Source organism: Hippopotamus amphibius, chromosome 3, assembly GCF_030028045.1.
Source record: "Hippopotamus amphibius kiboko isolate mHipAmp2 chromosome 3, mHipAmp2.hap2, whole genome shotgun sequence".
In the NCBI taxonomy this organism is placed as follows: domain Eukaryota; kingdom Metazoa; phylum Chordata; class Mammalia; order Artiodactyla; family Hippopotamidae; genus Hippopotamus; species Hippopotamus amphibius.
The window spans coordinates 107,298,937-107,355,397 of NC_080188.1; the positions used below are offsets into that span (position 1 = coordinate 107,298,937).

The 56,461-nt window shown below is 35.0% G+C and overlaps 1 protein-coding gene and 2 pseudogenes across 1 annotated transcript; all 3 read right to left on the reverse strand.

Moving 5' to 3' along the window:
* Positions 1 to 20,771: 20,771 nt before the first annotated feature.
* On the reverse strand, positions 20,772 to 21,767 carry LOC130848564 (olfactory receptor 140-like). The gene has a single exon (XM_057727019.1). It carries the CDS (start codon positions 21,765 to 21,767, stop codon positions 20,772 to 20,774), a length of 996 nt encoding a protein of 331 aa, XP_057583002.1.
* A 5,834-nt stretch (positions 21,768 to 27,601) lies between these two features.
* Positions 27,602 to 28,630, reverse strand: LOC130848565 (olfactory receptor 4C13-like; annotated as a pseudogene).
* A 22,351-nt stretch (positions 28,631 to 50,981) lies between these two features.
* LOC130850528 (olfactory receptor 4A47-like) lies at positions 50,982 to 51,889 on the reverse strand (annotated as a pseudogene).
* Between the last annotated feature and the right edge of the window lie 4,572 nt (positions 51,890 to 56,461).

Here is a 56,461-nt window from a genome sequence, read left to right on the forward strand (position 1 = left end):
CCACCAGGATAATCACCACGTAGAACAGGACTTATAGATCCCTGTACTCTGGGGGAAAATCACAAAAAAACAACTTGAGGTCATATCACCAAAAGGGAAAAGTCCAGTCTGGGCAGAAATGAAATATGTAAAAGTTTTCTTGTTTAAATCATGACCTTTAAAATATACAAATCTGTTTAAGCTTTATCTTTGAAGATGATATCTGGACTAACTTCCAAATATTATGAATGTTAATTTCAGAACAAATCATTTAAAGTTTACTTCAAATGCAGATAAAGCTTGTCACATAATTTCAGACAGGCAAGTTGATAGAATCTGTGTTGGTATCAAAGTGAGGAAATGGAAAATATTTGTGGGACTGTTCCATTCATCCCAAAGTACTCATGGGGCATTAACCTAGGGTAGAAAATACCCTAGGCCATGACACAAGTGACAATATATTTCTAAGAACTTAAATCTTACAGCATACATATATATATATATATATATATACATAGTAATAATGCAAGTCAACCATAAATTGATAACAAAAATATAACATTTTCCAATTACTTACAAATTAAGCAAGAGCCTAAAATTACTGTGAACACTTTCAAAGATATATTTTCAACAGAAATATAATAATATACATCTATACAAAAGCTATATGAAACATAGCTATAAGACATTATATATATAAAGAACTATATATAATATAATATAATACAATATATGTATAAATTAACTGGATGCAGCTACAGGAGTGCTTAGAGAAAAATTTATAGCTTTAAATGCAAATATTAGAGAACAATAAATATTTTAAGGAATGAACTAAGCTTCTGTCTCAAGATGTTAAAAAAGAAAAATTAAAATAAACCTAGAGAACATTGTAGTATGGAAACAGTATTGAAAAGAGATACATCATTAAAAGAGTAATTGATATAAAATAAAGAATCTGTTTAAAATCAGAAATTGATTCTTTGAAATTAAATAAGCTGATAAGTTTCTAGCCAAATAAACTAAGAGAAAAAAAAGAGAAAAAAGAAATTATCAGAATCAAGATTGAAGAGAGGGTCATCACTGCAGATTCTACAGATCTTAAAAAGATAATAAAATGATATGATAAATGAACTTATGGCAGTATACTTGCCAAGAAAAGGAAATGGACCACTGCTATGAAAAACACAAGTTTCTTAACATACACAAAAGAATAATGAAAAACTGGGATAATCAAATACCTAAATAAATTGAATGTTTAGAATCCTACCATTCTCCCACAAAAAAGTTCATTCCCATGTAGCTTTAAACAATCAACTCTATATGACAACTAATCCAGAAATAGTTTCATTCTTAATATAGACACACTTTCACAGAAGGGAGGAAATTGATATACTTCCTAATGTAACTTATGCACCTAGCAAAATCCTTATACTAGCATGACACAAGGGCATCACAAGGAAATAATCAGATCAATATCTCACATTAGCAAAGACACATTATTCTGAACATGATACATATTTTCATTCCTTTGGATGTTTTCTTTTAGGATTTATTTTTTTAATTTTTGTTGATACATTTTTCGAGGCAGGTCTTGAGAAGTGCTCAACCATGTCCTACTGCTGATGCAAAATCTTTCTAAGTATTCAACCAACAGCACTATCCTGTGAACTATGAGGTTTGTTAGCTGGTAAGAATAGGCATTATTCCTGGCCCAGTGTGAGGGCCAAGCATCCTTCTCTGTAACCCATCTAGGTAAAAATTTGCCCAGTCTCATTTTCCTCAAATGCATGCACTTATTAGTACTCTGATGAATAGTTGAGAGGGATCCTCTTTAGTTTTGCAGAATTCTCTCTCTCTCTCTTTCTTTTTCTGCCCCCGCCCAGGACTATAGGTGTAACCTCTGCAGTATTCTATTCTCAGAATTCTAGCTGCCTTGGTGTCCTCAACCCTGAACTTCTCCTCCTTAACTCAGAGACCCTATCAAGATCTTTTGAGGTATCCCTCACTGTGCCACAAGTTGGAAATTTTTCAAAGATAATAAACTAGAAAAATCCTACAGCTCAACTGGTTTCCCATGTCTCAGTGTACACTGTCACATCTATTATTCACATCTAGTGTCTTGAAAATAGTTATTTCTGATTTTTTTCTGTTTTGTTTGCTTGTTTTTCAAAAACTTTACATGTATATTTAGAGCAGTTTTAATAATAAGTTCAAATAGCTGGAAACAGGCAAAATATCTCAAAATTTGAGAAAAGGTTAAAGGAACTATGATACACCCATAAAAGGGAATTGTAACCACCAATAAAAGGAATGAACTATTGATAAACACATTGATATGCATAAATCTCAAATGCATAATACCATGAACCAAAACCATATTTAAAAGTGTACAGAGTAGACATAATTTTACATATGGAAAATGCAAGTAATTGCACCAAAATTGTTAGAAGTAGTAAACAAAGTCAACAAATTTCACAATATGAAATCAACATGCAAAAGTGATTTATATTTACATATATTAACAACTATCTAAAAAGAAATTAAGAAAATAATCCCATTTACAGTAGCATCAGCAAGAATAAAAGACATAGGAATGAATTTAACCAAGGAGGTGAGAGATTTCTACACTAAAAAGTATATGAAATTGATGAAAGAAATTAAAGACACAAAGAAATATATCCAATATTCATGAATTGGAAGAATAAAGAAGAATATTGTTAAAGTGGCCATTGCTTCCAAATCAGTATGGGAAAGCTCAGCAATCAAAGAAAATATGTGAAATTCATTCATAAGCAGTCCATGGAAAAGGAATATAAATCATTTTAAACCTGTGAATAGATGCCCAAATGTATGGCCTTCTGGCAACAACTATGAACACCAACATTTTAAGTACATAAAAAAATTGACAATAATTCCACTTCTAGCAACTCATATGTACAAACTTTCAAAAACTTCATTGAAGATTTATTTAACATTTAAAAAGACTGGGGAATACACAAAGATGACCAGATACATCAATTTTAGTGCAGCTTTATAAAGGAGTTAATCAGTAGGAACAAACTAGAATGAGTTCCATCTATACAAATAGGTATGTAAAGATCTTCAGGAGGCTGTGCAGTAAAATACAAAGTTTATACACTGAAATATAAACACTTAGATGAAAATATGCTTGTATTTTCAGATTATTACTTGAAGAATATTAGGAACAGAGTATCATGACTGCATCTGGAAGGACTGGGAGAATCAAGTTTGGGATGGAGAGGAGGTTTATGTCATGGTATTTCATTTTGCATAAATTTATTTTTAGTATTTATTATTAACCATCATACTCTCTGTTTTTATTTGAAAAATTAAAATATTACACTAAAATTTCATATGTAATAAAATTAAATTGAATTAAAATGATACATTATACAGCACTACATATTTGACCAGTACAATAAGCAGAAAGAAAAGATAAAAATCTGACTAACTATAAAAGTAAAAATGAGAAACTAATAAAAGTAAATGCAGAAATTAATTTAAAATTAGAAAGTCTATAAAAATTTCATTGACTAATTCATTACATATTATTTATTGATTCCCTACTATAAATGCATCCTACCTTTTGAGGTATAGTAATAATTCAGATATTATACAGTTTACCTTAAAGCAGAAAATTGTTATTAATAGCATTAACATATACTTTATTCTTTAGGTGTAATTATCATTAATCCTTTAAAGAAATGGAAAGTTTGCATCAGATTTATGAAGTCTTTTACATTCCATAGAGTTCGGCCCTAAAACTAGATTACTAACTTCATGATGAATAACGCACTAATTTCAAACTTGATTTGTCTTTTTTTGTCTAGAACTTCTTCACAGCATTAATCAACTCAGAATTTCTTAGACTGCAGATTAATGGGTTCAGCATGGGGGTTATGACTATAGAAAACACACTCAATGATTTATTGATGGGGAAGGTCTTAGAAGGTCTTCCATACATGAAAATACAAGAACATAGAAGCACACAACCACAGTGATGTGGGAACCACAGGTTTGGAGGGCTTTCCACCTCCCTTCCTGGCTCAGCTTCCTCAGAGAGTGCAAGATGACTCCATAGGAGGTGAGTAAGAGAAGAAACAAAATAGTGCACATCACTCCTCCCTTGGCCACCTCTAAGATGCTAATGAGATGGGTGTCAGTACAGAAGAGTTTCAATAAGGAACATATGTCACACATAAAGTGATCAATGATATTAGGGCCATAGAATGGGAGTCAATAATTAGTGCTAAGTTGACTTACTGAGTGCAGAAAACCTCCCACACAGCACACCACCAGCAGCACAACACACACCCTTTGCCTCATGATGACTAAATAATGCAAGGGCTTACAGACAGCCACATGGCAGTCATATGTCATCACCAACAGAAGGGCGATCTCTGATCCACCAAAAATATGCTCAGTAAATAGCTGGGTTTTTACATGCAGGGTTCAAAGAACATGGTATTTTCCCTAGATCAAAAGATGATAATCCAGCACAAAAAAAATTACATTGGTGAGCTCAGGGCCTTACTGACGGTTATCGTCATGACAATGTGCTGTTTGCCCACCATGGTCAAAATACAGACCAGCAAGACAAAACTGAAAGGGTTTTCTGCTCCTTTGGATTCTGTGTGAGGCCCAAGAAGATGAATCAAGTTACATTGTTTTTTGGGCCATCTAGTCTGTACAGGAGCTGAGTTCACATGTTAGATGCAGTTAACCTACAAAACAAGTGGGAAAACTTTTAAATTCATTATAAGTTAATCTTTTTCTTTATCCATTCAGTGAAAACAATGTGTAAGAAGTATCAGTTTTTGTCCAATGTGACACAGACATTGTGATGACCAAGTTAAAAAAGGCATAGTTCCTTATCCCCAGTGATATTAAGGTAGGAGATAAGTCCCTGGGCTGGACAGCTGATGTTTGTCAAGCGGAGTCAAACTGAAGCTTTGTTCTTACCCACACCCTCCAAGGACAAAGCTAGTGGCAGAAGTTGAGCTCTGCTAAAGTAAAGAGTTAAGGTGCCCATGTCTGAGGTCAAGGAAACCTTTCCTGTTTGCACATGCGTAGGAAGGCTCCTTGGGGGTCAAAAAGTAAAGAGTGCCCCCCTGGAATATGTATGGACATGCACTCATAGGCCTCTGTGGTGAGATTCATCTTAGAAAAGAGTTGTGCATGCATCTTGGAGGGTTCTGGGACCAGGCAGGTGTGAAAAATGAAAGAAGATAATTGGCCAAAGGTAAACAAACACCCAGAAGGACTGTCCTATATAAGTAATTTAAATCCCCTCTCTCCTGCACTCCTCATGCAGGACGCCCACACTCCTCTCCAGGTGTGTATTTCTACCGAGTTTCTGACTTACTACACTCTTTGTTCAGAACACCCATACTCCTGCCTGGGTGTGTATCCCTGCCAAGTTTCTGATTTACTGCACGCCTCCTCATTAGAGAGGATGCCTATACCCTTTCTCTCCGGGTGTGTATTTGAATTTTTTTTAAAGAGCTTTTTACTTGTTATTTCTTGTACATAATCAATTAGTACAATGTAAAATCTGAGAAATTTCAAATGAGGCCACTTCAGAGCAAAAAGAAAATAAAACACTGAATTTTTTAGCTGCTACTAGCATGAACACAACTGTACAAGAAATAACTTCTGAGTAACAAGTAGCTAACCAAATGAGTTGATTCCAATTAGAGCAACACAATTGTGATTAGTTAGTATTTCTTAAAGAGTGATTTTCCTTAAATGTAATGAAAACGTAGGAGTCTCTGTGATTATATTTAATTCCACTTGGAATTTAAACAATATGACCTTTTATTCCACGCAGCCTGTAGCTGTTGGAATGGATTAAATATTACTACCAGTTGCCAGCTGTGATAAGAGTTAAAGCAATGGGCATTCTATTATGAAATTATAAATTTCTATTGCCTCACCATTAGGAAGGCAAAAAAAAAAAAAGTCAGTAGGGTCATAAATGTATTTTATTAAAGTTCAATCATCAGTCTCCACAAGTGATTGAAGATTTTGACATTCTATCCAGCGGGTGGTAGTAAGAAGCCTAAAATCTACATTTGGATGCGTATTTCTGCCTTGCTTCAGTCTTAGAAATACAAACTGTTTCTCTGTGTGCTCTCCCATGCATTGTGTTCTGTTGCTAATAATAAACTTTTTACCTGTTTTACAGTTTTTGCCTCCTTGAAACATCCTTGCTTTCAAACAAGGGAAAGAGCTAGGGCCACTTTGCTTCCAGCTTCTAGCCCCCAGTGGAGTAGCGGTTAAGATTCCTGGTTTTCATCCAGGCTACCCAGATTCAGTTCCTGGGCAAGGAACTAACATCTCTCTTCAGGACTGCTCACTGCTGTCTCTCTGAGATCGATATGACACAGAAAGATGTATCAAACAGTTTCACACCAATGTAAAAAGTGCTATTATAAGAATATTGGAAAAATGCTAAGGGTCACAGTGTAGGAATATATCAATCAAACTGGAAACAGAATTCTTCCCAGGAAAAGCAATGCTTTAGTTGAGATTTAAAGAAATAGTGATAGAACAAATAAAAATGAGAAGGGAATTACATGAAAGTGTACATCATTTATGAGGTTGAGTCAAAAATTATCCACATTCTATTTGTAGAATTTATTTTAATTAATTTTTAGAGAAGACAAATACTTCATCTTTCAATATAATCTCCTTCCTTTTCAATATACTTTGTCCATCTGTCAACAAGCTTTCATATTCCCTTATTAAATTTTTCTTTTAGGCTGAGCTGTGAGCTGTGAAGGCACTACTGTCTTCACTTCTTCATCAGAAGTGAATCTTTGTCCTCATAGGGCTGCTTTCAGGGGGCCAAACAGATGAATGTTTGGTGGAGCAAGATCAGGACTATAGGTGAGATGCTTTAACAACTCAAAATGAAGTTTTTGCAGAGTGTCAAGAGTGTGGGCAGAAGTGTGCAGATGTGCATTGTCATGCAAGATCACAACACACTTGGATAGCAGTCCTGTGCATTTAATCCAAAGTTTAGGCTTCAGCTTTTCAATAAGCATCTCACTGTAACAAGCACTGCTCAATTTATTCTGCCTTGACATTTTGTCAGTATATAAAATATTGTCATCAATTCAGATATAATAAGTATTTATCCAATTATTAAATTGGATTTAGAGTACCTATTTTAATATGCTATGGGTGAGGACACAGGAATTAATAAAACACGGAAAAATCATATAAAAGTTTCTTGTTGTATGGATTGTATATTCTTATAATACATTTGAGAATAAGAAAGGAGTCAATTTAATAAAGTAGTTGTAGTCTTATGCAGTAATTCTAAGAAAACAGAGTACTGTGACAGAAATAAGAGGGAGAATTCTACCATGGATAATATAATTAGTGATGACCTTTACTAAAAGATGTGTTTAAGGTGAGCTCCAAAGGATAGGAGTGGCCTCCTTCAGAAGCAGTTATTAACAGTAAAATTAAGTAAAATTTAATTTTAAAATATTATCTCATTTCAGAGATGAGCCCTTGCATATGTAGATGACACTAAATATTTAACAGGAATTTTTATTGCAATATTAAGTTGCAAAGGATTGGTCAGAATATGCACTCTTGTCTTGTTTCTGATTTTAATGGAAAAGCTTTCAAACTTTCAATGTTTAGTATGATGTGTGTGGGGATCTCTCATGTACAGACTTAATTATGTTGATATACTTTCCTTCTATACTCAATTTGTTGAGATTTTTTTTTTTTAGTCATGAAAGGATGCTGAATTTCTGCAATATCAATGAACAACTTAAATAGGAAATTAAGAAAACAGTTCTGCTGACAATAGCATTAATAAGAATAAAACACTTGAGTAAACTTAAACAAGAAGGCAAAAGTCTTGCTGCACTGCAAACTCCAAAACGTTGCAGAAAGATATTAGAGAAGACCCACATAAATGGAAAGACATTCACTAAGTAGAATATTTAATATTACTAAGATATCAAGCAAACTAAAATGATCTATAGGTCCAGTGCAATCTCTATGAAAATCCCAAAATCTTTTTTTGCAGAAATAGAAAACTCCATCCTAAAATTCATATGAAATCTCTAGGGATTCCAAATGCCATAAACAACCATACTTCTTGATTCTGAAACATACTATAAAACTATGGTAACCAGAAGCATGTGGTATCATAAAAACAGACACATATGGTGAAGTGGCCACGATGGTGGAGTAGAAAGACCCTGAACTCATGTCTTCCCATGGAAACACCAAAATTATGATCATTTAGGAGCCACTATTGATGAGAACAACCTGAAGACTAGTGGATCCTCTATTACTGAAAACATAAAGCAAGAACCATGACAAAACAGATAACAGTGAGAGATACAGGGTATAGTCAAGTCCCACACCTCAGGTGGGCAACACACAAACAAGGGAGAATCCAGTTGCAGAGGTTCCCCCAAAGGATGAAAGGAGTCTGATCTCCACACAGTGCTACTCAGCCCAGGAGTCCTGCACTGGCAAGGTGATATCCCCCAAAACATATGACTTTGAAAGCCAGTGGCAAATCATTTTCAGAGATCAAGGGGGCTATAGAAAATATAAACCCCAGCCTTAAAGGTCACACACAAAATCATACACAGTCCAAGACCAATGGAAGGAATAGAAATTTGACAGGAGCCTGAGTCAAAGCAAGTTGCTGTTATTGGACAGCACATGCCAGAGAGATAGGAGAAAACTGAACCTTACCTTGGGGACATAGATGCTGGTAGCAAATATTTTGGGCAACTATCTCATGACAAGGGCATGGTGCTGGCAAGCACCATGTTGGAATCCTTCTTCTAGCTTTACAGTGGTGGGACCCAGAGCCACTCACCAGCCAGGTAACACCAATCTTGAGGAGCCTCAGGCCCAGCAGCTAGCTAGGCAAGGACAAAGTATCACCCACCAGCCACCAGACTGGCTACCTTAAGATGTCTTGAGCCCATAGCTGACCTGGAACCCACCCACCAGTTGGCCAGCACTAGCCTTGGACCAGCCTCCTTTCCAATTTTTCAGGGCTGAAATTTTCTATCACCTAATCTCGTGCTCTCTACATCTTTCAAGACTGTTATTATGACTGTGCAACATCTAACTACAGGATAGTTTCCATTATAATGGACTTTAAAATGTTCTTCATCCAGAAAAATAAGAACTAAATTCTTTCTCATTGGATAACAATTGGTACTCTTAAATTACATACTTTCAATTTAGAAACATTTGGGATTAGAGCCTTAATTATTTTTCTAACTCCACTTGTGTAAAATATCAATTTTATAACAACACGTCACATATTACAACTGGTTCATTAATGTAGTTGACAATACACTTCAGGAAATCTCCTGGGAAGGAAGAGCCTTTCAATTTTACTGAATGTGATCCTCACAGGTTATGGGACAGCCTCTGTTCTTGGATGACCTTTACTAATATTGTGAAGTTACTCCATGGTCTTACCTAACCATTTAGACATGAGTTAGGGCAGTATTCCTCATTCCTTTTCTCACTATTGCCTCTAAAGGTGCTGTTTTAGACATTCTTTTTCTGTAATCACTTCCCCCTCTAAAATGGTAATGCCATATATATACTACCTATTTATGTGCTTTATGTATATCTGTGCATTATATATAAAAACAGTAAAAAATGTTCATCCCATAAGGAACTATTTTCACCTTTTTGGTAAGAGATATTGCCCCCATTTCAAACACATTTTTAAATAACCTACTTAAAAAAAAAAAGCAAGGGGCATAATGTGATTGTTTATATTCAGACCAAAGTGAAATTCTAGGTGGGCTTTACACAACTACACAAATCTATATCTAATTTTCTCTCGTGCATTACTATCTTATAAAATGTTTTTCATCTTACCCATTACTAACAAAATTACACTTTGCATTTACTTATTTCCTTGCTTATCATCCATCAATTCCCCCCCTGGAATTTTTGGTTCCACATAAGCACAACCCTTGTTTGTATTACTCAGCATTGTATACCCAGCTCCCATAGATATCTGGCCCATTGTAGTCACTGAACAGTACGTTTTGGATTAAAAAAGAGGTAAAAATTTCCTATTGTCTCTTTTTCTCCAGTAATAAATGTTAACACTGTGGAATAATAATGGAAAAATCCCAATGGAAATAGCGCCTATTTAGCATTTCAAGGTGCTACCTTCTGCCCAAACCAGGTATCAATCTTCTCAATGATTGAGTTGCTCTGTTTTCCTCTAAACATCTCTTTCACCCATGTCGCTTCCTTTGCAGTTTGAATTTCATTGAATTTCTGAATTGAATTCATTGAATTTCATTTCATGAGCTTATTACATCTCTTTTCATGATGCCTATGAAGGGATATGTATCTGCGGAAAAGAGATCATCAGATGCCTTACTTCACACAAGAGTACTCAGGAGAGTACAAGTAACTTAGGAGATGGAGGTCAACAGAGAGACAAAGGCAAGAAAGCTCCAGCTCCCCCCAAAAGATAAATAAATAGATAAATAAATGAACAAATAAATAAATAAATAAATAAATAAGGGAAGAGTACCTCAATGACAGACTTCACAGTGTGGCCAATGATCAGATCTGTGTTTTCGTATTTTCATATCATGACAACATGGAGTATGGTGAAGTGGTTAGAGTAGAGGAAGCGCAGTGTAAAATACTTGATATTGTTGCTTAACGCTATTGTCTCATTTTCCTCATATAAAATGGGGCTAAAACCTCTCTAATAATACTTGTTGCCATACTAAGAAAGTTAAAGTATGCAAAGAACCTATCAAAATGTATGCCTCATAATTGGCCTCCAACAATAGTGAGCTCACTTCCTTCACTTAATGTCTAATATTTTCACTTGTAAAAAGTCCAGGTTAAACTGAACTATCCTTATAAAGCATATTCAAACATTATCTCATTGATTTTTGGGAGATGCATACTTACTTCCATATTTTTTTCTATTTTTAATGAATCAGGAAGAATTACATGGCAGTATGTTCTCAGGAGAGATTCTGGTTGAGGACTGCAAAGGAACATCTGAAGGAGCTTTCAGCTTACACACAAACCAGCAAGACTCTATCCACTGAGACATCCAGACAGCCTTGTGTTCCCTTCTTCATTTCTTACAGCTTCCAGGTTTTCTGCTCACAATTTATAATGTGTGCCTCATTATTCTCACCCCTCCCCTGAGCCCCTGGTATGGGCCCTAAGACACAATCATTGGCCTTAGTTTCCCTCTTCAAATCCTCACTTTGGTCTTAGAGATGACATTTACTCAAGACATTTTCTATTCTTATCCCTGGATTACTCTTATCTCCTCTCTAACAGTCACAAGACAAAATGAACCACATAACATTTAGTCTAGATTCTGATGAAATGGTTAATGTTCACTGGCAATTGCAAACTTGGATATTTTAATGGATTAAGTGTTGACTATATATCATCTTTCTGGCTTAGCCTTCATTGGAAAAGGTTTTGTTTATTAGGAATTGGAGACGGCCATATACAACTTAATAAACACAGTCACTCCAGTACCATGCTCATACATTACGGTTTGGGCAAATTAGGGAAGAAATAGCTCCAGTTGATCATTGGGTTGGAGGAAGTAACACTTGTGATGAGTCACACACATTGGAGTGCTGTAGTAAGATAAGCTTAGGTTTTAAAAGATTTATTAATATTGTAGGACAACCTGGTATTCTCCACATGCAAGGAGGAGTATTGCCAGTTTCCTCTACTTTCCAAAAGTTTACCTTAGCCACTTGGTGTTTTTGAAGACCAATATTAGTACTTGATTTCACTAATGGAAAGATATCAGAAGGGGGTTTTTACTTTTCAAAAAAACAAAAAACAAAAAACAAAAAAAAGGAAAGAAAAGAAGAAATCACTTACCATACTAATATTGGTCTTCTATAAAAGTGAGGTGCAATAAATCAAAATTTCAAAGAGAGGATAAAACTTGAATTGCTGAAATGTATTCCTACATGTAAGAAAAGGCTACAACAAATTTAACATCATCTTCTTGAAGGACAGAATGAATCATTAAGACTGTAGATAATTATCTATAGACCTAAGCATGTCACAGACAACCATGTTTCATTTGAAAGAAAGTAAAACTGAGTTTACAGACTTGAATTGGAAATTTCTAGGTGAAACTTTTGAAAGGAAACTGCATTCCAATGTAATAGTCACTGACACACTTTGTGGGGGCAGCATGTGTGATGTGAGTCAAGTAAATTAGTAAATCTCTCTTGGCTTCAATTTGCTTTTGTGTAAAATGGGGATAAAGAAAATGGAAACATCAGTTCCATTATGTGTAACAAAAAAAAAAGCAAATTAAGAGTAATTTCAAAATGTCCAGCTTATTTTCATGCCAAGAAAAGAATTAGAGATAGATTGTGAATTTTTCTTTCCTCCTTTTGTGGGTGTCTCTCATTTTGCTTTCCATAAATTCATAGAAAAACAACAAAAAAATTTACTCATTATGGCCTTCTCTCACATGTCCCTTCCCCATGTATCTACTTAAGAATATCTATACATTATTAGTTTTATCACAGGCTAAGCAAAAATGGAAGAAGTTTTGAGATCAAGGTCCTTTGAAAAAGCCAGTTACATCCAGTTAACAGATATGAAGAATTTAGTAAAGTAACAGTAAGGCTCTTGAGAAAAAACATATTCTACAATCATCACATTAGGGGTTTATAGTTGTTCTCTATATTGCCTAACCTGAATCTATGAACATGAACGCTGAAGCTTCGGGAAAGTACATTAAAACTTATCAAAATGCCTAAAATATGCCTAGCCAATAACAAATAATCAACAAATGTTAGTTTGCTGGCCTTTTTTTTTTTTTTTTTTTGGTCAATGATTGCAAAATTTCTTCATTTTCTTTCACAATTTACTTCAGTATAATTCTTCCTACGTACATAAATCATTGCTTTCTTGGCACCATGAACAGCCTAAGTTACCCTCCTCTTCAACAAACTCCTCATGACAGTTTTCATCTCTGTGTTTCTCACTGTGTAAATGAGAGGATTAACATAGGAGTGAGGACTGCAAAGAACAAAGCCACCAACTTGTCCACAGGGTAAGTGGTCACAGGAGTCCTGTAGGCGAATATGCAAGGACCAAAAAAGAGCACCACTACTGTAAAGTGGGAGCCATATATATAGAGAGATTTGCACTGTCCTTCAGAGCCACGGGATTTCAGGGAGCTCAGGATGACTATGTAGGAGATGAGTAGCAGGAAAAAATGAGCAAGGACATGACCCCACTGTTAGTTGCCACCACCATTCCAAGTCTGTAGGTGTTGCTGCAGGCAATTTCCAACAGTGAGAAGAAATCACACATGAAATGGTCAGTGACATTGGGACCACAGAAGGTCAAGTCCACAGTGAAAAGAATCTGCACAATGGTGTTCAGGAACTCCCTGATCCAGGCCACCACCAGCAGGAGCTGGCAGAGCCCCTGTCGCATGATGGCCGTGTAGTGCAGAGGCTTACAGATGGCCACATAGTGGTCATAAGCCATGACAGTGAGGACAATGACCTCTGATCCTCCCAGGAAGTGTCCAATAAAGAGCTGAGTTAGGCAGCCACCCCAGGAGATGGTCCTCCTCTGATATAGCAGGTGAATTGTAATTTTGGGGGTGGTGACAGAGGTGAAGGAGGCATCTAAGAAGGACAAGTGAGTGAGAAAGAAGTACATAGGAGCTGAAAGAGTGGGGCTGAGGGAGATGGTAATGACAATGAGCAGACTGGCCAGCACAGTAAATAGGAAAATGAACAGAAAGACAATAAAGAGTAGTTTCCGCAAGTGTGAGTTCTGTGTGAGTCCCAAGAGAACAATTTCACTCACATTTTGGGAGGTGTGAGGAGCTCCATTTAGGAAGTAACACCTTCCTGGGGCCTGAGTTACATACAAAGGAATAAAGAATAATGCATGTTAATCTTGAAAGCATTGTAACCTGAATCTTAGAAAAAAAGACAGTGCAGTCTCTGTAACTGGAGCACGTCCTTAGCACTTTTGCCCTAGTACTAGTTTCAGGGTTTTCTTATTTTTTTCCATGAAGCTTTCCATCTCTTCAGACTCATAGTACCTGCCACCTGTAACACATCTATAGGGTGACATTTAATGTGTAATTTAGTGAGAAAACACTGGGCTATCTATTTGAAATCTAGATTCTCTTTCTGGTTCCAACTCCATGTGACTCTGCAAAGTCATGTCGGTGCCCCATGCTTCTGCACCCTCCTCTGTGTCTGTGACATTACAAATTGTCATTATCAAGTGTATATTGTAAACTGAGAGGTGCCACACACAGGTAAGAATTATTCCCTCTTCCATGAGAATTTACATTTGAACCTTCGGCTCTAACTGTCGAAAGAAGGACACCATCAATAGGTATCTATTATAAGCAGGGAGTTTACGGAAATATATATGAGCCATTGGTGACACATTCTACCTTGTTCCAGCCAGAAAACATAAGCTAGTCACCTGTGTTTCCTTACTTACCATAGTACCTGGCATGATATCTGCAGTACCTGAACCTATTAGGTGAGGGGTAAATTCTTGTTGAAATGTCACTTGGCATAAGTAAAATATGACTGCTTCCCCAGACCACGAACTTAGGAGGAAATCAAGTGCTCTTTTTTCCCTACTCTATTTATCCTTACTGTCTACTTTATGAAAAACATAAACATCTGAAAGGAAGCTGCAGTCTAGGATGATAGTTTCTGACACACTTTATGGTATAAGTATGAAAATATTTAACTGCCTCAGAAATAGTATGTTACTGGGTCATTTTACTTTCAAGATAATTATGGTGTTTGTTTATTGTTATTTTTTTCTTCAAAATTCTGTTCAACATACAAATTAGCATATTCATATTCAGTAAATGTACAGCTTCTGTAGATGTGGATAAAAGACTCTTGCATAGGTGTTCAATACACAAGGGTCTTTCATGCAAAGGACATCCTTATTCTCAAAGTTCTAAAAATAAGAATTTAATGTGATAAACAGAATGAAATTGTTTTCTAGGTAAGATAGAGAGATAACATACTATACATATACAATACATATATAGGTGTATACACAGACTAACACAAATACATATAAAATATTTTACTTAAGATAGGTACCCATTGTAAGTTCACTCATGCAATAAATATCTGTTGATTGCTTACTATGTTAATGTATGTTTGTTTATACAAAGTCATGAAGAGTTTTCCAGTTAAGTATATTCAGTGCCTGAAATTTCCTTAGCAAACAGCAGCCAGAAATCCATCCATGATAGGAATGACATTTCTATTCCGTTATGTTTCTGCTACATACCTTCTCAAGCCTTCTTCTCCATCTTCCTGTAGCATCCTTTATCCATCATTCCTGGTTACAGGATACTACATTACTAAGAGAATGAGAAATTTGTGGACGTAAATTTCCCAAAGAAAAGAAAAAACATAAATATCATTGTATTCTGTAAAACATGCTTTTCCTTTCAAAGATAAATGGATAAAAAAGGTTTATTTTTTAATTATCCACATAAAAATGTTATACTTGGGTGGAAACAAAGTGCACCAGCTTCATTGCACTTCCTTATTCTGGGGCAGCATCCCCCAACAGAGCAGAAAAATTTTACAGTGTACATAATGTAAGAGTTAGACGTAATTAATACCAGTGTATTAGAAATAACTATGAAGAAATATAAATTACTTTTTCATTTTTCTTTGGCTCACAGTATTCATTCTAGGAATAAGCCCTGATGGAAAGTATTTTCAAGGGAGAAAAATTATTATTTACAATAATGTTCAACATAAATATTAAGAGCTGTGTAACATTTAGAAATGATGTGGAATGTTCAAAATCAGAGCAATGGATAATTTAAATCTAGGGCATCTCTCTGACTAACGTGTAGCTTTTAAAATCTTATGCAATATCATAGAAACATTTTAAGCTGTAACATAAAGTTGAGAAAATTTTGGATGCAAATTTGAATTGTATCATTATTGTAACTAATTTAATTCAAACTGTTATTAAACTAAATTTAAATATATATCAATAAGCAAAAAAGACAAACTTTTTACTTCTAAATTAATGGTATTTTATTTGATGCTATCTTTCTTGCTGTTTTGTATGCTGAAAAAGGGATTTCAACGTCAGGTGAGGATGAGGGGTGATTACATGATTTGTAAGATCCATTTAAACCTGAGAGTCTAGGATTATATGATTTCCTGGAAAAAAATCTCACCTGTGCACTTGTCTGACATAGGCCCATGGTCAGGGCCCAGGCAGCACTTAGTTCACCAAGAAAGAAGTAAAGTTGTAAGATTTGAAAATGCCAACTCGCTGAGCTTCAATAAGTGTCTTTGTTGATTTACAGATTGTACCTTTGGATAAGGCTTAAAAGTCCTACCATATATCGTGTTTGTGGGCAAAATCTGTAAAGTTTCATAGCTGTGACTAATAGGACCTCAGGGGTATTTGACCATCACTAGCAGACCTTACCAAGAGCTCAGTTATTTCATGTAAGATAACTGAACAGCAGAGGAGAACTTCATAGCACTTATCTTCCATTTTGAACTCCTCTTGAGTCTACATGAAGACAAAATAGTGTGATGAGAGAAAAAAATAGCTTATATATTTAGTTATTTGAAAACATATGAATTTATTATGAAGTCAATATTTACTATAGTGTAAATTAAACACTTAAGTGGGTAGCTATGTGTTTTTTAAATTTTATTGTAACTTTTTTTTAAGTTGATCTACCACTTACCCAAATCATAATTTTTAAACATTATTTTCAGCTGCACATTAAATTGTAATTATGAATCCTACTATAGCACTGCCACCTCACACCAGGTAAAGTGTACAGTACTTCTTTGACTTAGTTCTTTCTCGTGCCAATTCTGGAATTAGATTAACATGATAATGATGAAAATAACTCTATTCTTCAATTACACTTAGAAACAGTAAAGTGCATTTTTTCAGTCATTTAAATTTAATTGTACAATATCCATAAAGAGTAGAAAAAATAGGCAATACTATTCACAATGTAGAACAAGGAAATGTAAGGCAGGGAATAAGAATGTTATTTACCAAGAGATAATAAGAAACCAGGGCACTAAATCCTGGACCAGGACACTTAAGTTATTGTTTTACAGTTAAAGAGGCATGACAGGTTTATGCCGCCACTGACCATAAGGTCCATTACAATCATCTATGAAAATAAATAAGTTCCAATATTTGAAATCATTTTGTAAATAAATTTAAATCCATTCAACTCAGGAGTATTCCTATATAGATCAACACTCATTCACCATGCTCAAATATGCTTGCATTAATAAGAAGAAAAATAAGTTGTACATAACTCTCAATTGGCTCCCAAGAATGTGTCACTTTGATCAGCATGTGTCATAAAGGAAAAGAGTTTAAGAAAACTGAAACCACAGGCTCAAACCTAGCTGGACTGGGCATTCCAATATTAGAGTCCAGTAATAATATGTGTAATGGCAGATGTCAGAGATCATCTGAATGAGGATTTGAAAGTACCTAAAGAACCATAAGGAATATGGATTTTGCTGAAGTTTCATCATGAAAATGTCATGGATTTACCATTCAACTCTGGAATGAAAGCCAGAGCCAAATCAGAAAATTATCATGTACTGACAGAGTCATCATTCCCAACCTTATAAAAGATTGAAATCAATTCAAAACAGCCCATTGAGTGGCCATCCAGCCTCCCCTTAAGTAGTTACAGTTCTGGGTAGAGAGATTGGTTTAGAATCTCTACAGATCTTTCTAGTCCAACTCCTGAAGCCCTAGAGAAGCATAAAAGGGAATGAGTGGTTGTTAGGTCTAAAGCAGTGAAGGTTTCCATGAAAATGATTCTTCAAATGAAGAGTTCCGGGAACTATTCTGATAAATTCTGTTTCCAGAATACAAATCCAAGGACAGAGTGTTTGAAAACTCTGAAGAGACAGCTGCACAGATTCTCAAACTTGAAAGGTAATCTAGAATGAAAACAGGAGAAACTACAGATAGATCTGATCATAGTTGACCAGAAATTAGTTGAAGGATGGTTTGATCTTTGATAGATTCAGGGACTAATTTCACAAAAACTAGATACCTGCCAAAGTGTTCTTATGGCAGTTTCATGCATTTCAGTAGACAGAGAAACATGGTCTCAAAGTAGCAGAGCACTCAAGAGCAGAGCTCATATTGTCTCAGTGCAATCCAAGGAAACTTTGATCCCAGAAGGACATCTCCTAAGCTGTTTACTAGGAATGGAAAGGTTTTCGGAGGTGGGTTGTCATCTCACAACTCCTACTTCTAATTGAAGTAGAAGCAAATGCAACAATACTTATGGCAATAAATATGTTACCTTGGGCAGAATCACCGAACTTGGAAACCTTCCAATTTACCTAAGTAAAGCACTTGTAGCTATTGGGAAGCTGTTTAAGGTTATAGAAGATGATGGCATAGTGAAAAATAAACTCTTGTCTCCTGATCCTGAGGCTAGTGTTTTACTCTCCATCATATTTTCATAACAATCGTATGTTTCCTAAATATTTTTACACCATAGACCACATTGATTTCTTCAATAAAATATATGGTACCCACAAGTGGGAGGCTGGAACTTTCTGTCAAAACAGGAGATTATGAACACATCTATGACATATACACACATTTGTATTTTGTTAGCCAACTTCATGTATAAAAAGAGCAAAATTTAATTGACAACATAGTATTTGTTTAAGTGAGAAATACTTTCTTTTGTCAACTGAGTGATAATTCCTAGTATAGGTAGATAGATAGATAGATATTATATATCCATATAAAATTTCCTAAAACACTTTTCAAAGAGGATTCCAGATTCAAGTAACTAAGTGTGAAGCAAACTTTCTAAGAGTGAAATTGTTTTATGAATTTATTTTACTGTGTGTTTCTGAAAACCATCTGCATTTAATTGCTACTAATAACTGTTAAACTAATAAAGCATCACCTCCTATGACATATAATAAGAAAGCATTTTTTATACCAAACCATAATGAAATAACTGCCTGAAGGAATTCTGCATAATGTAAAGACCATAGGACATGGAGTAAGAGTATTTGGGCTCAAAGCTGACTTACAAGTTCTATGTTCTAATTATTTAGCATTTCACATCCTTCATTTAATCCGTAAAATAAGAACATTAAACTTTATAATGCTGTTGTGACTATTTGAGAACACTAAATTTTTCAAATTAATTTAGCTACAGTACAACTAATTTTTCTATTCACTGACAATTTTTACTCAACATCAACAAATACAAGTTTTGTAAAAGAAAGAAATCCAAAGGGGATTTTTACATTTACTAAAAAAAAAAAAAAATATATATTACTAATGTTAGTGGGTTTTTTTTCATTTTTTATTCAAGTATAGTTAATTTACAATGCTGTGTTAAATTTATTTGTACAGCAGTGATTGTTATACGTACATATGTATATATATGTAAATATATATGTATATATATTTTTTTCAAATTCTGATCCATCATAGATAAACATTGCCATCCTAATGTTGGTCTTTTGTGAAAGTGAAGCTGCATAACTTGAACTTTCAAAAATGAATAAACTTGTACAGCTGAAACCTATAGCACTACATGTGAGACAAGGCTACAGCAAATTTGACACCATCTTCTTGCAGGACAAAGTGAATCATTAAGGCTGCAGATAATTTATCTATAGACCTAAACATACCACAGACAACCGTGTTTTACTTGGAAGAAAGTAAGACCGAGTTTTAAAGACCTGGACTGGAAGTTTGTTGCTAAAACTTTTGAAAGAGTGTTGCATTCCAGTGTAATAGTTCCTGGCACACTTTATGGGAGAAGCACCTGTGATATGAGTCAAGTAAATTAGTAAACCTCTCTTGGCTTTAGTTTGCTTCTCTGTAAGACCGGGATGATTATAATATTGGAAATACCAGTTTAGTACATGCAAAATCAACTGAGGTGACTATGCCTGAGAGATAATAAGGGGTTCATCTAATGTAAATATACATATCAGACCTACAGAGCAATAATAGCTTTGGAATATAACAATATGCCTTCTTACTGAAATTTGGTAGAAGATGTTGACCTTTCTTGTTTCAAATGTCTCCTCAAATCTTGGTATGGAAAATGAAAACATTTTATTTATATTCAAGAAAAACTGTGAGCCATAAGGATAATTAAAACAAAAAAGATTATACCCAATTTCAACATTTCAGCCTTAATTTTTTTTTTATGCCAAGAAAAGAATTAGAGATAGATTGTGAATTATTCTTTCCAGCTTTTGTGAGTGTCTCTCTTTTTGCTTTTGGTAAATTCATAGTTCAGAAAAAAAATTCAGCAGTGATTCCCTCAGTCCCTTCCCCATGTATCTATCAAAGAATTTCTATCCCTTGTTCACTTTACCACAGGCTAAGCAAAAATACAAGTTCTGAGATTCAAGCTCCTATGGAAAGTTCAATTTCATTCAAGTAACATATTATGAAGAATTTAGTAAAGTAGCAGTAAGATTCTGGAGAAAAACATGCTGTACAGTCCTCAATCTCAGGGTTTATACTTCTTTTCAGTACCTATCCTGAAGCAATGAACATGAAAGTTGAAACCTTTGCAATGTACATTAAGTTATCAAAATGAGGAATAAATACATAGCCATTATATGCATAGCACTCAACAAGTGTTCATTTCTGGTCTTTTTTTCTTTCATTGATCTAAAAAATTTCTTAGGTTTCTTTCACAATTTAAAACAGGTATAATCCTCCCTATGTATATAAATCATCACTGTCTTGGCACCACGAACAGCCTCAGTTACTCTCCTCTTCAACAAACTCCTCATGGCATTTTTCACTTCACTGTTTTTCACTGTGTAAATGATAGGATTAAACATGGGAGTGAGGATTGCAAAGAACACAGTCACCAACTTATCTGCAGGGTAAGTGACCACAGGACGTGTGTAAGTGAAAATACAAGGACCAAAAAAGAGCACCACTGCTGTAAAGTGGGAGCCACATGTAGAGAGGGCTTTGCGTTGCCCTTCAGAGCCATGGGATTTCAGGGAGCTCAGGATGACTGTGTAGGAGATGAGCAAAAGGAAAAAAATTAGCAAACATATGCCCCCACTATTAGTTGCCACCACGATTCCAAGCCTGTAGGTGTTGCTGCAGGAAAGATTCAACAGAGAGAAGAAATCACATCTGAAGTGGTCAATGACATTGGGACCACAGAAGGTCAAGTCCACAGTGAAAAGAATCTGCACAGTGGCATGAAGGATCCCCCCGATCCAGGCCACCACCACCAGGAGCTGGCAGATCCCCTGTTGCATGATGGTCGTGTAGTGCAGAGGCTTGCAGATGGCCACATAGCGGTCATAGGCCATGACAGTGAGGACAATGACCTCTGATCCTCCCAGGAAGTGCTCCATAAAAAGCTGAGTCAGGCAGCCACCCCAGGAGATGGTACTCCTCTGGTACAGCAGGTCAATGATCAACTTAGGGGTGGTGACACAAGTGAAGATGGCATCTAAGAAGGACAAGTGAGTGAGAAAGAAGTACATGGGAGCCGAAAGTGTGGGGCTGAGGGAGATGGTAATGACAATGAGCAGATTGGCCAGCACAGTAAAAAGGAAAATGAACAAAAAGACAACAAAAAGTATTTTCTGCACGTGTGGATTCTGTGCGAGTCCCAAGAGAACAAATTCAGTCACATTGTTGGGAGGCATGAGGAGCTCCATTTAGGAACTAACACCTTCCTGGGGCCTGAATTATCCACAAAGGAATGAAGAATGATGCATATTAATCATGAAAGGATGATGGCCTGGATTTCTTAGAACAAAATTAGAGAAGTCACTGTACATGGAGAGCATGTCCTTGGCACTTTTGCCCCAGTACTTGTTTCAAGTCTTTCTTATTTTGTCCATGATGCTTTCCATCTCTTCAGATACATAGTACCTGTCACATGCAAAACATCTATAGGGCAATATTTATTGTATAATATACTGAGAAAACACTGGGTTATCTACATGAGATCTGGATTCTCATTCTGGTTCCAACAACATGATTCTGCAAAGTTATTTTTGTATCCCATGCTTCTGAACCCTCCTCTGAGCCTGTCAGTTTACAAATTGTAAATCTCAGATGTATCTTATAAGCTGAGATTTGCCCCATGGAGGCAAGAGTTATTGCTTTCTCCATGCAAATTTATATTTGAACCCTCAGCTCTAACTGTGGAAAGAAAGACACATTCAATAAATATCTATCATAAGCAGGCACTTTAGGGAAACATCTATGAATCCTTGCAACACACTCTCCCTGGTACCTGTCAGAATACACAAGCTATTCAAGTGTGCTTCCTTACTTATCACAGTCCCTGACATGATGTCTGCAGTGCCTGAAACCCATTAGGTGATGATGAATTGTGTGGTGAATTGCCTTCTCCATGGGTAAGAATACTCCTGCTTCCCCAACCATACACCTAGGAGGAATTCAAGAGCACTTGTTCTCCTGCTCTGTTTCTCATTACTCTCTATTTCATGAGAAATATAAACTTTTTAATGAAATCTACATCCCAGTTTAATAATTTCTGACACACTCTATGGGGTAAGTGTGACAGTATTCTTGCCTCTAGAAAAGAGTAGGTTACTGGGTCATTTTACTTCCAAGATAATTATGACATTTGTTAAGTGATATCTCTTGTTCTTCAAGACTTTGATCCACATACAATATAAATAGTGATATAGTGACATAAAGTAAATGTACAGCGTTGGTAGACATGGATAAAAAACTTTTGCATAAGTGTTCAAAACAATAGGATCTATCAAGCAAAGGAAATCATTACTTTCAAAGTTTTAAAAACAAAAAAAAAATTAATGTGGAGAACAGGAAGAAATAGTCTGCTAGATAAGATAAAGATAAATAATGTACTGGACATATATAAAGAGACTAACACAAACTTATCACATCTATTACTTATTATAGGTACCTATTACAAGTTCATTCATTACAACAAATATTTATCATTAGTATGTACATTAATGTATGTTTGCTTACACAAAATGACAAAAATTATTCTTGTTAAATGTCCTTAATCTCTGAAATTTTATTACCAAACAGCAGCAACTCTTCCATCCACAACGTGATCTTCCCACACTGTTATGTTTCTGCTATGTGCATTCCCAAGAATTCTTCTCCCATCTTCCCATAGCAAACATCTTCCATCATTCCTGGTTCCAAAATACTGAATTACTAATAGAATGAGAAAGTTAGGGACATCAATTTCCCAAAGAAAAGGAAGAGAAAGCATAAATACAGTACAATGTACTCTGCAAAGATATGTCTTTCCTTTCCAAGATAAATGGATAAAGAGCTTTATATTTTAACTATCCCAAATGAAAATTTTATACTTATGTGAAAACAGAGTGCAGCAGCTTCACTGCATATCCTTATTGTGAGCTGGGATCCCCCAAGAGATCAGAAAAGAGAATAGTGTACATAAGGTAAGAATTAGACATAATTAATGTGTTTTGGAAATAACTCAGAAGAAAAAAAATTCCTTTTTTCAGTTTTCTTTGGTTCCACATACTCTTTCTAAAAGGGAACCCTAATGGAAAATATTTTTGAAAGAAAAAATTGATTATTAACAATTACTGAGAGCTGTTGAAAATTTAGAAACTACATAGAATGATCAACATTGGAGAAATGGATAATTAAAATGTAGTGTGTCTCTTTGATTAATGAGTACTTTTTAACAGAGATGCTAAAAAAATTGTGCAATATCTCAGCAAAATTCTTATGTTGTATTATTAAGTGGGAAAATTTTTGGATGCAAATTTGAAATATACAATTATTCCAACCAACTTATTTCTAACTAATTATATTATTCTTCTAACTAATATAAATATGTATCACTAAGGAAAAAAACACATATTTTTACTTCCTAGTTGGTAATATTATAGTTGAGTCTATATTTCTTGGTCTTTTGCATGCTGAGGAAGAGACTTAATCTCAGAATCATGAGGGTGAGGGGTGATTATATGATTTCTAAGATCCATTTAAACCTGAGGGTCTATAATTATATGATTTCCTTGAAAAATAAAATCTCACCTGTGAACTCATCTGAGATAGGTCCATGGCCAGAGCCCTAGGCAGCTGTTAGTTCACCAAGAAAGAAGTAAAGTTGTAAGATTAAAATGTTAACTAATCAGCTATACTTTGATTTATAAATATTATGTTTGCATAAGGCCTTTCTCTTGAGCCTTAAAGTGCTACCACCTATCTTGTTTGTAGGCAAATTCTGTGATATTTCTTAGCTCTGTCTAATTTGACCCCAGGAGTATTTCATCATCACTAGCAGATCTTGCCAACAACCCAATTATTTCACGTAACTTAACTGAATTTCAGAGGATAACTTTACCACTCATTTTTAATTTTGAACTCCTCCTCAGGTCTACATAAAGACAAAACACTATGACAAGAAAAAAGAAAAAACAACAAGAAGTTGACCACTTCTGAATTCAAGCATTTGGTAAAAAATGACAGTAATATGATTCTGAATATTGAGTAATTCATATCTTAAACATTTAAGTGGTTAACTATCTGATTTAAAATTTTTTCACTATAATATTTTATTTTGTAATTGATCTACCATTCACACTAATGATGTTTTAAATATTGTTTTCAGATTTACATTAAGTGATAATTATAAACACTACTATAATGTTGCCACTTTACACCTGACAAAGTTTACAATACCTTTTCTTTTCTCAAAATTTAATTTAATTTAATTTTTTATTTTTTAAATTTTTGACTGTGTTGTGTCTTCATTTTTCTGCATGGGCTTTCTCTAATTGTGGTGATCTGTAGCTACTTTTCATTGTAGTGCACAGGCTTCTCATTGCAGTTACTTCTCTTGTTGTGAAGCATGGTCTCCAGGCTCATGGGCTTCAGTAGTTGTAGAACGAGGAATCAGTAGTTGTGGCTCACAGACTGTAAAGCACAGGCTCAGTAGCTGTGGCCCATGGGTTTAGTTGTTCCGTGGCATGTGGGATCTTCCCAGACCAGGGCTTGAACCCATGTCCCCTGCATTGGCAGGTGAATTCTTAACCACTGTGCCACCAAGGAAGTCCCAATAGTTTTTCAAAGTAGTTGTATTTGTATCTTATATCAATTCTGGAATTAGATTAACATAATAACGATGAAAATAATTTCATTCTTTAATTATATTCATAGATGGTAAAAACATTTGTCATTTAAATTTAATCACTCAATAGCCCTATGGAATAGAAAAAATAGGCAATAATATTCAGAGTTTACAACAAGGAAATATAAGACAGAGATTAAGAATGCCATTTGCCAAGGGGAAATAAGCTAGGGTACAAAATCCTGGACCAGGACTCTAATATTTTAATTGTTATGTACAACTAATATCTTAAGATACTCTCATGCTGACACCAACGGTAAGTCTCATTACAATTATCTACTAAAAGTAATAAATACCAATATTTGAAATGATTGTGTAAATGAATTTAATTCAAGTCAACTCCGGAGCATTTCTATATAGATCAACACTCACTCACCATATTCAAATATGCTTGCTTTAATAAGAAGAAAAGTAAATTGTACATAACTCTGGATTGGCTCTGGAGAATGTGGTCAGTGTAAGCATCATGCATCATGAAGGAAAAGAGGTTAAGAAAACAGAAAGCAGGTGACTCACCCTAGTTTGACTGGATACTCCAATATAACAGTGTCGTAATATTATATACGATGGCAAATGTCAAAGACAGTCTGAAGGAGAATTTGAAAAAATATAAAGAACATAAGGGTTACGGATGTTGCTGAACTGTCATTGTGAAAATATCTTAAACTCTTCTTTCAACTCTGGATGATAAGCAGAGTCTGATCAGATAATTAGCATGTGCTGACAAAGTCATGTTTCCCAACCTCATAAAAGATTGAAATTCATTCACAATGGCCCATTGAGTGGTCATCCATCTTCTACTGAAATAGCTAAAGTGCTGGGTAGAGAGATTGGTTTAGAACCCCTTCATCTGTCTAGTCCAGCTCCCCAAGCCCTAGAGAAGCATAGAAGGGAAAGGGAGTGAAGTTAGGTCTAAATCAGTGAAGATTTCCATGAAAATAATGTTTCAAATAAGGAGTTCCTGGAGCTAAACCAGCAAAGTCTGTTTCCAGAATACAAATTCAAGGACAGAATGGTTTAAAACCCTGGAGAGACAGCCACACAGTTGTTCAAACTGGAAGGATAAGCCAGAATGAAAGCAGGAGAAATTATATTTGAATCTTTTCATGATTAATCAGAAACCAGTTGAGGTGCAGTAAGACCTTTGATAGGTTCAAGGTCTAATTTCACAAAAATCAGATACCTACCAAATTGTTCTTATGGGCAGCTTCACACATTTCAATAGGTAGAGAAACATGTTCTGAAAGTAATAAAGCACTCAAGAGCAGAGAATGTATTGTACTAGTCCATTCCGTTTCATCCCAGAAGGACATCTCCTAAGTCGTTTACCAGAAATGGGAAAGTTTTGGGAAGTGGACTGTGGTTGCATAATGCTTTCAATTTCACTTCTAATTGAAGTAGAATCAAATAAACAATACGTATGTCAATATTAATATTGACTTGGGCAGAATCACAAGACATGAAAACGCCCTTCAATTTACCTAGACAAACTATGTGTAGAAATAGGGAATCCTCTTTAAGGTTATAGAAGAAGATGATGGCATACTGTGAAATAAAACTCATGTCTCCCAATCCTGAAGCTAGTGTTCTTACTCTCCATCATATTTTCATAACCATAATATACCTACCAAATATTTTTACAACATGAAGTTCATAGATTTCTTCAACAGAACATATGGCAGCCATGAAGTGGAAGGCTACATATTTTAACACCTCTATGACATATACACACATTGGTATTTTGGTATCAGGCATCATTTTTGAAAGGAGCCAAAATAAATTCACAGCAAATTCTTATAAGTTAGGTAAGTTATTTAGCTGGGATATACTTTCTTTGGTCAACTGTGGAATAATGATTCCTGCTTTGTTTGATATATCCCCATATGTAATCTCCTAAAGCAGTTTTCAAAGAGGATCCAGATTCAAGAATTTAAGTGTAAAGCCAACTTTCTAATAATGAAATTGTTTTACAAATCTATTTTACTCTATGTACTGTATGTATATATATAATGTACCTGCAAAATATATATATATATATGTAATCAGAAAGGAAAGTTTTCAGTTAATAGAAATCAAGAGGTTCTAATGAAGTACTGTCTTTCTTCTGATATCCTTTGAAATGGTTGAAAGAGTATTAAATTTGGATTTAGAATAGTGCAGATCTGAATACTAGCTCTGTCTCTGATAATTGGGTGGCTTATTTAACTTCGAATTTCATTGTTCTTCATCTGTGGTATGGGAATAATCATCATAATAATACCTGCCTTGTGGAGGTGACATTACTGCCAGGTGAGAGGTATGTGAAGGGCTTTCTAGTAATAAAATGTGAAAATGTAAAGACCATAATAGGAATGAGATCTTCATATTGGGTCATTTATTATCTGAAATTGCATTCCTGTTTAATAACATTCTAATGGCATTCTTTAACTCTGTACTCCTTACTGTGCAGATAACAGGGTTTAACCTGGGAGTAATAAGAGTATAGGATACTGCTATGGCTTTATCCACTGGAAAAGCAGCTCCTGGTAGCAGATACACAACAATACAGGGCACAAAGAGCAAGACAACAGCTGTGATGGGGGAGCTACAGGGAGACAGGCTTTCTTCCTCTTGGCAGAGCTGAGTCCTCAAGGAGCACAGGAGGACCACACAGGATACCAACACCATTATGAAAGTGATCACAGGGATTCCTCCACCATTGGCAGCAACTAAGAGACCAGCAAGGACAGTGTCAGTGCAGGCAAGTTTTATCAGGAGGAAAATGTCACACTTGAAGTGATCCATGATGTTGGAGCCACAGAATTGAAGTCAGAAAGTGACGAGGATCTGTCCCATAGTGAGCAGAAAACCCACTGCCCAGCACACGGGCACCAGGAGGCAGCATGTGTGCTGTTTCATGGTGGCCACATAGTGCAGAGGTCTGCAGATGGACACGTAGTGGTTACAGACCATGGCCACAAGGAGGGCAATCTTTGAAGTTCCCAAGAAATGTTCAATAAAGAGCTGTGTCATGCACCCTTGAATGAGACAGCTTTTGAATCAGAGAGCAAATCAGGTAGCATCTTAGGAATTATAGAAGAGGAGTAGCAGACATCTCTCAAGGACAAGAAGGCAAGGAATAAATACATCAGGGAGTCCAAAATCTGGCTGCAGATTTTATGAGGGTGAGTTGAGAATTATCCACACTCCATTATATTAAAACTTCTGTAAATCCTACAGCCAGGGTGCGGATAATTTTTGACTCATCTTCACAGTAACCATAAGGAGCAGGTTGCCCATGACACTGAGAATGTAGGTGATAAGTCATACCAAAAATATGAGTAGAATTCTCTGCATCTGAGAATTCTGGGTAAGTCCCGTTCAAATGAATATAGTCACAGTCATCCTGTCTTCTTCCATTTCAGTGCTGATGATGCATTCAGAAGTGGGGAATTAACCTGAAAAACTATTTTCCTCATGGAAGGCTAGAGGAGAATGGTTAGGGGAATGAACTCTGTCTCTTGCTGCTGCAGCTTATTGTAGGGTTGCAGTGCCTACTTGTTATCTTCTTCCTTCACGATCAATTCTATTCTTCTCCCTTCAGCTTCTGTGAGCACCACAACTGATCTCAGTAACTAAGCTAGAGGTGTAGCCCATAATTTTACTCCTGAAAGGTCTAATCACATCTTCAATGTGTCATTCTTGGGCCAGGGTTCCTGTATTTTCTCATTTACTGTCACAATTGGACAAGAGTAGCAAGAGGTAGCCAAGTACATCACCTGAAAAACAAAAATGTTCTTTCTTGCCACCACTATGATACCGCATCTGAATTTCTACCTGATAATCAGGGTCAATTACCTTTGCCAGAGTCATAGAAAGAGGCTTTTCTCTGAATTGTTACAGAGAGCAATCCTTCTAGGGCTAGGGGATTCAGATCTAAGTTAGATTGTTGCAAGGGGCATTTGATGAAAAAAGAAAAGGAATCTTTTATGACATAATTGATCCAATAAACTAACTCTGAAGCTTTCCAGAATTTTGAAGTTTGCAGTTATGTGAGCCAATCAACAAACATCCTGAAATTTCAAAACAATTTCAATTGATTTTTGTGTCATATACAACCAAAAGTATCCTAACTGAAATCTCCTGATTTTAAATGTATATGTGAAATTGGGCTAATTTATAAGTCATTTTACTCATTTACATTATATCTATCTTTGAACCAGTACAACATAATTTTAATTGTAACAGTATAATTTGTGTTGTCATCTAGGATGACTGATTACTCTTTCAAAATTTAATTGTCATTAGTATGTTTTAAGCTTCCAAATGAACTTTGAGAATCAAAGGAACATCAGGCATAGTTTACTTTTACGTGAAAAAGAGTACACTATAGGTTTACCATTTTCCCTCCAAATATATATATATAGAACATACTGTCAATATTTTAAAAGATATTTAGATAAGACCACAAAGTAAGTTAATTAATTACATTGATTACTTCATATATTTCTATCTCAAAGGAAGAAGCTGTGGAGAATATGCAAGCTATGGTAAATGTCATTAGTCAAGTCTAACTCTATCAATTTAGCCAAAATAAAGGCCCTGGACCAATTAAGCAAGTTTTTGGGAGTAACATAGTCCATGAACTTTAGAGAACTTTATGAACCCTACCAAATTCACCACTTATCCTTTTCACAACCTACTAACAATAAATAAATAAAACTAGGTCTAGGAGATTTGTAGTGGGAGATTACTTGTACAAGTCCATTGGAACTCCATAATAACAGTGCCCAGATGCTTTTGTGTCTATTCATGAATACTTACAGCCTAATGACTGGGGCACAAGCCTAATACTGCCACCCAGTGGTGACACTGGGATCTGGGATTCAATAATTCCTTACTACAGTGGTCACATGCAGCTCAGTTGAAAGACAAATCCTAGAAATCATTGCATTTTCTTAGAAACAACTTAAATTCATCACAAATGCCCTTTACGTCATGGGTTATGCAAGGGTGTCATTTCCAAAATGATGGAGTAGCATTGCAAAGCTTCTTAATGAAAGAGAACTAGTATATACAGGAATGTGCTGTAGGAGATGGCTCAGGAGAAGTGCATTATATTCATAAGCATAACTTTCAGAACAAAATAGAAACTTGGGCAGCTTTTGACACTTCTTGGCTGAGTGATGTGAAAGAAGCTATTTATTTCTTGTAAAGAAACACAACATGCTTAATTTCCCAATGGGCGTTCTCAAATTGAATGGTATGATTCACATGGAAATCTGCTGAAATTCCATCTGCAAGGTAAAAGTTGAACAAACAAGACAAAGTCCACCCTGTAGCCAGATGAATAAGCAGCATGTCTACTGGTGCAAGAAGCACCTGGTTCTCACCTTCAGAGAAATGTTTGGATATAACAGGCACATGGATTGTAACAGCCTCACCATTTTTTTCAGACAAATAAGCCCTTAATGAGTGGATGATCATGATGTCTAGTGATAGGGAATGCTGTTATGGAAGGCTTTAGACTATTCAGAAAAAACATTAAAGTGGGCCATGTGGATCCCCCAAAGGATCAAGGCATTGACTCAAAGTACTGATAAATGAACAGAATGCCTTTGACCTAGACTCTGGTGGAAGCTACTTTGATATATGAAATGAATGACACATAATGACGTGAGTAATAGCAACATATTGTACTGTTAACCAAAGTCACTAATGTGATAGAGACTAATGTGCTATAACAATAACAGAAAAGCAATTTAAAATAGTTTTCAGGAGAATTAGCTACAGCCAAGGACCACCACATTGATTGTAGGGAATTTACAAAGGACCATAATTGGTTAAGATGCATTTACCTTGAGATAGACTTTTAATTTCAATTTAGAATTCACTTAGCCTGTGATCCAAATCAATGAAGAACACATTATCAAGCTATTGGTATAGTAAATCGTGTACCAATTTGCTCCCCCCCTTTACATCTTATTGAACCAAGGCACAAATTTCCCCATAACCAGTGTACACAAGTAGGATAAGTACACCACATGAACATATTCTACCCCCTGCAACCCACATAATAATGGCTGAATCACAATCTGAATTTGGGTTCATATGGGTAATAAATAGTTAAAAGGGAAAATCAGAGCAAGTAGAAAGTAACACACAAATGGGTGAAACATCTTAAAAAAGGACGCTAGTATTCTTTATAGAGTAGAGAGGTTTATAACATATGTGGCAACAAAATATATGACAACAATTTCGAGGGTAGTGAGATGTAATCAGAATAATAATTTGACAAGTATTTGAATTTATGTTGAAAAACTGAATCCTGCCAACATCCGTATGCAGAACTAGGAAGTGGATCCTTCTTCAGCTGAGCCTTCATGTGAGACTATAGCTCCAGCCAGCAGCTTGATCATAGACTCATGAGAGAACCCAAAGTGGAGGAACCAGCTGAGCCATGCCCAACTGGCTGACCCACAGAAACTGTGACATAATAAGTGCTTTTTATTTTTTAATTCATTAGGTTTCATGTAATCTGGCATGCAGAAATAGAGAGCTAACATAGATATCTAGAAAATCTTCCAAATGTTTATAAACTTAGCAATAAATATTTAAAGAACCCATGAACCAAAGAAGAAACCATAATGCCAATTATCAAATATTTATATCTAGATTACAAAAATGATAAAAAAATGAGTGGAATGCAACCAACGCAGTACTTAGAAGAAAATTTAAAGATTTAAATGCTTATGTTAAAAATAAAGGTTTAAAATAAACTATTTAAGCTTTTATCTTAGGAAGCTAGAATGCGAGGAGGAAATTAAAGACAAAAAAAGGATATAATAAAGATAAGATTAAAATTCAGGAGAATAGAAGCATAAAATAGAGAAAATCAAAATAACAAAAAGTTGATATTATTATAATGCAATTTACGAAACTCTAGTCAGGGTGATCAAGGGAAAAGTGAGAAAAATAATTCATCAATAACAAAACTAAAAGCAAATAAACATCAGACAGAACTCACACACCTTTAAAAAATAATAAAGGTTTTTTATAAAAAGCATTATTCCAGTGAATTGGATAACTAGATAAAGTGGATAAAATAAGGAAAAAATACAACCATCTAAAAACAACTCAAAAAGAAACTGAAAGGCTAAATACCCCATCTCCCAAAAGACTATCCTTTTTTGTAGAGAGCATGATTATGACATATAAAACCCTAACACATCTACATATAGAGAATATGAGAATTATTAAGTGAAGTTAGGGAGTCTGTAGGACTATAGACCCAGGAAAATTAACTTGCATTTCTATATATTAACGTCAATAGCAATTGGAATATAAAAACAATTTCAGCATCTTGTATTGATACAACATCTAAAAATGTTAATTCTTAGGAAAAGATGAGAAAGAAACCTACAGTAAAACTACAAATCTTTTCAAAAATAAAATCTTAAAATACCAAATTAAATAGACGTGAATCATGTTCAGGAAATAGAAAATTCAATATTGGTCAGATGTCGTTTATTGTAAAGTGATTTACAGATTTGACTCAATCAGAATAAAATTTCAAGCATGCCCTTATGGAGATGTGAACTGTAATTTCCAAATTTGAATATAACATCTCCCATCCCACTTGTACTGTGGTGTGACTTCACAACTTTCCGTCAGATGATGGCATCTATTTCTCCACCACCTCAAATCTGGGTAAGCCATGTGACTGCTTTCACCAACTGAAGACTGTGAAAATGGAAGTAAGCTCATTTTGGGCATAGATCTTAACTTGCTTGACACCTTCTGCTTTCCTCCAGTGGGATCTCTGAGCATCATGTTAAAAGTCTGACTATTCTACTAGAGAGAACTTTCAGTCCTGCATCTAAATAGATATGAGAGGATCCCATTATGTCCCTTCCAGCCAGGCCTTCAAAGATACCATTCATGTGAAGTAACCTGTCCTGAATCCCACAGATCAGTTATCAGTAGAACAACACAGAGTAACTTCAGTCTGATATCGAGCATGGCCCTGTGGGTCTCCTGGGCACAAAAGCCGTTCTGTGTCCCCCATTTCTTTGGTTACAACAAATAAGCTTCTTCAGCTTCCAAGACCTTCCCTTAGTTCCCATGGGCAGATTCAAGCACTCCTTTATTAAGGAAGGGAGGGAGGGGATGCAAGACAAGGGAGAAACAGTCAAAAGAAACAATAGTGCAGCCTTGGAGAATGTTCCTGGTTCCCCATCAAGGGATACACACAACAATATGTTTGAACTGTTTTGAAGATACTGAAACCCCCACCAGGTGAGAGAAGTTAATGGTTAATGACGGTATGCTATCCACAAGAGCTTAGACCCCAGACTGGTTGGAACCAGAAGGTTGATGACATTAACTCCCACTTACGTCAGCACAAACAAATCAGAAGAGTGTCCACAAGCTGATCATGCCCTCTTTAAACCATTACTATAAAATATCTCACTGGCCTCTCCCAGTTGGGGACACACAGCTATGAGGGCATTTGTCCATTTTTGCTCCCTTTGCCTGGCAAAGAAATAAAGCTATTCTTTTCTATTTCACCAAAAAGTCAGTCTCTGAAATTGAATTTGGTGTCAGTGTACAGAGGCCAAATTCAGCTTCACATTGATGTATTTGTCTTTTCTAAAAGTTAATTAAAATAAATTCTACAGCCAGAGTGCAGATACTTTTTGACTTACCCGGCATACAGAGTAATATATATATATTTGTTCAGATTCTTTTCCTTTATAGGTTACCATTACCATAATAATGTTGGCCTTTGTAAAAGTGAAGTGCCATGACTTGAACTTTCAAAAAAGGAATAAATTTGTACTGCTGAAATGTGTTGCTACATGTGAGACATGGCTACAATATATTAACATCAACTACTTGAAGGACAAAGTGAATAATTAAGACTGAAGATGATTTTATTATCTATACACCTAAACATATCACAGACAACCTTGTTTCATTTGAAAGAAAGTAAAACTGAGTTTTAGAGACTTGAATTGGAAATTTGTAGGTGAAACTTTTAAAAGGAAGCTGCATTCCAGTGTGATAGTTCCTGACAAAACTTGTGGGGGAAGCACGTGTGATGTGAGTCAAGTAAATTAGTAAACCTCTCTTGCCTTCAATTTCCTTCTGTGTAAAATGGGGATGATGATAATAAAACAGTTTAGTATAAGGAAAATCAAATGAAGTGAATATGCCTGATAGACAATAAAGTATTAATCTAATATACATATATATATATATATCAGATCTACAGAGCAATAACTTCAGAACCTAACCATATGCTTTTTTGTCCAGATTTGTAAAAGATCTTCACCCTTGTTTCAAATGGTTCCTCAATTCTTGGTATGGAAAATGAAAACATTTACATTATATTCAAGAAAATTTGAAAACCATAAGATTGTTTAAAAAAATACAGCAGGACTTCCTAAGTGGCACAGTGGTTAATAATTCACCTGCCAATCCAGGAGACATGGGTTCCACCCCTGCTCCAGGAAGATCCCACATGCTATGGAGCAACTAAGACCATGTGCCACACCATTGAGCCTGTGTGCCACAACTACTGAAGCACGCATGCCTAGAGCCTCTGCTCTGCAACGAGAGGCCACCACAGTGAGGGGCTTGTGCACCACAATGAAGAATGGCACCCACTCACCACAACTAGAGAAAGACTGTGTTCAGCAACAAAGACTCAATGCAGGCAATAAATAAATAAATGAACAAGCAAATAAATAAAATGTTAAAAAATACAGCAAATTAAAAGTAATTTCGAACATTCTGAATTATTTTTTGTGTTAAGAAAAGAATTAGAGATAGATTGTGAATCATTCTGTCCTCCTTTTGTGGGTGTCTCTCATTTTGCTTATGGTAAATTCATAGTACAAAAAACAATTCATCTATTATTCTTTCACTCAACTGTCCCTTCCCCATGTATCTACCTCACAATTTCTATGCCTTATTTGCTTTACTGTAGGCTAAGCAAAAATGGAAAATATTCTGAGATCAAGGTCTTATGGAAAGTCCAATTTCATCCAGTTAACATATATGAAAAATTTGGCAAAGTAAGAGTAAGACTCTGGAGAAAACTTAATCAAAGTAGGGGTTTATAGCTGTTGTTACCATTGCCTATTCTGAATCTATGAACATGAACATTGAAGCCTTGGGAAAGTACATTAAAAGTTACCAAAATATCTGAAACATGCCTAGCCATTATTAAATAATCAACAAATATTAGTTTCTAGATTTTTTCATTTGGTCAGAGATTGCAAAATTTCTTGCTTTTCTTTCACGATTTACAACAGGTATAATCCTCCCTATGTATTTAAATCATCACTTTCTAGGCACCATGAACAGATAAAATGACTCTCCTCTTCAACAAATTCCTTACAGCATCTTTCACTGCTGTGCTTCTCACTGTGTAAATGATAAGATTTAACATGGGGGTGAGGATTGCAAAGAACAAAGCCACCAACTTGTCCTCAGGTAAGTGGTCACAGGACATGTGTAGGTGAATATACAGGGACCAAAAAGGAACACCACTACTGTAAAGTGGGATCCACATGTAGAGAGGGCTTTGTGTCATCCTTCAGAGCCATGAGATTTCAGAGAGCTCAGGATGACTGTGTAGGAGATGCCTAGGATGAAAATCATGAGCAAGCACATGCCCCCTCTGCTAGCTGCCACCACCATTCCAAGCCTATAGGTGTCACTGCAGGCAATTTCCAACAGTGAGAAGAAATCACACATGAAGTGGTCATTGACATTAGGACCACAGAAGGTCAAGTCCACAGTGAAAAGAATCTGCACAGCGGCATGTAGAATCCCCCCGATCCAGGCCACCATCAGCAGGAGCTGGCAGAACCCCTGTCGCATGATGGTCGTGTAGTGCAGAGGCTTGCAGGTGGCCACATAGTGGTCATAGGGCATGGCAATGAGGACTATGGTCTGCGATCCTCCCAAGAAATGTACCAAAAAGAGCTGAGCCAGGCAGCCACTCCAGGAGATGGTTCTTCTCTGGTACAGCAGGTCGATGGTAATTTTGAGGGTGGTGACAGAGGTGAAGGAGGCATCTAAGAAGGACAAGCGAGTGAAGAAATACATGGGAGCAGAAAGTGTGGGGCTGAGGGAGATGGTAATGATAATGAAGAGGTTGGCTAGCACAGTAAATAGGAAAATCAACAAAAAGACAAGAGTATTTTCTGCAAGTGTGGGTTCTGGGTGAGTCCCAAGAGAACAATTCCAGTCACAATGTTAGGAGGCATGAGGACATCCATTTAGGAAATAACACCTTCCTTGGGCTTGAATTACCAACAAAGTAATACAGAATGATACCTGTTAATCATGAAAACATTGTAGCCTGCATTTCTTAGGAAGAAATAGTATTGTCACTGTAACTGTGGAGCATGTTCTTGACAGTGTTGCCTGAGTTTTTTTCAAGTTTTTGTTATTTTTTCCCTGAATGCTCAATCTCTTCAGACATGTAGTACCTGTCATTTGTAAAACATCTATGGGGCAATATTTGATGTGTAATTTACTGAGAAAACACTGTGCTATCTACATGGGATCTGGATTCTCATTCTGGTTCCAACTCCATGTGACTCTGCAAAGCCATCTCAGTGCCCTATGCTTCTGAATTCTCCTCCATGCCTGTGAGGTTGCAAATTGTAATTCTCTGATGTACCTTGTATGTTTAAAGTTGCCTCAAAGAGTTAAAAATTATTCCCTCTTCTATGAGAATCCACATTTCAACCCTCAGCTCTAACGTGGAAGGACACTATCAATAAGTATCTATCATAAGCAGGGAGTTTAGAGAAATGTATATGAATTAATGGAGACACATCCTACCTGGATCCAACCAGAGCACATAAGCTATTCAGCTGTGTTTCCTCACTTACCATAGATACTGCATGATGTCTGCAGTGTCTGAAACCTATTAGCTGATCAGTAAATTCCTGGTGTGTTGTCGCTTGACATGAGGAATACATGACTGCTTCCCAGACCAAAACTCTAGGAGGAAATCAAGTGCTCTTTTCCTCTGCTCTGTTTATCAGTACTCTCTTCCTTATGAGAACCATAAATAAACATTTGAAAGGAAGATGCACTCCAGTTTAATAGTTTCTAACTATTGGGTAAGTATGAAAATATTTAATTGACTCTAGGAAAATGTATGTTACTGGGTTATTTTACTTTCAAGATAATTATGGTGTTTGTTTATTGCTATTTTTATTCTTCAAAATTCTCTTCCACATATAGTTTAACATAGTCATATTCAGTAAATACACAGCTTCTGTACACATGGATAAAAACTCTTGCATAGGTGTTCAGTACACAGGGATCTTTCTCCTTATTTTCAAAGTTCTAAAAGTAAAAAATTTAATGTGGAGTATAGAAAGAAATAATTTTCTAGCTAAGATAGAGAAATAATGCACTATACATATATATGTGTATATGAAGAATAACAAACACATATAAAATCTTTAACTTTAGAGAAATATGTATATCAATTTCACTCATTCAATAAGCATTCATTGGACACACTGTGTATATTAATATATGTTTGTTTACACAAAGTCATGAAAAGTAGCTGAGTTAAATGCCCTTAATTCCTGAAATTGCATTAGCAAATAGCAGCAGGGCATCCATCCATGATAGGAATGACCTTCCCATTCCTTTATGTTTCTGCTACATGCATTCTCATGCCTTCTTCTCCCATATTCCCATAACATTCATCGTCCATCATTTCTGGTTACAGGATACTGCATTACTAAGAGAATGAGAAATTTGGGACATCAATTTCTCAAAGAAAACAGAAAACATAAATATAATATATTATATTTATATACATAATATATACATAAATAAGCCAGAAAGAGAATAACAAATACAGTATGCTAACTCATATATATAAAATCTAAAAAAATTGGTACTGATGAACCCAGTGATAGGGCAAGAATAAAGACACAGATGTAAAGAACGGACTTGAGTACAAGGGGTGGGGGGAGGTTGAAGGGGAAGCTGGGACAAAGTGAGAGAGTAGCATTGACATATATGTACTATCAAATATAAAATAGATGGCTAGTGGGAAGCTGTTTCATAAAACAGGGAGATCAACTCAAGGACGGGTGAAGACTTAGAGGGGTGTGATAGGGAGGATGGAAGGGAGTCATGGGAGGGAGAGGATGTGGGGATACAGCTGATTCACTTTGTTGTACAGCAAAAACTGGCACAACACTGTATGTAATTATATTCCGATAAAGAGCTTAAAAAAAGAAAAAAAGTATTTACAGAAATTAAAATTCATAAAATTAAACAACAACAACAACAACAACAACACAAGCCTGAATTACCCATAAACATTTTCAAAGATATTTTCTTTTTTCTTTTTTCTTTTTTCTTTCTTTTTTTTGTTTCTTCTAATTTTTGGCTGTGTCGGGACTTTGCTGTGGCACACAGGATCTTCGTTGCTGCATGCAGGATCTTTTGTTGTGGTGCAGGGGCTCTTTGCTGAAGTGCATGGGCTTATCTCCAGTTGTGGTGTGCAGGCTCCAGGGAGCATGGGGCCTGTAGTTTGTGACACATGGGCTCTCTATTTGAGGCATGTGGGCTCAGCAATTGTGGCTCACACGGTCTTAGTTCTCCAACCAGAGATTGAACCCAGGTGCCCTGCATTGCAGGATGGATTCTTTACCACTGGACCAGCTGGGACCTTCCTCAAAGATATTCTTATTAGAGAAATAATGATATACATGTATACAAATGGTATATAAAATGTATCTATGAAAGATATATACATACATAAGACTATATAAAATACAATATAATATTATGTAATATAATATGTATAAATAAACTGGATGCAGCTAAAGGAGTACTTATAGAGAAATTTGTAGCTTTAAATGAAAATATTAGAAAAAACAATTAATATTTGAAGGAATGAACTAAGCTTCCATTTCAAGATGCTAATAAAGTAAAATTAAAATAAACCCAGAGAACATTGTAGAATGGCAATAGTAAAGAAAAGACAGATACCAATGAAAGGGTAATTGATTAAAAACAGAGAAAGTATTTAAAACCAAGAATTGATTCTTTGAACGTTAAATAAAGTTGATAAGTTTCTAGCAAGATGGACTAAGAAAAGATAAGACAATAACAAATTATTAGAATCAAGATTGAAGAGAGGGTCATCACTACAGATTCTACAGATCTTAAAAAGGTAATGAAATGATATGAAAAATGAATTTATGGCAGTATACTTGCCAACTAAAAGAAAATGTACCACTGCTATGAAAAACACAACTTTCTAAACACACTCAGAAAAATAATTAAAAACTGAATTAATCTAATAACTAAATAAATTAAATTTTTAGAATCTTACCATCCCCCCCAAAAAAAGTTCATTCCCATGTAGCTTTAATCAATCAATTCTATACAACAACTAATCCAGAAATAGTATTCTGACATAAACACTTTCACAGCAGAGAGGAAATTAACATACTTCCTAAAGCATTTTATGAACCCAGCATAACCCTTATATCAACATGACACAAGGACATCACAAGGAAATAATTAGATTAATATCTCACATTAGCAAAGACACAAAATTTGGAACATGATATTTAGTTTGAATCGTTTGGATTGTTTCTTTGTGAATTGTTAAAAAAATTCTTGATGATACAGTTTTTGAGTCAGGTCTTGAGAAATGTTCAGTCTAGGGCTAATCTTGTCCCACTACTGGTGCAAAATTTCCTGAAGTATTCAACTGCACTGCCTCTGTGAACTATGATGTTTTCTAGCTGGTGAGAATAGACACTCTTCCTGGCCCAGCGTGTGAGTACTAAGCACTCCTCTCTTAATCGATCTGGGTAGCTCTTTCTCCAGCCTCAGTTATTTTCCTCAAATGCATGCACTGATCAGTATTCTGATGAATAGTTGAGAGGGATCCTCTTTTGTTTTCCGGAATTCTCTCTCTCAGTCTCTCTTTCTCTCTCCCACACACCCCACGCCAGGTCCATAGGTGTATTCTCTGCAGTATTCTACTCAGAATTTTAGCAGCCTTGGTGTCCTCAGACTCTTAACTTAATCTCCTCAACTCAGGGTGTCTACCAGAATCTTTTGTGGTATCCCTCTCTGTAGCACAATGTGGAAACTTTTAAAAGGTAATAAACTGGGAAAATCCTAGAAGTCATTTGGATTCCCATCTCTCAGTGATCACAGTCACTTATTTCTCATATCTAGTGTCTTGAAAATAATTATTTCATTTTTTTCTGGTTTGTTTGCTTGTTTGTCAAACACTCTATATGATTACTTTGAGCAGCTTTAATCGTAATTCCAAAGAGCTGGAAATAGCCAAAATATCTCTTAATTGAGAAAAGGATAAAGGGAATGTGATGCATCCATAAAATGGAATATTACTCAGCAATAAAATGAATAAACTACAGATTAAAACATTGATATACATAAATCTCATATGCATGATACTAAAAGCAAGAAACCATATTCAAGAATACAGAGTAGACATAATCTTCCATACAGAAAATGCAAGTAATTGCACCAAAACTGTTAGAAGTACTAAACAAATCTAGCAATGTTTTGGAATACAAAATCAACACACAAAAATGAGTTGCATTTACACATAACAACAAACTATCTAAAAAATTAAGAAAATAATCCCATTTATAATAGCTTCAAAAAATACATAGGGATCAATGTAACCAAGGAAGTGAAAGTATTGTACACTGAAAAATATACGACTTGATGAAAGAAATTAAAGACACAAATAAAGATATCCCATGTTCATGAATTGGAAGAATAAAGAATATTGTTAAAGTGGCCGCACCATCCAAATAGGTATGGAAGAGATGAGCAATCCAAGAAAACATGTAAAATTCACTTATAAGCATATCATGGAAAAGGAATACAAATCATTTGGAACATGTGATTAGATGTCTAACTGGATGGCATCCTGGCAATAACTGTGAACATCATTTTAAATACATGTAACAACTGACTCAACAATTCTACTTCTTGGAACTCATACGTACAGAATTTCAATAACTTCATTGCAGAATTGTTTAACATTGAAAAAGACTGGGGAAAACATGAAGATGACCAGATGAATCAGTTTTATTGTAGCTTTATAAAGGAGTTAAGCAATAGGAGGAATTCAGCATGAGTTACATCTATGTAAGCTTGCATGTGGAGATCATCAGGAGACTGAGCAGTAAAATGCAGTTATACTGAATTCATTAAAATGAATTTATACTGAAACATAAATACAAACATATAGATGCAAATATGCTTGTATTTGCAGATAACTACTTAAAGTATCTTAGGAACAGTGTATAGTGACTGCATTTGGAAGGAATGAGAGAATCATATGGGATAGGAAGAAGCTTTATTCTACATTACATCATTTTGCATGGATTTTTATAACACTTATATTAAGGATCATGCTATCAATTTTTATTTAAAAATGTAAAAATACACTAAAATTTCATTTGTAAGACAAAAGAAATTAAATAAAAAGGATACTCTATACTGCACTAAATATTTTCACTAGCACAATAAATAGAATGAAGGTAAAATTAAGATCAGACTGAAAATAAAAGAAGGAAAGAGAAGATAACAAAGTACATGCAAAAATTAATATAAAATTAATGTCTATAAAATTTTTATTGATTAATGCATTACATATTATTTACTGACTCCCTGTTTTAAATCGCATACCTTTCTAGGTGCAGTGATAAACCAGACATTATACAGTTTATATTCTAGCAGAAAATTGATATTAATGACATGAATGTAGAGTTCATTCTTTAACTATAATTACCACTAACCCTTTAAAGAAATGGAAAGTTTGCATGAAATTTATGAAAACTTTTACATTCCAAGGAGATTGGCCCTTATGCTAAATTACTAACTGCACGATGCATAATGTACTTATTTAAGACTTGATCTGCCTTTTATTTTTCTCCCAAGCTTCCTCATAGTATTAGTTATTTCAGAATTTTTTAGACTGCAGATGAATGGGTTCAGCATTGGGGTTATGACTGTATAAAGCATGCCTAAAGATTTGTCAAAGGGGGAGGACTTAGCAGGTCTCACATGCTTGAGAATACAGGGAACAAAGAAGCAGACAACCACAGTGATGTGGGAACCACAGGTCTGGAAGGCTTTCCACCTCCCTTCCTGACTCAGGTTCTTCAGAGAGTGCCAGGTGACACAATAGGAGATGAATAAGAGCACAGATACTATAGTGGAGGTCAGTCCTCCATTGGCCACCACTAAGATGACAATGACATAGGTGCCAGTATGTATAAGTTTCAATTAGGGGTACGTGTCACACATAAAGTGATCAATGACATGGGGGCCACGGAATGGGAGCCCATAAATAGTGCTAAGTTGAATTACTTAGGGCAGAAAACCTCCAACCCAGGACACCAGCAGCAGCACAGCACACACCCATGGCCTCATGAAAACCAATTAATACAATGGCTTACAGATGGCCACACTGTGTTCACAGGCCATCACTAACAGAATTGTGATCTCTGATGCACCAGAAAAGTACTCTGTAAAAAGCTGGGTCATGCAAGATTCAAAGATCAAGTCTGAAATCAATCTGGGGGAAATAGAAGAGGAATAAATTAGATTAAAAATGATAAGCTGGTAAGAAAAATGTTCATAGGCAAATTCAGTGTCTTATTGACAGTTATAGTCATGACAATGAGAAGTTTGCCCACCATGTGCAAAATATAGAAGAGCAAGAACATAACAAAATGGATTTTCTGTTCCTTTGCATTCTGTGTGAGGCCCAAGACAATGAAGTAAGTTACATTTTTCCTTGCTTCCATGTAGTCTGTAGAGGAGCTGAGTTCACATATTAGAAGCAGTTAACATACAAAACAAGGGGAAACAATTTTAAATGCATTATAAATTAATCTTTTTCTTTATCCATTCAATTAAAACAATGTGTATGGAGTATCAGTTGTGTCCAATATGGCATAGACATTGTGACGACTAAGTTAAAAAAGGCCTAGTTTCCTATCACCAGTGACATGACACACAATGATGCATCAAACAATTCCAGACCAATGGAAAATGTGCTATTAAGAGAATATTCAATAAATGCTAAGGGTCACAGTGTAGAAAAAGCTCAATAAAACTGGAATCAGAGAATTCTTCCCAGAAAAAGCAATGCTTTAGTTGAGTTTTAAAGGGAAAGTGAAATAACAGGAAAAGATGGCAAGACAATTCTGTGAAAATGTACATTGCTTATAAAGTTACAAAGGTGTGATTCTTGAGACCAACTTAATCTAATTTACATATTCAGTGAAAGTAGCTGAAACTATGAATAGGTAGTTGCTGCCCTGGATTGTCTCAGAACTCAGAGAGACATCTTTCTGAGGGTCTTTAGTTGGATGTTCCCTGTTTCCTGATCTATAAATACTGATGTCTTCCAGATAAAAACCACATGATCATCTCAATAGATGCAGAAAAAGCTTTTGACAAAATTCAACACCAATTTATAATAAAAACTCTCCAGAAGGTGGACATAGAGGGAACCTACCTCAACGTAATAAAGGCCATATATGACAAACACACAGCAAACATCATTCTCAATGGTGAAACACTGAAAGCATTCCCCCTAAGATCAGGAACAAGGCAAGGATGTCCACTCTCTCCACTACTATTCAACATAGTTTTGGAAGTCCGTACTACAGCAATCAGAGAAGAAAAAGAAATAAAAGGAATCCAAATTGAAAGGAAGAAGTAAAACTGTCACTGTTCACCGATGAAATGATGCTATACATAGAAAATCTTAAAGATACCACCAGAAAACTACTTGAGCTAATCCATGAATTTTGTAAAGTTGCAGGATACAAAATTAACACACAGAAATCTCTTGCATTTCTCTATACACTACAAATGAAAGATCAGAAAGAGAAATTAAGGAAACAATCCCATTCACCATTGCAACACAAAAATAATAAATACCTAGGAAGAAACCTAACCAAGGAGGTAAAAGACCTGTACTCAGAAAATGATAAGACACTAATGAAAGAAATCAAAGATGATACAAACAGATGGAGAAATATACCATGTTCTTGGATTGGAATAATCCACATTGTGAAAATGACTATACTACCCAAAGCAATTTACAGATTCACTGCAATTCCCTATCAAATTACCAATGGCATTTTTCACAGAACTAGAACAAGAAATTTTATGATTTGTATGGAAAGGCAAAAGACCCTGAATAGCCAAAACAATCTTGAGAAGGAAAGACGGAGTTGGTGGAATCAGGCTTCCTGACTTCAGGCTATACTACAAGGCTACAGTGATCAAGACAGTATGGTACTGGCACAAAAAAAAAGAAATATAGATCAATGGAACAGGATAGAAAGCCCAGACATAAACTATGGTCAACTAATCTATGACAGAGGAGCAAAGGATATACAATGGAGAAAAGGCAGCCTCTTCAATAAGTGGTCCTGGGAAACTGGACAGCTACATGCAAAAGAATGAAATTAGAACACTTCCTAACATCATACACAAAAATAAGCACAAAATGGATTAAAGACCTAAATGTAAGGCCAGACACTATAAAACTCCTAGAGGAAAACATAGGAAGAACACTCTTTGACATAAATCACAGCAAGATCTTTTCTGATCCACCCCCTAGAGTAATGGAAATAGAAACAAAAATAAATAAGTGGGACCTAATGAAACTTCAAAGCTTCTGCACAACAAAGGAAACTATAAACAAGACGAAAAGACAACCTTCAGAATGGGAGAAGATATTTGCAAATGAATCAACAGACAAAGGAGTAATCTCCAAAATATATAAACAGTTCATCCAGCTCAATATCGAAAAAATAAGCATCTCAATCAAAAAATGGGCAGAAGACCTAAATAGGCATTTCTCCAAAGAAGACATACAGATGGCCAAGAGGCACATGAAAAGCTGCTCAACATCACTAATTATTAGAGAAATGAAAATCAAAACTACAATGAGGTATCACCTCACATCAGAAAATCTACAAACAGTAAATGCTGGAGAGGGTGTGGAGAAAAAGGAACGCTCTTGCATTGCTGGTGGGAATGTATATTGATACAGCCACTATGAAGTACAGTATGGAGCTTTCCTGCAAAACTAAAAATAGAGTTACCATATGACCCAGCAATCCCACTGCTGGGCATATACTCAGAGGACACCATCATTCAAAAAGACACATGCACTCCAGTGTTCATTTCAGCACTATTTATTATAGCCAGGACATGGAAGCAATCTAAATGTCCATCAACAGATGAAAGGATAAAGAAGTGTGTGCATATATACAATGGAGTATTACCCAGCTGTAAAAAGGAATGAAATTGGGACATTTCTAGAGACATGGATGGACCTAGAGACCGTCATACAGAGTGAAGTGAGTCAGAAAGAGAAACACAAATATTGTACATTAACACATATGCGGACTATAGAAAAATGGTACAAATCAACCAATTTGCAAGGCAGAAATAGAGACATGTACTTTCAGTATATGATGCAATATTAACTCTTGTCACCACACTGCGCATAAGATCCCCAGAACTTGTTCATCTTATAACTGGAAGTATGTACCATTTGAACAACAGTTCTCAATTTCCCTCATCCTCAGCCCCCAGTAATCAATATTCTACTCTCTCCTTCAGAGTTTTGTTTTAAATTCCATACATGAGTCAACCCATGTAGTATTGTGTGTGTATATATATATATATATATATATATATTTTTTTTTTTTTAATTTCTGCTTGTTTCACTTAGCACAATGCCCTTAAGGTCCCTTCATGTTGTCACAAATGGTAGGCTTCCTTATTTTATATGTCTGAATAATATTCCAATAGGTAGATAATAGAAAGAGGATAGGTAGATAGATAGGTAGATAGATAGATAGCTAGGTAGATAGATAGGTAGATAGGTAGATAGATAGATAATTTCCCTACCACAGACAAAAATGAATTTTAGATGGTTAATAAATAGTTTTTAAAAAAAGTATTTTTGAAGTGTAGTTGATTTACAATGTTGTGTTAATTTCTGCTGTACAGCAAGGTGATTCAGTTATACATATATATACATATACTTTTTCATATTCTTTTCCATGATGGTTTGTCACAGGGTATTGAATATAGTTTCCTGTGCTATGCAGTAGGACTTTGTTGTTATACATTACATATATAATAGTCTCCATCTGCTAACCCAAAATTCCACTCCATTCCTTCCCCCAACCTCCCCCTTGGAAACCACAAGTCTGTTCTCTGTGTCTGTGTGTTTGATTCTGCTTTGTAGATAAATTCATTTGAGTCATATTTTAGTTTCCCCATATGAGTGATATCATATGTTACTCGTCTTTCTCTTTCTGACTTCCCTTAGTATGATAATCTCTAGGTCCATCCATGTTTCTGAACATGGCATTATTTCATCCCTTTTTATGGCACTGTAGCATTCCATTGTGTATACACACATACACACACACATATATATATATATATATATATATATATATATATATGTATATATACAACTTGTTGAAAAAAGAAAAAGAAGTTAAAATTTGTAAAACTTTTGGGAGGAAAGGGAATTTTTCAAACATGATATTAGAAGAAATAAATAATGAAAAGAATATAAAAATAACATCTTTATATACAAACACTCATAATTTAACATAAATAACAAAATAAATAATTGTAGAAAATGCCAAAGGAGAGTAATATTTGTAACTATATTTAATGTAGAAAGAGTTAATTAAAACTTATCAGTAAAAATTCTCACTCCAATAGATCAAGAATTCAAGTAATTGAGAAACTCTCTAGAGTGGATTCTATGTCTCATACATTGTGTGAGGATCAGAGAACACACAGATAATTAAGACACTGTTCCTGGGACTTCCCTGGTGGTGCAGTGGTTAAGAATACACCTGACAACGCAGGGGAACAGGTTCAAACCCTGGTCCGGGAAGATCCTACATGCTGCAGAGCAACTAAGCCCCTCTGCCACAACTACTAAGCCCATGTGTCACACTGAGGCACATGTGCCTAGAGGCCAAACATCACCACAAGAGAAGCCACCACAATGAGAAGCCTGTGCCCTGCAAGGAAGACTAGCTCCTGACTGCTGCAACTAGAGAAAGTCCCCACACACCAATGAGAATCCAACACAGCCAAAAATAAATAAATAAAATTTTATATATATATATATGTATACATAAAGACACTGTCCCTGACTCCACAGAGCTGATAGACCAAGGGACATAGACAATTAACAAAGATTTTTATCTCATCACTTGAAATAACTACACAAATTTGAAAATTAACTAAAATTCTGGCTTGGTCCATTTAAACTGTATTACAGAATACCATAGACTAGATGGATTAAATAATAAATATTTAATTTTCATAGGTTTGGTGCCTAGAAAATCCAAGATTAATGTGCTGACCAATTTCTTATTTGGTGTGGCATACTGCCTAGTTCATAGACAGTCATCTTTTTCCTGTGTCCCCATATGGCAGTAACGTCAAGTGAGTTCTCTGAAGTATCGTTATAAGTGCATTAGTCCCATTCATCAGGGTGGCACTTTCATGACCTAACTATTTTCCAAAGGGCCCACTGCAAATACCAACACATTAGAAAGGATTTAACTTAAGATTTTGGAGAGGGACACAAACTTTCAGTCTATAGCAATATCCAAAAGTGGAGGAATAAATTACATAAGTTCTGATAAAACCAAATGCTTGTTATTATTTGCTGCATAGTATTATGTTGAAGAAGATTTTGAGATGATGTAAGAAATCTCCATGTATTAGGGATAAAAATCATCAAGATATGAGGTTTCTCCTATAGTGTGATTACGAATGAAAAGACCCCAACACCCCATAGGTGTTACTAGTGAAAAGACACCAACAACTCATAGGGCCTTAGCCCCCCATGAATCCAGACAAAATATGGGAGCCATACAAATAAGATTCTTTGACCACATGCTTCTGACCATATTAGAGGCAGATCATAAGTTGCTTCAAGCTGATTCAGAGAGAGAGAGAATTTTATTAATGATGTTTCTGTCAAATAATACAATATATTCTGGCTTCTTTATTACCTAGTTTTCTGTATTTCATAAATAAGAGAGATAAGAGTGGGATATAGCGTCACCATCTTTCTTAACAATGATATCACCCAAAATTTCTTGTCTCAAGCTCCTTAGTGCATATTTGAAGCTTATGTGCCATGGATTGTGCCAAATTTACACATGATGGGCAGAGCCTGGGTCACTATAGAAGGCTACGAAACACGGTAAGCAAAAAAGGAGATGCAAATATTGAAAAGCAGCAGAGGTCTTACCAGATATTCCAAACTCTCTGAGAAGATGAGTGTCATTTTTATGAAAATATAACTCCAAGAAAGCTGGTAAACTTGCGGTGATGATATGATTACCCAACTGGGATAATAAGTATGATTTGGTTATTTTTCTGCATAAACACCTTGTTCATTCAGATTATTTTTATAAAGACAGCCTCATTATGATGAATATTACAACACTGACACATTCATCTTCAACCTTAACATGCTAAGCAATACAAAGAAAATAATATATGTATAGTATCTTGTAGACAAAAATAAGACATATACTTCAAATACTAATATGGGTTGTCTCTGTATGGGGAGGAGTGAACCAAAATGTTGTGTCATATTTCTATACTATTTTTTGATATCTATAATGAGCCCTATTAATTCTGAAAATAGATTACATTATTTAAGAGAAATATATGAGGAAGTATTCCACTAATTAAATTTACAGTATTAACTACAGCTTAGCCAATATATAGAACATAAATCTGTAATCTCAATAAAGACATTTTATTTTGTCAACATTTTTAATTGTGGAACTTTTAAAAATGTATTTTAAACAAAATATAGACTTCAAACTAGGATATTATTAACATCTTAAAAGTATACTTGATCATTAGAGCAGTATCAAGCAGTATCAGCAGTATTTCGTCTTGTGGAACTGAAAACCACAGCCACAGAAAGATAGAGAAAATGAAAAAGCAGAGGACTTTGTACCAGATGAAGGGACAGGATAAAATCCCAGAAAAACAACTAAATGAAGAGGAAATGGGCACACTTCCAGAAAAAGAATTCAGAATAATGATGGTGAAGATGATCCAGGAGTTTGAAAAAAGACTGGATGCAAAGATCAAAAAGTTTACCAAAGATCTAGAAGATTTAAAGAGCAAACAAAGAGATGCAACACAATAACTGAAATTAAAAATTCACTAGAAGGAGCCAACAGCAGATTAACTGAGGCAGAAGGGCAAATAAGTGACCTGGAAGACAGAATAGTGAAAATCAGTGATATGGAAAAGAATAAACAAAAAAGAATGAAAAGAACTGAAGACAGCCTAAGAGACCTCTGGGACAATGTTAAACGCACCAACAGTTGCATTATAGGGGTCCCAGAAGAAGAGAGAGAGAAAGGTCCCAAGAAAATATTGGAAGAGATTATAGTTGAAAACGTCCCTAACATGGGAAAGGCAATAGCTACCCAAGTCCAGGAAGTGCAGAGAGTCCCAGGCAGGATAAACCCGAGGAGAAACACACCAAGACATAGAGTAGTCAAACTGACAAAAATTAAAGACAGAGAAAAGTTATTAAAAGCAACAAGGGAAAAATGATAAATACCATACAAGGGAACTCCCATAAGGTTAACAGCTGATTTCTCAGCAGAAACTCTGCAAGCCAGAAGGGAGTGGCACCATATATTTCAAGTGATTAAAGGGAAGAACCTACAACCAATAATACTCTACCCAGCAAGGATCTCATTCAGATTCGACAGAGAAATCAAAAGCTTTACAGACAAGCAACAGCTAAGAGAATTCAGCACCACCAAACCAGCCCTACAACAAATGCTAAAGGAACTCCTCTAAGCGGGAAACAGAAGAGAAGATAAGGACCTACAAAAACAAACCCAAAACAATTAAGAAAATGATAATAGGAACATACATATCAATAATTGCCTTGAATGTAAATGGACTAAATGCACCAACCAAAAGATGCAGACTGGCTGAATGGATACAAAAACAAGATCCATGTATATGCTGTCTACAAGAGACCCACTTAAGACCTAGTGACACATACAGACGGAAAGTGAGTGAATGGAAAAAGATATTCCATGCATATGAAAATGAAAAGAAAGCTGGAGTAACAATAGTCACATCAGATAAAATAGATTTTAAAATAAAAAATGTTACAAGAGACAAGAAAGGACATTACATAAATATCAAGGGATCCATCCAAGAAGAAGTGATAGCAATTATAAATATATATGCACCCAATATAGGAGCACCTCAATACATAAGGCAAATGCTAACAACTATGAAGGAGGAAATGCAAGGCAGAAATAGAGACACAGGTGTAGAGAACACACACATGGACACCAAGTGGGGAAAGCGGGGAGCGTTGCGGGGGAATGAATTGGGAGATTGGGACAACAAATTGTACACTCTAGATATATGCTGTTTATTGTCTGTTAACTGTATCTCAATAAAAGCTCTTTAAAAAAAGTATATTTGATCATTGGAATTATTCACATAATAAAACTTTTCATCATGCAAAAGTTATAAACTTGAGGAGACATTTACCACAGTTTAGTAATCACACGTGGCTTTCCTGGGAAGAACAGTTCTTCAGGGAAAATAAGTGATATCTTTCCCTGCTGCTTCATTTTCTTTTTCTGGTCCAGAGTTTTTTCATGGCATTTTGCATCTATCCATTTCTTAGAGTGTAGATCAGAGGGTTCAACATAGGGGTGATAACGGTGTAGAACACGGCCAAGGATTTATCAATGGCTAAGGTAGAAGGAGTTCTCACGTACAGAAAATACAGGGCACAAAGAAGGGAACCGCCATAGTAATGTGGGATCCACAGATGGATAAGGCTTTGTGACTCCCTCCCTGACTAAGATTCTTCAGGGAGTGCAGAATCACCTCATAGGAGAGGAGTAAGAGTGTAAAGAGGACCACACAGATTGTCCCATCATTGGCAACCACTGTGACAGCAATAATGTAGGTGTCAGCGCAGACAAGTTTTAACAAGGGGTACATATCACAGATGAAGTCGTCAATGACATTGAGGCCACAGAAGGGAAGGTTGTAAACAAGGAGAGAATGAAGGACAGCATGCAAAAACCCACCACTCCAAGCCAAGAGAAGCAGCAGAACACACACTCGCTGATTCATGATTGTCAAATAATGCAAGGGTTTGCAGATGGCCATGTAGCAGTCATAGGCCATGACCACCAGAAGTAAAATCTCAGCACCACCAAATAAGTGCTCCATAAATAGCTGGGTCATGTACGCTTGGAATGAAATGGCTTTCTTTTCACAAAGGAAGTTTTTAATCATGTTTGGAATGAAGGTAGTAGAATAAACAGCATCCATAAATGATAAGCAGCCAAGAAAGAAGTACATGGGGGCATCCAGGGTTGGGCTGAACACCACAGTCAGGACAATGAGTAGGTTGCCCACCATTGTCACAATGTAGATGAGCAAGAACAGGACAAATAATATTTTCTGACCCTGGATGCTCCCCAAGAGGTCAAACTCAGTTACATTGTTCCTTTGTTCCATTGGTGCTTCTGTATGTCTTATTTCAGAGTTCAGGAAAAAATCACCTTGAAATATAATTATTACTAGTGACTTACTGAAATCTTATGATAATATGTTCATTCATTCAACAAGTAGGCAGTATGGTTTATTCTGTTCCAGTAATTTCAGATATTATAATACAAGGCTAATTAAAACATTGTCCCTAATCTTAACAATTTTATAGACTAATGGAGAGTCAAGTAATTAGACATTTTTGGGAATAGACACATTATTACATAAATGAGTTTTCACAACTAGGTTTCCAGCTAGAAGCTAATTAAACTGTATGTATAGCTAATATCTTATACAGAAAGAAATACTCTTAAAGCTTTAATTAAAAAGTAAAGCAAAGTTTACTTCATATTTACTTTCCAATTAATGAAGAAGGTGAATTTCTACATTCTGTGGGTGGAATACTCTTAACCAATCATTGAAAACCCAAATCCAAGTATTTGATAATTTCAATATATATTTTTAAGGATTTAGGAAATGATGCCACAACACCAACAGACAAAAGTAGTTTGGAGAAAGATTTACATATTAGAGGATATACACAGAAATAATATCTAAAATAGACAAAGATCTCTAAGCAAATAGCCAATAAAATATAAAATTTTAAATGAATAAAAATATCAACAAACAAAAGAAGAATACCTTTAAGTGTCCAGCAAATATATGATAAGATGCTGAAGCCCAACTGTGAACAGAAAAATAGGAATTGATATAACGGCTTGCTTACTACATTATTACCTTGGGGTCTTCAAAGTCATTGAATCAAGGTCTACAGAGGCTACCTCATCTTTTCATTTTTTTTCAGCTTTTCATTTTTAACAGATTAATAGACTATGTTTAGAGAACATATAAATTGAACTTATGATCATATTTACAAATATCTGTTCATTAGAATGTTCCCAAACATTTACACTTGAAATTAGTTTCTAAGAATGTCTTCAAGAAGGTAAATTTATTGCAGATCATTAGACTATGGAAATATCCAGAAAGAGTATTATAGAATAGAATGAATTTTCATATATTTTAGTAATCACGAAGGATTCCTAACATGACTGATTATGAAAATCACAAAGGAGAACTCATAACAGATTGTATTCTTACACCGTCAATGTACTCTTGCAAAATGGAAAGCCTAGTTCAGAATTTTGTGTCTAATAACACTTACTGGGTTATCTGCATAAGGAAAAAGCCAGTCAATACACGTTCTGGACTCTGCTACCTTCTCTCTTGTCCTTCATGCATTGATGCCATGTCTGGGAATACAGAGAATAAGATACATGCAGTATTACTGAACCTTGAACTGCTTCCATGTGACCAACTCTTTCGATGCTTGCAGGAAATCTAATTCATCTTGTCATCAGAAAAATGTTACTCTTCAATTCGGTGGGATTATCACAATGAATTTGAATATCCTGTTATCTAAAGAACGGTGAATCTTGACTGTGAACAGAAACTAAAAACATTCATTCTTGCACGATTGGTCCTGATAACAAGCAAATGTCAACATTTTGATCGGAGAGAAAGAACACCAAATTAAATACGATTTGTTTACCATAAAAAAAGTTTGCTGTTTGTGTTCATAGAGACGAAAGTGAAATAGTGAAATAGCTTTTGCAGCATTTTGATTCTGTCTGTGATACTGTCGTGTCTTCACACAGCATTGTTGAACTTTGGTTTTGCTGAAGGATGTAGAATAATAATAATAATAAATATTTAAATATATTATAAATAATATATAATAATATATAATTTAACATAATATATAATGTATAATACAATTATATATGACATTATTATATATGATATAATTATATATAATAATATATTATATATAATATAAAATAACATATAATTATATTATTATCATATATAGTAATATATATTTATAATATATATCACATATAATATATATTATAAAGAATATATTTAAATAAATATATTAAAATAATATCTATAAATATACAATTTACATATTATAAATTGTATATTTATATATAATAAATTATGTTATGTGTAATTATATATAATTATTTATATATTTATAATATAAGTTATATAAATATATATTACATAATATATAATAATATATGTAATATATATAATATAATATATATTATATTATATATTAATATTTAATGTTAATATATTTTAAAATTTTAATAATATATATTATATGTTATATATAATTTATGTATAAGTTATATATTAAATGATATATAATGTAAATTATATATTATATACTATATATACTATCATATATTATATATCTACTATCATATATTTATATATTATATATGTTATATATTATATATATATACTATCATATATTAAATACATAATAGTATATAATAATTAAAATAATTATAATAATAATGCATAAAGTTTACATATGCATACTTTATTATGTTTTGAGTCTATCATTTCAGTTGGAGAAGAAGCTTGTCATGTGGTTATTGCTACAGACAAATTTTCCCTGAGGTGAGGACAGAGGGCCATAAACACTATGTCTACATCTGTAGCCCATACTATTGAGTCATTCACCTGGTGCATTTGCGAGAGTGATATTTGTATAATTAAATTCATTGGGACCTTAGTGATAATTATGAGGGTAGACTCTTTATCTCCAGAGAAGCCACCAGGATAATCACCGTGCAGGACAGGACTTATAGAACCCTGTCCTCTGGAGGAAAATTATAAAGAAATAAATTGAGGTCATATCACCAAAACGGAAAAATCCATTCTGCAAATAAATTAAATATGAAAAATCTTTCTTGTTTAAATCATAACCTTCAAAATCAGCAAATCTTCTTAAGTTTAAGTCTTGTCTTTAAAGATGATATCTGAACTGATTTCCAAAAATAATGATTGAAAATTTCAGAACAAGTCATTTAAAGTTTATATCAAATGCAGATAAAGGTTGCCACATAACTTTGGACAGACAAGTCGGTAGTGTTAGTGTTAGTATCAAAGTGGGGAAAGTGAAAATGTTTGTGGGACTATTCAATTCATCTGAAAGTGCTCACAGGGCATTCACCAAAGTATATAACACGCTAGGCCATGACACAAGTTGTGGTACATTTTTAAGGAGTTAAATCATAAAGCATATATATAAAGTAGTTCAACTAGAAATTGTAAACAAAAATATAATATTTTCTAATTATTTACAAATTAAGCAACTAAATCCTAAAATTACCTATGACTATTTTCACCTATATTTTTAACAGAAAGATAATGATGCACATGTATTTAAAAGAAATATGAAAGGTATCTATGAAATATATATATATACATACATATGTATAAAGGAGTAATTTATCACAAAGCCTAATACAATATAATATGTATAAATTAACTGGATGCAGCTAAATAAGTGCTTAGAAAGTAATTTATAGCTTTAAATGCAAATATAAAATAATAAATATTTTAAGGAATGAACTAAGCTTCTGTCTCAAGATGCTAGAAAAGGAAAATTAAACTCAGAGAACAATGTAGTATGGAAACAATATTGAGAAGACAGACTTCATTGAAAGAGTGAGTGATTGAAAATAACAAATATATTTAACACCAGGAAATGGTTCCTTGAATGTTAAATAAATTGATTAGTTTCTAGCAAAATGGACTAAGAAAGAATAAAAAAAAGAGCAAATGAGCAGAATCAAAACTGATGAGAGGGTCATCACTGCAGATTCTACAGACTGTAAAATGATAATTCAATAATGTGATAAATGAATTTACAGCAGTATATTTGCCATCTAAAAGAAAATGGACCATTGCTATGAAAAAGACAACTTTCTAAACACAGAAAATAGTTAAAAGCTGGAATAACCTAATACCTACATAAATTGTTTGTTTAGAATCCTACCTTACCCTCCAAAAGAACTTCATTCCCATGTAGCTTTAATCAATCAATTCTGCAAAACAATTAATCCAGAAATAATACCAATCTTACATAAACACTTTCACAGAGGGGAGAAAATTAATATACATTCTAATGCATTTTATTCACCCTGCATAACCCTTATTCCATAATGAAACAAGGGCATCAAAAGGAAAATAATTAGATTAATATCTCACATTAGCAAAGATACAAAATTCTGAACATGATACTCATTTTGATTCCTTTGGATGTTTTCTTTTAGAATTAAAAAAAAAAATTCTTGCTGATTTGGTTTTTGAGGCAGGTCTTGAGAAATGCTCAGTCTAGGGCTAATCATGTCCCACTACTGATGCAAAATCTTTCTAAAAATTCAACCAACAGCACTGCCCCTGTGAACTATGAGATTCTCCAGGTCATGAGAATAGGCACTCTTCCTGGCTCATGTGAGCACCAAGCATTCTTCTCTCTAATCATCCTGGGTGGATCTTTCCCCAGCCTCAGGTAGCTCCCTCAGATACATGCACTGAGTGGTACTCTGATGAACAGTTGAGAGGGATGCTCTTTAATTCTCCTGAATTCTCTCTCTCTCTCTCTCTCTCTCTCTCTCTCTCTCTCACTCCTCCCTCACCCCACACACCACCCTGCTCCCCACCTCTGACCAGGTC

What these genes read in the sequence shown, in the direction of transcription:
- LOC130848564 (XM_057727019.1), bottom strand. Translation starts at nt 21,767, where the DNA reads ATGGAGCTCCTCATGCCTCCCAACAATGTGACTGAATTTGTTCTCTTG.